The 60,948-nt window shown below is 51.2% G+C and overlaps 3 protein-coding genes, 2 long non-coding RNA genes and 1 other non-coding gene across 12 annotated transcripts in view; 4 read left to right on the plus strand and 2 right to left on the minus strand.

Annotated features, from left to right (window-relative positions):
- Spats2 (spermatogenesis associated, serine-rich 2) overlaps positions 1-11,426 on the plus strand; it is a 73,500-nt gene extending 62,074 nt beyond the window's left edge. For 3 of the 4 annotated variants that reach the window (XM_087556828.1, XM_087556830.1, XM_087556827.1), the window contains 4 exons: positions 4,397-4,506; positions 7,458-7,560; positions 9,176-9,438; positions 10,321-11,425. In XM_087556828.1, the coding sequence (XP_087412954.1) occupies positions 4,397-4,506; positions 7,458-7,560; positions 9,176-9,438; positions 10,321-10,632 (788 nt within the window). In that variant the 3' untranslated portion in view covers positions 10,633-11,425. 4 annotated transcript variants of the gene reach the window in all.
- A 12,293-nt stretch (positions 11,427-23,719) lies between these two features.
- Positions 23,720-41,857, plus strand: Kcnh3 (potassium voltage-gated channel subfamily H member 3). Of its 2 annotated transcripts, none has more exons than XM_087555919.1 (15): positions 23,720-25,319; positions 25,423-25,656; positions 26,067-26,201; positions 26,997-27,130; positions 27,537-27,780; positions 28,172-28,329; positions 28,423-28,630; positions 31,635-31,922; positions 32,155-32,354; positions 32,789-33,038; positions 37,214-37,431; positions 38,687-39,018; positions 39,970-40,076; positions 40,790-40,866; positions 40,955-41,857. In XM_087555919.1, exons 2-15 carry the CDS (start codon positions 25,527-25,529, stop codon positions 41,555-41,557), a joined length of 3,084 nt encoding a protein of 1,027 aa, XP_087412045.1. In that variant the 5' UTR covers positions 23,720-25,319; positions 25,423-25,526; the 3' UTR covers positions 41,558-41,857. The 2 variants fall into 2 exon arrangements, with proteins under 2 accessions (XP_087412045.1, NP_058804.1); NM_017108.1 differs by having other exon boundaries at positions 23,941-24,171; positions 40,955-41,853.
- Positions 24,464-27,091, minus strand: LOC148004978 (uncharacterized). The gene is made up of 4 exons (XR_015626018.1): positions 26,969-27,091; positions 26,460-26,885; positions 26,017-26,099; positions 24,464-25,604 (listed from the first exon to the last, which is right to left on the minus strand). It is a non-coding gene; the product is annotated as an uncharacterized LOC148004978 (long non-coding RNA).
- LOC120093942 (U1 spliceosomal RNA) lies at positions 35,776-35,939 on the plus strand. Its single transcript, XR_015626278.1, has one exon. It is a non-coding gene; the product is annotated as a U1 spliceosomal RNA (small nuclear RNA).
- On the minus strand, positions 41,851-50,667 carry Mcrs1 (microspherule protein 1). The gene is given in 15 exon segments (NM_001013106.1): positions 41,851-42,251; positions 42,355-42,482; positions 42,732-42,819; positions 42,973-43,055; positions 43,258-43,350; positions 43,460-43,488; positions 43,759-43,834; positions 45,687-45,825; positions 46,067-46,175; positions 47,231-47,340; positions 47,486-47,644; positions 48,149-48,287; positions 48,585-48,723; positions 49,168-49,287; positions 50,595-50,667. Coding segments are annotated over 14 exon segments (1,389 nt in total). The 5' UTR covers positions 49,178-49,287; positions 50,595-50,667; the 3' UTR covers positions 41,851-42,164.
- Positions 50,463-60,628, plus strand: LOC148004979 (uncharacterized). 3 transcript variants are annotated; one of them, XR_015626011.1, is made up of 4 exons: positions 51,208-51,602; positions 56,049-56,136; positions 59,340-59,528; positions 60,402-60,628. It is a non-coding gene; the product is annotated as an uncharacterized LOC148004979 (long non-coding RNA). The 3 variants fall into 3 exon arrangements; XR_015626009.1 differs by lacking the exons at positions 51,208-51,602; positions 60,402-60,628 and adding an exon at positions 50,463-50,734 and having other exon boundaries at positions 59,340-59,640; XR_015626010.1 differs by lacking the exon at positions 60,402-60,628 and having other exon boundaries at positions 59,340-59,640.
- Positions 60,629-60,948: the final 320 nt, after the last annotated feature.

The following is a 60,948-nucleotide window of genomic DNA, read 5'->3' on the forward strand; positions in this document are numbered from 1 at the left end:
GTGATTAAACAGTTCACTGGATTTTTTAATTGTCGTTTTTATTTTTTGATGAAGCAGAACCACCAGGATAGTTAGAAGACCTCCCCATGCTCCTACGGTTAAGCATGTGCTCCTGTCTCTGTCCTGGGATTTCTTTCGTTTTTCCGCTTTAGGATGATCCTTATTCAGTGTCTAATCAGAGAGTAAGGAAAAGGCAGTGAGCTGAGAAGTCAGGATGCCACGCACACTCGCTAAGGTAGATTGTAGAGCGGCAGCCTTGCCTGCGTGATTGGGTGGCTTCCGTAGAAGCCGAGGACACTGAGCGAGGTTCTGAGAGCAGCACAGGTGAGGTGGCCAAGAGAAGCTTTGAGGAATCGATTCTTCCCATCCTCCAGGGCGTGTAGGGATCCAACTCAGGCTGTCAGGGTTGGATGATGGTGCTTTACCCCTCGGAGCCGCTTCCATGGTCTGGGGCTTAATCTTCATGGAGTTGAACTTGTATAGGAAGATTGTTTAACCAGCCCTCAAACTAGTAAGGACTAGAAGTACTTTGTTAGGTCGGAGGGGTAACTCCCAAGTCACTGTGCCTGTGACCACAGTAGGAAGCGAGACCTGAGAACACTGAGCACAGGGTCGCTTGCTCCATTCTGTTTCTCAGAAATAGATTGCATACGCACTAAGTAGTATACCCTGGATCTCTGAGTTTCCCAGCGGTGCCTGTTCTTGTCCTTTGGTGGTTTTTTTGCTTTTTGTTTTGTTTTTTGTTTTTTTTTAAACAAGATAAAGGTTCAGATAAACTAGTGAAAAGACCAAGTTCTTACTTTTAAAGAAAAGGTGCTTTTTAAAAATATATCTTTTAGTGGGTGGTGCAGTGGGTCAGTAGTTAAGAGGACCTGGGCTCGGGGTTGGGGATTTAGCTCAGTGGTAGAGCGCTTGCCTAGCAAGCGCAAGGCCCTGGGTTCGGTCCCCAGCTCCAAAAAAAAGAAAAAAGGAAAGAAAAAAAAAAAAAAAAGAGGACAGCAGCTCTCTGCTCCCAAACCCCGTGGGAGAGAGACCTCACCGCCTGATCAGGTGGGCACTCCTGAGGCTGCAGAGCGGAGGAGACCACCAACACTGCCCACCCCTGCCCACATCCCTGGCCCAAGAGGCAACTGTATAAGGCCTCTGGGTTCCCGTAGGGGAGGGCCCAGGAGCGGCAGGATCCCTGCGCCTGAGACACCGCCGGAACCTGAAGGAAACAGACCGGATAAATAGTTCTCTGCACCCAAATCCCGTGGGAGGGAGAGCTAAACCTTCAGAGAGGCAGACACGCCTGGGAAACCAGAAGAGACTGCACTCTGTGCACATCCAGACGCCAGAGGAAAACACCAAACGTCATCTGGAACCCTGGTGCACGGAGGCTCCCGGAAAGAGCGGCGCAGATCTTCCCAGTTGCTGCCGCCGCGGAGAGGACTTAGGCAGTACCCCACGAGCAAACTTGAGCCTTGGAACCACAGGTAGGACCAACTTTTCCCCTGCAAGAAACCTGCCTGGTGAACTCAAGACACAGGCCCACAGGAACAGCTGAAGACCTGTAGAGAGGAAAAACTACACGCCCGAAAGCAGAACACTCTGTCCCCATAACTGGCTGAAAGAAAACAGGAAAACAGGTCTACAGCACTCCTGACACACAGGCTTATAGGACAGTCTAGCCACGGTCAGAAATAGCAGAACAAAGTAATACTAGAGATAATCTGATGGCGAGAGGCAAGCGCAGGAACCCAAGCAACAGAAACCAAGACTACATGGCATCATCGGAGCCCAATTCTCCCACCAAAGCAAACACGGAATATCCAAACACACCAGAAAAGCAAGATCTAGTTTCAAAATCATATTTGATCATGATGCTGGAGGACTTCAAGAAAGACATAAAGAACTCCCTTAGAGATCAAGTAGAAGCCTACAGAGAGGAATCGCAAAAATCCCTGAAAGAATTCCAGGAAAACACAATCAAACAGTTGAAGGAATTAAAAATGGAAATAGAAGCAATCAAGAAAGAACACATGGAAACAACCCTGGACATAGAAAATCAAAAGAAAAGACAAGGAGCTGTAGATACAAGCTTCACCAACAGAATACAAGAGATGGAAGAGAGAATCTCTGGAGCAGAAGATTCCATAGAAATCATTGACTCAACTGTCAAAGATAATGTAAAGCGGAAAAAGCTACTGGTCCAAAACATACAGGAAATCCAGGACTCAATGAGAAGATCAAACCTAAGGATAATAGGTATAGAAGAGAGTGAAGACTCCCAGCTCAAAGGACCAGTAAATATCTTCAACAAAATCATAGAAGAAAACTTCCCTAACCTAAAAAAAGAGATACCCATAGGCATACAAGAAGCCTACAGAACTCCAAATAGATTGGACCAGAAAAGAAACACCTCCCGTCACATAATTGTCAAAACACCAAACGCACAAAATAAAGAAAGAATATTAAAAGCAGTAAGGGAAAAAGGTCAAGTAACATATAAAGGCAGACCTATCAGAATCACACCAGACTTTTCGCCAGAAACTATGAAGGCCAGAAGATCCTGGACAGATGTCATACAGACCCTAAAAGAACACAAATGCCAGCCCAGGTTACTGTATCCTGCAAAACTCTCAATTAACATAGATGGAGAAACCAAGACATTCCATGACAAAACCAAATTTACACAATATCTTTCTACAAATCCAGCACTACAAAGGATAATAAAGGGTAAAGCCCAACATAAGGAGGCAAGCTATACCCTAGAAGAAGGAAGAAACTAATCGTCTTGGCAACAAAACAAAGAGAATGAAAGCACACAAACATAACCTCACATCCAAATATGAATATAACAGGAAGCAATAATCACTATTCCTTAATATCTCTCAACATCAGTGGCCTCAACTCCCCAATAAAAAGACATAGATTAACAAACTGGATACGCAATGAGGACCCTGCAGCATTCTGCTGCCTACAGGAAACACACCTCAGAGACAAAGACAGACATTACCTCAGAGTGAAAGGCTGGAAAACAACTTTCCAAGCAAATGGTCAGAAGAAGCAAGCTGGAGTAGCCATTCTAATATCAAATAAAATCAATTTTCAATTAAAAGTCATCAAAAAAGATAAGGAAGGACACTTCATATTCATCAAAGGAAAAATCCACCAAGATGAACTCTCAATCCTCATCTTCGATTGGTTTATATACAAGTGTGCAATTTCTAGGCTTGAAAGTAAAATGATGCTATCTGGTGCTGGATAGAGGAGCCTTATTTTTTATTATGGCAGCTTGCTATTTTTGTAACATGGTGATTTGGTTGAACACAATAAAGTACAGTAGTAACTAAAAAAAAAAAAAAAAAAAAGAGGACCTGGGCTCTATTCCCAGCACCCACACAAGGCTAATAACTGCCTGTAACTCCAGTTCCAAGTGATCCGATGCCCTCTTGTGACCTCCATGGGCACCAGGCATACACAGAGTAAACAGACATACCTTCAGGTAAAACATTCATAAACAAACATACAATATACGCACAAAGAAGTGTGTGTCTGTCTTAGGGAGCTAGGAAGATGGCCCAGCCAATAATGTTCTTGCTGTTCTAGCATGAATATATGTTGGGAGCTGAGCGTGCTGGCACACATCTGTAACTCCAGCCATGGAGAAAAGGAGAAAAAACCTGACACTTAGGGACCAGCCAGCCTAGCCATTGGCAAGTCCGAGATCCCAGTGAGAGGCCATGTCCTAAGCCGAGAACTGGAAAGGGCCTCAGGAGATGACCTGTGGGTAAAATGCTTGCTTCTCAAGCAGGGGGCACTGAGTCCAAGTTGCAGCACCCACATCAGAGCTGGGTAACAGTGTGGGTCTGTGACCCTAGAGCTGGCACACAGACAGATTGTAGAGTAGATCGATGGCCAAGTAAGACATGAGCAGCAGAGTAACAGTGGCTCTGGTAAAGGGAAGATGGTGTCTTATAGACTCTGTCTGTGCTCTTCATACAGAGATAGTTTGAACTATGCAGAGGAAGCTGTTAGTGGTTCTCTGAGAAGAGGGCAACAGAGTCAGACATGGGAGGGTGGATACGTCTGCTTTTCTTTTTGTACCTGTTAGTTCTTGAAATTTGTGTCAAATGTTATACATCTTTCTGTCTTAATTTGTATGCTTCTTAAGAACAAACTGGGGCAGGAAGAAGAGAGAGAAATGGGAGGTGATTTCATAATAAGTCTTTGTGATTCATAACTGCTTGTCTTTTCATCGCCTTCAGAGCCCCCTCAGCTGGCAACTGGGCCTTGGTATCTTCATTTTTTGCAAGAGTGGGCAGCTGGGCCCTTGACTGTCTGGTGCACACCAGGGTGCATGCTCTGTACTCCTAACCGCAGCATAAACTCGATGCTCCTTGTTCTTCCACAGTGGAAATCTTGCTCAGCCGGCAGAAGAAAGCAGAGCTCCTCAAGAAGATGACCGATGTGGCCGTCCGGATGTCAGAGGAGCAGCTGGTCGAACTCAGGGCTGATATCAAGGTGAGTGCCGCCTTCTGTGATCGGCTCTCAGGACCGGCCAGCACAGCAGATCTCCAGCACTCAGGGCTTCACCTAACATCTGAAACCCATGGCCTTCCCTCTGAGCTAGGCTCCTTTCCAGACTTTCTTTTCCTTTAATGGTTCTGTCATCTATCTATCCAGTCGTCCTGGTAGGAAATCTTAGGACACATCTGCATTTCTGGAATTAGGTGTCAGGAGACCAAGCCCATTCTTGGACCTGCTGCATTTCGCCCTAAAGAGGATGTGCCATCACCTGCTCCTTAGCCTTCTGTGGTAGGCATGGCTGAGTCTGTCCCATTGTCCTGATCTTCCCACCCCATATCTGATTCTCACACTTCAGGAGCCTGCCTCAAACCTGCTCACACTTTAGGGTAAACACCGACTGCTGGGCTCTGACTGCACTGGCTCTGACACCACCCTCCTGCCACCCCAGCGGCTCCTTTTGATCTTCCTCTGGTCATGCTGAGTCCATTTGCACACTCACTAGCTCCCTGTTAGAAGTGCTGACACCACGTGGTTCCCTTCTGTCCTGAGCCACTGTTGACCGCCCCTCCTTCCTGACTCCTGCCATGTCCTCTGTCTTGGGCTTTCATAGCAGTTACAGTTTTCTGTGGCGCATCTGCCTGGCCCTCCAGACTGTGAACAGTTCTGACTAGTGCCCAGCACACGACCTCAGAACACACGCTTTTAACAGTTTTACAGAGAGATCTTAACAGTTTAAGATCTTTATTATATTTTAATCTCCTCATAACATTCCTGAAGTTTGGCGTTCCTACCTTTATTGTTTGTTTAAGGCCTTTTTCGCTGTGTAGCCCAAACTGACCTCAAATTTCAGATACTCTTGCCTGTGCCTCCTGAGTTTGAGGAGTACAGATGTGAGCCCTGTGCTGGCCTAATATCTTTAAACTGTTTTATAAATAATAATCTCTGAGGGCCTAGAGAGCTGGCTCACAGGCTGAGAATACTGATTGCTTTTCCAGTACCCACATGGTGCTTCACAACCATCTGTACTTCCAATTTCAGAGTGTAACTGCTACTCTCTACATGCAGGCAGGGCACTCACATACATGGAATAAAGTAAATAAACCTTGAGGTGGGAGGAGAAAGGTTTAGGGCTGCAGGGTGAGGCTGTGTGGTCAGGACCGCTTTGCAGAGGAACTGGGTTCGATTCCCAGCACTCACATGGTGGCTCACAACTGTCTGGACTCCAGTTCCAGGGGCTCCAACACCTTCTATCCAAGGCCTCCTTGGGCACCAGGCACACATGAAATACACATGCATAGCAAATGCTTGCTACACATAAAAGAAAGTAAATGAATTGTTTAAAGAAAATTATATTTCTGAGAATAAGTGTGTGACCCCAGGAGAGGGTGGATGGTTTGTAGGTTCCCATGGAAAGTGTGCTCTAAGTCATTCTTGATAAACAGAAGCTTTGTGAGCAAGGAGTCTGGGTGGGACTTTCTATTCCTAAGGCTTTTACCCCTGCTGAATCTGAACATGGGCTTTGCTGCTGTGTTTGAGAGCAACGTTTCCCGAGCAGGCTTACAATGGCCCGTAGAAAGCACACACACGGGGTAAGGAGCCTCGGACCATCCGACTTCCAGGTATCTGGTCACTGTTCATACACACGTGCTGAGACCCTCCTGTCCCTCACTCCCTGACAGCTGATTGGGGTAAAAGAGCCAGAAAGTGTAAATTAAATGTGTCTCCTACTCACCGCTAGTCCATCACCACATTGGATGGAGCGTCCTCCTCACTCAATGTTGGGAGACAGCAGAAACCCCTTTGTAATTAGACAGGACTGTGGCTCCCGTGGACTTCATCTGTTCTCTTCCTACAAGGCTAAGAGGTTTCTAGAAATACTCCTGCCAGCTGACTCCAAGGCTGATCTGTTCCTTTCCACATTTGAGGCACTGAAGTGGGTGCTGTGCCATTGAAGAGTCTCTCTCCAGATCACTGCACTTCTGTCACTCCTGCTAGGGCTTTTGCTCAACAAACCCTAGAATTTGTTTCAGAATTAATATGAGACAGATACTTTGTGTCTGAAAGCACCATTATAGGTTTGTGTGCTTTTCTAAGCTGCAGTGTGCTCAGAATTTTTAGGATGTCAAATCTCAAGGGTAATTTTTCTCTTCTTTCCCTGTTGGTATTTCTGGACGCATTCCAAGGATCCGGATGCGTTGGCAGTGGGAGTCGACTCCCCAGTCAGTTGGTGCACGTGTTCTCTGACCTCTGCACTTTGCCTTTTCACCTTCTCATGTGCTGTGTGAGTGGGTGGAGGGTGGTCCAGGCCGCCTAGACCTTGTTTATCTAGTTGCTCCCCGCAGGTGCTTCATTCCTGACATGATCTCGTCACAGTTCCCACAGCGGAGAGCCTCTGACCCAGTGGGCTGGTCAGCCCGGTCTGCTTTAAAAGGATTAAATCACTTGCAGCATAAATGTCTCGTCTGCAGAGTTGCCTTTCCACGTGAACGATTTTCCATCTCAAGAAATTGCTCCTATTTCAAAGACTCTGGAGTCCTATTCTACAAGGAGACAGGATGGCTTTGCTGAGGGGGTTCCTACTGAAGGACAACAAACCGTCTACCTGACGGGGTCATTTGGGAGCCATGACTATTCTGCTTCTGTAAAATGGACCCATGTGGGGAATAGTCCAGTGGGGAGATGATTCTTTGCTATAAATTCTCCTTTTCCCTTCCTAACCATTTCTCTAGCTTATACCATTGGGTGCAGGCCGTTTATAGCATTTCGTCAAACTGCGAAGCTTGTCTTTGGGCCCTTGAGATAGGAGTGTTTTGTCTGGTCACTTAGCAATCGTTAAAGCAGTAAAAGTGAGAACATTAAAGATGTTTGCCGTATGTATACATTGATGTGTGTCCGATGCTCTATGCAGTGCTGTGTTACCGGAACCTCGTCTCTCTTCTCCCCAGCACTTCGTTAGTGAGCGTAAATACGATGAAGACCTTGGGAGAGTAGCCCGGTTCACCTGTGACGTAGAGACTCTGAAGCAGAGTATTGATTCCTTCGGACAAGGTGAGAGGGAGGGTGAGAGATCTACACCTTCGATGCCGAGGAGATGAGGTGGGCGTGCTGACTGGCCTGTCCACTGTGCACTCCTAGGTGCCTCTTGTCGGGGGTTTGTGAAAAGTCACTGGGAGGTACACAGGAATCCTTTGACTCTAAAGACTAGTATTTGCCAGCCCTGAAGTATGAGAGAGTTTTTGTTCTTTTGGAGCCTAGACTGGCTACAACTTGCTGGTCTTACAACTCCGACTTCTCTTATCCCAGCACCCAGCAGAGCAGAGGGGCCCTGAGGCACAGGGCAGTGAGGAGCGGGCACCTGAGGCGCAGGGCAAGCCTGCTTCAGCATTGCTGTCCTGAGTCTTGTTTATTCCTTCAGGTAGAGACATAGTTCTTGTCTTGCTGGGCACATAAGAGGGCCTTATGTGATAGCGTCACAAGTGGGAGAGAGCTGGGACTGGAGAGGCAGCTTGGGGTTAAAAAGACTTGCTGCTCTTCCACAGGATCAGAGTTGAGTTCCCAGGACCCATGTTGGTAGCTGTGAGCCTCCCATTACTCCCTTCCCAGGAACCCCTCTTCTGGCCTCTGTGGGCACCTGCACACACAGAGACACGTGTACACAAACAAATAAAGATAAATCTTTCTGGGGTGTAGAGATGACTCATTGATTAAGAGCACTTGTTCTTATAAAGGGCCTGGGTTCGGTTCCCAGCACCGACGTGGTAGAGCGCTACCGTCCTTAACTCCTGCTCCGAGAGACTCAGTGCCTTCTGACCTTCATGAGGACCAGGCGTGCACATGGCGCACTATCCACGTTCAGGCTAACAGGTGTACGCAGGAAATAGAGCATAAGCCATAGAGGGCCTCTTAGGGAGAGTGTGTAATCATAAATTAATACAACAGATCAGGCTCTGGACTTGCTCCCCTCTTCTCAATGTGGACACCGGGGCTATAAGGTGGCACAAAACAGCAGGGTGAAATGTTGGCCTCAGAGCACTGACTGTTCACTCATCGCAGCCCAGGCTTAGAGCCAAGGGGACGTCCAAGGAGAGCTTTAAACCATTGACAGCATTTGAGTTGAAAGCAGTAAGTTTTTGGTTATATTGGTTTATTGAGTTTAGGGCTATTTTAGCAGAAAGAAACTTGGAAAGACACGTTTGTTGCAAGGATAAGTTCTATTTATATAACCGGCCCAACTACTCACCTTATAACACTACCGTAAGTCACAAGTTCTAGTTCTGCTTAACTGGTCTGACTGTTTTACACCATTCCATTTAAAAGGGTTTACCAGAGACTGACGGTTTGCATTGTTCTTTCCTTGCACAGTCTGCCATTCCCACTACTCCCAGGGGTTAGTGCACCACTGGGGGTTTGGGTGGAGGAAATGCTGAGAGGCTGGCAGGGTGGGGTGGGGGCGGGGACTGGTCTGATCTCTTCTCTCTAGGAACTGCTTCCAAAGCAGTGGGGTCTGAGAACTTTGTGAAGTAGGTTCTTCTTCCCCCTTACGTGGGCTCCGGACATTACAGTCAGGCGCTGTACCCACTGCGGCGTCCCTCAACAGCTCTCCCCTCAAATCGCTCATCATGAAATATACTGGATGACCACGCAGTCCGTGTCTCTGTTTCAGTGTCTCATCCGAAGAACAGCTACTCAACCCGGTCTCGGTGCAGCTCGCTGCTGCCGGTGTCCTGCAGTGGCTCGACCCGGTCACGGTGCAGCTCACTGCTGCCCGTGTCCTGCAGTGGCCCAAGTGACGTCTCTGCTGCTTCCTCCGCCCCTGACGCCTCTGCGCCCAGCCTCCCAGGTGCTAACAAGAGAAACTCTGCCCCAAGAGAGGCTTCTGCAGCCATGACGAACTCCAGTGACCGGCCCTGCCAGGCTCATCGGGAGGTAACTGACTTTACCCAGATTGTGCTGTGGAAGAATGCCCCAGGTCTTGGCGCCTTCCTCTCGGCTTTTCTCAGTAGCTGTTTTTGCATCCATCCTGTCTCAGTTCCTAAGAAAGTGTCTGAGACGGTGTTCTAACCTCAGCGGCTGCGGCTTTCTGTAGCCCCAGCAGCTGACTGGTTTGTTGGCTGTGGACCGTCTGCCTGGCAGTCAGTCGCACTGGGAGTTGTGCACCCATCTCAGGGCAGACGATGTGTCCAACTGGCAAGTTCACTGTGCGAGTAGATCAGGGAAAGAGAAGGTGAACTGGGCAGGGATAAAAGTCTAGAAAGCAGCAGAAATCCAGTCTCTCTCTCGGTTTCGAGGAGAAACAAAAACAAGAACAATCTAAAAGGATGCGTAATTCTTCAGAACTGAGAGCATTGGGACTGGAAGACAAAAAGGCCAGTCCTGGGTGTGAGCCTCTTGGGTTGGGATGAGGAAGGGGTGCTGACCGTCGCCACAGCTCGCCACATCCCTCCCAGGGGGCTTAGGACCGCTGTACAGATGTGGCACGGCGCTCATCTCATTTCCAGCTTGTAACTTCTCCTGTGTTTGCTTTCTTCCTGTGGTCATCTAAGGAGACCTCTTGAGTAGAGTGACCTAGGCATAAGAGGCCTGGAGAGATTAGTGGGGGGTGTTTTAATTATGATAAAGTGACAGGCTGGACTGGCTGGTAGAAGTGAATCCCAAACGTGATGGTTTTGCTCTCAACACTGCCATACCAAACTGAAACAAACCAGGCATCATCATGACGGCACCGTGAGCGTTGTATTGGTTTTTGTCTTTTTTTTTAATTGGATATTTTTTTATTTACATTTCTTATATTTATTGTTTTTACCACAGGTGTTTTCAGGCAACAGGAGAGGAGGACAAGGCTACAGGCCACAAAACCAAAAGACCACTGACCCCCCAAACCAAGGGCGGCATGACAATGCGGGTCGCTACAGGAACAGCTCGTGGTACTCATCTGGGCCCAGGCATCAGGCTGTTCCGCCTCAAGCCCCAGGAAGCGCTGGCGAGTGGAGCCGCCCTTACTCTGCGGGGACCAATGGAACTGGAGCCAGCTCGGAGCCAAGCCCACCCAAGCCTTCATTCAAAAAGGGGCTCCCACAGCGCAAACCAAGGGCCTCCCAGGCTGAAGCTGCGAACTCTTGAGGGGGATTCCAGTTGCCTCTCTTCTCTCCCATCCAGTTCAACCTAATAACTGGACTTTAGGAAATGTATACTTAGATTTAATAACAAAAAGAAATTTATGCATATCTCTTTGGGCCATCCTAAATATTTTTGATTTCTACTCTCATTTTTTGAACGAAAGCTGTTTTCCCTTGGCCTTTCCTAGTGATAATGGACTGACTCTGGTTGGTCGTTTTCACCAGGAAGCAGGGCAACTGTTGCCAGCTTCCCAAAGGCGAGCAGCCTTCTTCCCAGTGCACCCACCCTCCACGGCCTGCCACGGAGGCTCTCAGGAGGAACAGTGGTCCGTCGGAAGCAGGTGCCACACGTGCCTGCCAGGCTCCCACTAGTTGACAGTGGGAGTGGGAGTAGGAATGAGGGACTTTATACTGTACTGGGTCTGCCGGAAAAGGGAAATACGTGTTAGTTCCTGCAACAGAGAGCACGGGGAGCATCTGAGCCTGCCTCGGTCTGGTGCCCGAGATCTGACACTCGAGTCAGGGTTTCCGTCCGTACTTAACCTGCAGTTCCTTCCAAATGCCCAAAGCCTTGTTTCCCAGTCTGAGGAAGTCTATGGGAAAGTAGCATTTTAAGTTTTTTTAAAGAAAAGGTTTTCTTTGTTTCAGTGTTGGAGATTTTTTGTTGCTCTCCCCTCTCCTGAATCCTGTTATGAACCAAGTTTATCTGATATAATTAGTGTTCATCTAAGGTGTTACTCGCCACGGTTGCTGCGGTCATCTTGAAGTGAATAAATAAAGGCTAGTGCCTCACGTGACTCCCTGAGCTGCTTCTCTTAGGCCTCATGGGTAGAAGTCACTTGCACGGCTTATTCTGGGCTTAGATGACAGTGTCGGGTTCCCAACTCGCTTGTCCGATGCCGCCTTGTTTTAGAACCGAATTAGACATTGAAGCCAGGGTGAGCGAGTGCAGCTGCTCCTCGTGGGGAGGACGGACCCTCAGCCAGGGTGACCTCAGGGAGCGCTCAGCTGCCCACTTCTCTCCTGGGCAGATGAAGGTCATAGAGTTGCTGGTCTCCCCAGTTCCCTGTCCCTGGTGGGTAGTGAGTGTAATGGTGTCATTGAGCTCTGGCACAGAGCAGGTGGTGCTGGTGCCTGCCGAATGCGTCCTCCTCCTTCCCCACCGGTGTCTGCGATGTGGTGACAGCACTTCTTCCCTGTCAATGTTCTCCCCCAGGCCCTGAATTCTGCTGCCTTGGGGCCTCCTAGCTCACAGTGGGCCCTAACTGCTGGCTGGAAAAGGGAAGGGAGTGTGGAGACGAGGGAAAAGGAGACACTGATACTGGGTTGTACCCAATAAGATAGCAGTCGCAGTATGTAGAAGCCATTTCCTTTTTTTTTTTTTTTAATTCATTTATTTTATGTATGTAAGTACACTGTAGCTGTCTTTAGACACACTGGAAGAGAGCATCAGATTCTATTCCAGATGGTTGTGAACCATCATGTGGTTGCTGGGAATTGAACTTCTGATCTTTAGAAGAGCAGCAGTGCTCTTAACTGTTGAGCCATCTCTCCAGCTAGAAGCCATTTCCTAAGGGCCTGAGTGCTAAGGGCCTCTGGCAGGGGCTCAGGAGAAAGCCTGATTGTCTAGACAGGGACCCAGGCACTGAAGTGACCCTGAAGGGCTAAGAGAGGGTCCCTCCCTTTTCCCCACTTTTTCATAAAAAGAGATCGAGATTGTGTTGCCTACTTTTTAGCCACAGTGAAATTTTACTGATTTGTTCTGTATTTAGCTCAGGGATTAAATCCAAGGACACACGTGTAAGCAAGTTCCAGCTTTGAAATATCCCGTAAAAAGTTTTGAGTCAGAGCCTTCCCGAGCTGCCCTGGAAGTCCTTGAGATTGTGCTGCGTTCACCTCAGCCTCCTGGGAGCTGAGATCATAGACATGGCCACGGTGCCTACTCATAACCTTACCTTTAAAAAACTATGGAGAAACGGCTATTGGCAAGTTGCTCTGCAAGCCTATGACATAAGTTCAGATGCCCAGCCAGACACTGCAGTGCGGATCTGGAGCCCCAGAGCTGGGGCGGCAATGACAGATGGTCCCAGGGTTTTCCCAGCCCTGGGTTCTAGCCAGTGAGAGACCGTGTCTCTCAGAAACAAGGTGGAAGGGCCACAGACTGGGCCCAGTGTCTGAGACCACTTGCCTCTCTCCAGAGGACCTGGTATTGACTCTCAGCACCCAGGCTGGCTGGTTCACGGCCACCTACAACTCCAGCTCCAACATCCTCCTCTGGGTCCACAGGTGCATGCATGCATGCACAGAGATAGAGATAAATAATAAAAATAAAGCTTAAAAAATGGTGGAAACTGATAGATAATAACATCCGGCATGAATTTTGACCTGTGTGCACATATACCTGCATGTTCCACACACACCATGTACATATACACCCTATACACACAGCATGCGCACTAAATACATACCACACACACTATCCACATACATGCTCACTGTATACATATAATACACACTATACATACACACTATACACATACGTGCTCACTATATACATATAATACACTGTGTGTGTGTGTGTGTATATATATATATGTGTGTGTGTGTGTGTGTATATATGTGTGTGTGTGTGTGTATGTATGTATGTATGTATGTATGTATATATGCTGGCTGGACATGTGACTGCTTGGGAGGCTGGTCACCAAAAGTTTAATGCTAGCCTGGCTTGCATAGTGAGTTCTATGCCAGTTAAAACTAAGCCGTGATGGGGTTGGGGATTTAGCTCAGTGGTAGAGCGCTTGCCTAGGAAGCGCAAGGCCCTGGGTTCGGTCCCCAGCTCCGAAAAAAAGAACCAAAAAAAAAAAAAAAGACTAAGCCGTGAGACCTTTCCTCAAAAACTTTAAAAGGGGAACAGTGTCTCAGTCATAAGTGACTCAGTGGGCCTGGGTTTAGACCCTAGCACCAGTCCCCCCACCCCCACCCTCCAAAACCAAAAAGGATAGGTGAGGAAAAGAAACTTTGTTTTTTTTTTCTTCAGATTTCTTTTTATTAGCTTTATTATTATACGTGTTCATGTGTGAATCATGAGTACAGATGCCCATGGAAGCCTGAAGCTGGAGGTGCGCGTGATTGTAAGCTCTCTGACAGGGTGCTGGGAACTGAATTTGGGTCCTTTGGAAGAATAATTCCATCTTTCTAGACCCTCAACAATAGTTCTTTTTTTTTAATTTTTTTTTATCTTTATTAACGAGTATTTTTTTTTCTATTCTTTTTTTCGGAGCTGGGGACCAAACCCAGGGCCTTGCGCTTGCTAGGCAAGCGCTCTACCACTGAGCCAAATCCCTAACCCCAACTTGAGTATTTCTTATTTACATTTCGATTATTATTCCCCTTCCCGGTTTCCGGGGAAACATCCCCCTAACCTCTTCCCCTCCACTTCTCTATGGGCTTCCCCTCCCCATCCTCCCCCCCATTACCACCCTCCCCCAACAATCACATTCATTGGGGGTTCAGTCTTGGCAGGACCAAGGACTTCCCCTTCCACTGGTGCTCTTACTAGGCTATTCATTGCTACCTATAAGGTTGGAGCCCAGGGTCAGTCCACGTATAGTCTTTGGGTAGTGGCTTAGTCCCTAGAAGCTCTGGTGGCTTGGCATTGTTGTTCATATGAGGTCTCGAGCCCCTTCAAGCTCTTCCAGTCCTTTCTCTGATTCCTTCAACGGGGGTCCCAATCTCAGTTCACTGGTTTGCTGCTGGCATTTGCCTATATATTTGCTGTATTCTGGCTGTGTCTCTCAGAAGAGAGCTACATCCAGTTCCTGTCGGCCTGCACTTCTTTGCTTTATCCATCTTAAATGATGTTTTTAGACTTAAGCATTGGTGTGTGCATATATGCATGCAGGTATTCTGCAAGGCCAGGATGGGGCATCAGATCTCATTCCGCCTGGCGCTGGAGTTAGAGGTTTGAGTTGCCCAGTGTGAGTGCTAGAAAACACACTCCAGTTATCTGCAAGAGCGGTGCTCTGCCAACCTCTGAGCCATCTCTGCAGTCCCCCACCTGACTGCCACCTAATGGTCCTGAAAAAGGGTCTCTCATTGGCTGGAGCTAGTAAGCTGGATAGCTGGCCAGTGAGGCCCAGGGACTCCGTCTTATATTTCAAGTGTGAGCCACCATGCCTGAATTCTTCGCTTGAATTCTGGGAATCAAACGGAATGTTTGTACTTAATGGTAGAGCTATCTCCTGAGACATCTAGAACTTTCTAAAGAGCAAACATGAAAATAACTATTTTTCTTCCTTTTGTATAACTGGTAATTATATTATACATACGTTTATACAACTTGATTTTTTTTCCTCTGATTTCCTTTGCTTTTTAACTACTAACTTGGGTTTTAAGAAAAAGCATATAGGGCTGGAGAGATGGCTCAGCAGTTAAGACACTGACTGCTCTTCCAGAGGTCCTGAGTTCAAATCCCAGCAACCACATGGTGGCTCACAACCATCTGTAAAGAGATCTGATGCCCTCTTCTGGTGTATCTGAAGACACTACAGTGTACTTATATATAATAAATGAATAAATCTTTAAAAAAAAAAAAGAAAAAGCATATAAGGGGTTGGGGATTTAGCTCAGTGATAGAGCGCTTGCCTAGCAAGCGCAAGGCCCTGGGTTCGGTCCCCAGCTCTGGAAAAAAAAAAAAAAGTGTTGGCATATTCCTTCAATTCACTACCAGGAGGCAGGGGCAACCAGATCGTTTAGGGCGTATTGAGTTCCAAGACAGCCAGAGCTACTCTGCAAGACCCTGTCTCAAAATAACAAAACCAAAGAAGTAAAAGAGCATTAAGTCAACCTTGATCGGGTATCACTGTAATGGTGCAGCACTTAGGAGGCTCAGGAAGGAGGGCCTGAAGTTCAAGGTTGTCCTCAGATAACGTAGTGAGGTCATGGCTCTAAGGCTACAAGAGGCAAGTTGTAAGCTTAGTTTTCAAAACCTACTTTATTTAGGGTTCTTAAACACTTCAACCCCCCTTCTAACCCACCAACCAGAAGTAGGGGGAAAGAAGGTCAATAGGAAGAGGGGGCTGTGGACCTGTTAGAAGTAGTTCCCATGTTTGTAGTCAGGAAACCAGCAGTCCAGCTCAATAGCAAGCACCAGACACAAATCAGTAGCTGCAGTACAATGCAGCAGAAACACCAAGGCTCCCCAAATCGGCATGAATCAGCAAAAGCAACCAGAAGCAGCCATAACACCACAGGAAGGTCTTTGCATATTTCTCTCTACAAAGTAAAGACCACCAAAGAAGGGAAGCGTTGCACGGCATAGCAATTCAAGAGTGTCCTCTCACTGCCTTCGGGGTTCCATTTACATTCTTTCTAAACATCACACGCACTCTCAAGTGTCCATTTTCAGCAAAACATCACATGCCCTCTCACAAGACAGCTTCCAAAAACATCTCGCATGACACAACTGAGTTGTTAAACCATAAATGTCCACTTTACCCGATAGTTTCTGCTCACCCCAAGAAAGACCACCTCAGGACTAGCCTGTGCATAATCATGAGACCTGTGTCAAAAACAACAAAAAAATCTAAAATTAAAACATGTAGGTGTTTGGGTTTTGGGGGATGGGAATTAGATTGGTGTGTTTGCTCATATGTATACATACATACATGTAGAAGCCAGAGGTCAGCCTTAGGTGCTACACCTCAGTGGCATTCATCTTGGTTTTCGGCTCAATGTAACTGAACTCTGAATGGAACTCCCTATGTAAACTCGGGTGAGTTTGAACTCGTAGGGATCTGCCTGCCTTTGCCTCCTGAGTGTTGGGAATAAAAGCGTGAGCCTGCACACGGCCTGTTTCAGTTGTCTTTATCTCTCCTTACCTTACAGCTCAGCTGAGTGTGTAAATCTGCACTCACACTAGTAATGTGCATATGTGTGCACACAGTGATGAGTGTGTACATGTGCACACACAGTGGTGAGTGTGTGCATGTGCACACATTAGTGGTATGTACATGTGTACACACAGTGGTGAGTGTGTGCATGTGCACACAGTGGTGAGTGTATATGTGCACACACTAGTGGTGACTACATGTGCACACAGTGGTGTGTGCATGTGCACACATTAGTGGTGTGTACATGTGCGCACTTTAGTGGTGAGTGTGTACATGTGCGCACATTAGTGGTGACTGTACATGTGCACACACAGTGGTGAGTGTGTACATATGCACACATTAGTGGTGACTGTGTACATGTGCACACACGGTGGTGAATGTGTACATGTGCACACACAGTGGTGAGTGTGTGCATGTGCACACATTAGTGGTGAGTGTGTGCATGTGCACACAGTGGTGAGTGTGTGCATGTGCACACATTAGTAGTGAGTGTGTACATGTGCACACACAGTGGTGAGTGTGTACATGTGCACACACAGTGGTGAGTGTGTACATGTGCACACATTAGTGGTGACTGTGTACATGTGCACACACGGTGTGTGCATGGGCACACATTAGTGGTGAGTGTGTACACGTGTGCACACGGTGGTGAGTATACATGTGCACCATTAGTGGTAAGTGTGTACATGTGCAGACATTAGTGGTGTGTACATGTGCACGCATGGTGTGAGTGTGTGCATGTGCACACATTAGTGGTGAGTGTGTACATGTGCGCACACAGTGGTGAGTGTGTACATGTGCACACATTAGTCGTGAGTGTGTACATGTGTACACACTAGTGGTGAGTGTGTACTCAACTGGTCTCAGTGGCACACGCCCTTAGTCCCAACACTTGGAAGGCTAAAGCAGAAGGGTTGCAAGTTTGATGTCAGCATGGGCTACACAGCAGTAAGTTGTCTCAGAAAAGAAGTCTATGGAGAACCAATAGATCTAGCAGTTCTATTTCTTGTCACTTGTCCTGCAGATGTATCTCACAAGTGGGAAGTGATTTCTATCGTTCGGTGTTTGTTTTAGCCGTGGTTATAAATAGAAAACAACACAATGGAGTCTACCACCAGGAACCGGTTAACCTCATCACATCAAATGCGAATGAGATTTCTGTGGGCTCATAAATACTGGTGTGGAGTGAGGTCCTGGGCTTGCATTCTTAGGATATCCTTACTTACAGAGAAGATGTCAGGGCTATCCAAGAGACTAGAATGCCTCTTTAGAGGGGACCAACCACCCAGAGTAGCTTGCTTTCTATCATGTTTCTGAATTGTTTATTTAATCTATTCTTTAACAAAACAAGTGCTTGCAGAGGTGGGCGGAAGCTCGGTCAGTGAAATGCTTGCCTTCTGGGAATAAGGACATGAGTTTCATCCTCAGAACCCAGGTGGGATAGAGCTGAGGCAGACACAGGCAGACCCTTGGAGCTCACTGGTCAACCAGCCTAGCCTTCTTGGTGAGTTGCAGGTTGATGAGAGACCTAGTCTCGAAAACCAAGGAACCTGAGGAACAACACCTGAGGTTGACCTCTGGCCTCCACGTGTATGTGGACACCGCAAAACAACAGCAACAACACACACACAAGCCCAGAGTCCCAAGTAGCTGATAAACAGACTATTTCAGGGGCTGGAGTTGAGGCTCAGTGGTAGAGAGGAGGACAGGAGGCAGCTGAGACACACGGATGTAATATAGAACAACTGTTGGGTGAAGGCCAAGCCATCGCTGTGACAGGTGAGAGGAGGCACTGGGCCTCACCTGTGGGTGTCCTTGGGCAAGGACGAGGTCTTGTGAACACATGTGGGGAGTAGGCCAAACAGTTTGGAGCTTAGATGTGAACTAGAATATCCGAGATGCTCAGCCATCAAAACAGAGATTTGTGGGAACTCACCTGACCAACGACAGCGAGGGTTTGATTTGCAAGCTTTGTAGCAAGCAGCCCCGAGGCCACTGTGCCTTACCATTTACCCAGCAACTCGGAAGGCAAGGAAAGTGGCTTTGCCTTTCCCCTCAACCAGCAAAACCCTGCCGGGCAGCCAGCAAACTCAAGAAAAGAGACTCCAGACTAGGCTTGTTTCTCACTCTGTTTCATAGCTTGGTAGCTGCCCTTGGAGCACTGAACCACAATAAAACACCTCTGAGCCAGACCCGAAGTTGTTAGGATTCTGAGTGCTTTAGGCATACTGAGCCAGGCACTGCCAAACAGCACCTTGGAAGCCTCAGCTGGTCTATGACAAGCTCAATGCTCCCTTACCGATCTGGCCCCCTTCTCTGCCCTCCCTACCAGGACAGCACCCCCTGGCCCAGCTACAGGGTTGTATGGGTGGGGTAGGCTGGAGGCAGAGCTGAGCTCAGGGACAGTCGGCAAAGGCTGCAGGAGTGACTCTCAGGTCACGACTCCCCATGGGAAAGCCAAAGAGTGTTATTGCCTTACGGATGAGGAGAGAATTTCATGATAACAGGGAAAGCCTATCCGAAGATGTTTCTGGATGAGGAAACTCACCCACCATTGTCAGCACAATGGCTCTGCCTGCCCGCCCCTTCGCTGCCGTCAAAACAGCAAGAACAAATGCCGCCCACTCCCAGCTCCTTAAGCAAACGCCAGGTCTCCTTCTATGTCTCTTCAGCTTAATCCAACCTAGGCTCTCTCTCTCTAACCAGATTTTAGACTGGCCGATTTTGGCTGATGTAGAACACAGAGTCTGGGGAGACGGGATTCATTGGGGGTCAGGTACTCCACTCCGCCATAGGCTCCTGCCTCTTTGGGGAGCTGCAGTCAAGAGCTCTGTAGGCCACCAGCAGCCCTACCCATCAAAACGAGCCCATTTGGACTGTTTATTGAAGGGCGCGCTCAGGGCATGGCAGGAGAAAATTGCTGTCAGCCTGGCCAACTCTTGATGCCCATCTGGTTCTTCTGCTTAAGTTGTGTGCTCTGTGTTGGGATTCTCCATCTAAACCATGCACCTACCAGGATTCCGTGTCAAAAACTACCTGTGGTCTACTTCCACTCCAGCTAGGACCTTGAAGAGAAGGAATGCTCTAAAACCAATCAAAGGGTGGCTAAGAACTCAGGTCTTAGCAGATGGGGATCCTTCCACCAGGCCTTACCCTGACTGAGTTCAAGTTCTTGGTCTCAACACCAACTGTATACCTGCAACCTACTGTATACCTGCACCCCTTGTATAACTAGACTTTTTTTGTTTTTTTGAGGCAAGGTCTCATGTAGTCCAGGATGCCTTCAAATTCTCTATGTGTGGGAGAATGGTGTGAACTTTTTGGTCCCCCTGCCTCCACAAGTGCTGGGATTGTAGACCTGCTCCACCACATCCAGTATATGTGGTGTGATTCTGAGGATGGAATCCAGCCCTTCATGCGTGCAAGGCAAAGAACTCTAACCACTTGGCTACCTCCCCTGCCCTTGCAACATTCTTTTTTTTTTTTTTTTTTTTTTTTTGGTTCTTTTTTTCCGGAGCTGGGGACCGAACCCAGGGCCTTGCGCTTCCTAGGTAAGCGCTCTACCACTGAGCTAAATCCCCAGCCCCGCAACATTCTTTATAAGTGTCACATTGCGAGACCCCTGCAACACACCCCAGATCCTGCTGATTCCAGACTTTCCCACCATCCGGAGCAGCATTGGCTGAAAGCCAGGCTCCATTGGGCTAGGGACCTCCTGAAAGGAGGGTACAGAGAGTGGGCAGAGAGGAGGAGCCCCTGGGCCCTGTTCCTCGACAGCCACCTGTTCCCACCCCCTGCACACAGCGTCTGACTCCGCCTGCGCTCTGGGGTTGGGAGGAGAGCTTTCTCCATCTTTTGTGTCTTGAGCAGTTTTTTCCTTGCTCTGATCCTCTCTGCTCTCTCTCTCTCTCTCTCTCTCTCTCTCTCTCTCTCTCTCTCTCTCTGTTCCTTTTTGTAGATAATACTCCCACGGGCCTCCCACAGCAGCTCCAAAATGCAGCCTCCTGAGTTTCTTCTTGTTGACAAAGGTTTTGAGCTGTCTCTGAGTAGGGCTCCCCCTCAGTCTCACCCCTCCCCAAACCTTCCAAGGAGGACCCAGAATGAATTCACGGTTGGGGAAAAGAGAGATGATTTCAGGGAGGAAAGCAGCTCTGCGGTCTGATGCTCCATTCCCTTCCAATACCCTCACCTCCTCCCCTTCCCTGGCTCCTAACCACAGGTTCCCCCACCCTCACCCCCACCCCTTCGTGTGTAAGTGTATCGTAGGGGTGGTAGAAGGAGTGGGTAGGAAATCAATCACTAAGAACCAAGGAAACCTGTGTAAACAAACAAGTGCCAGACCGGAACAGACCTGAGAGGCTGGTATAGGTGGAAAGAAGAGGCCTGAGCGCACAGTTTAAACAGAAAGGCCACACGGCAGGGAAAGATCCACCTGCCTTCCGAGTACCGAGATGTGTTGAGGGGTTGAAGGAATGAAAGGCGCATCAGACTGCAATCTCATTCTGGGGTAAGAGTGGTACAAGTCTCTAATCCCCACGCTCCGGAGGCAGAGGAAGACTGAATTACAGACTGCCAGGGGTACACAGAGAAACCCTGTTTTGGAAGAAGAAGGAAGAGGAGGAGGGGAGGAAGGAGAAGGAGGAAGAAGGAAGGAGGAAGAAGAAAAAAAGAAAAGGAAAAGGAGGAGGAGGAAGAGGAGGAGGAAGAAGAGGAGGAGGAAGAAGGAAGAAGAAAAAAGAAAAAGAAGAAAAGGAAAAGGAGGAGGAGAGGGAGGAGGAAGAAGAGGAGGAGGAAGAAGGAAGAAGAAAAAAGAAAAAGAAGAAAAGGAAAAGGAGGAGGAGAGGGAGGAGGAAGAGGAGGAGGAGGAAGAGGAAGAAGAGGAAAAGGAAGAGGAGGAGGAAGAGGAAGAAGAGGAAGAGGAAGAGGAAGAGGAAGAGGAAGAGGAAGAGGAGGAGTGGTTATAACATCCAGTATGTAAACAGGCTTACCAAAATAGTGACAGAGAACAGTGCTAATATAAGCAGTGCGTCTCCGACAAGGTCCGTAACCTCAGTGTTTTCATTCGCACATTGGCAAATAGGAACTGCTTCTGTGTTAGATTAGCGGGGGAAATCCACGGAGAGCAGCTATTCACACAGCTCGCTTGCCTCGGTAAACATGACCCTCAGTAGTTCCCACCCCATCTACCCCACCCGTTTTTTTTTTTCTTTTCTTTTCTTTTTTTTTTTTTTTTTTTTTCCGGAGCTGGGGACCGAACCCAGGGCCTTGCACTTGCTAGGCAAGCGCTCTACCACTGAGCTAAATCCCCAACCCCTACCCCACCCGTTTTAAACTCACGTTTCTGGCTTCCCTGACCTTCCCAAGCTAGCCCAGGTCAGTCCAGGTCAGTGAGCTAGAAGCCTAAACATCTTTTGATCTCCCAGGAATGGCTTGGACCAGTTAGGCCTGACTGCCCCAGATGACAGTGCTGCATATTCCAAGCACAGCCTCTGGTGTGCTGAGAGCAAGATCTGAACTTGATGGGGACACTGTTGTGGATGGAACCCTGACTTTGTCCTCCTTCCCTGCCTCCCTCTCCCTTTCCTCCTCTCTCTCTTCTCTTCCTTCCTCTCTCTTCTCCCTTTAGGTGTTTCTCAGGATCCCTCTGAGACTCAAAATCAGGCAATAAACATTCGCATGAAGCAAGTGCCACACACTGTGCTAGGTATTTATGTCCCCCTATTTCTTCCTCAGAACCCACAGAGGTAGTCATCGTTATTTCCACTCCACGGTTGAAGAGAACTGAATCACAGACATGTAAGTTGTCTTAAAAGAAAAGAATATCTCGTGTACAGCAAGTTCAGAGCAGTACTTAAACCTAGCCAGCTGATTTCCGCAGATGACGCTTTCAACAACAGCCTCACCGTGGCTCAAAGTGAGCTTTAAAATGTCCCCCTGGTTAGCGGAATGCTATCTAACCCCTAGAAAGAAAGCGTCCGAGGACTGCAGAGGTTACTCTTAAGCCCTGGCCCATCAGGAGTCGGGGATGAGATCTGCGGACTTTTTAGGTTCCCCTGGGAGCTAGATTCCAGGGTGCAGCAGACTGGGGGGAGGGGACATTTCCTCCCATTCTTCCCGAGCTCCTGCTCATTTAAATACAGGTGCCTTGAGCTTTACTAGCTGCTGACGGGTAGTTGGAGTAGGGTACACTCTTCTTTCCGACGCTGGTGGCAGTGGGTGTGTCTCCTGAAGGGGATCAGTGCTGAGCTCCGGCTTCACCCATTGGAGAGCAAATTGCAGTTTTGGCCCCGGCGGCTCCTCTAGGCGCGGGCGGTAGCCGCGCTCACTGGCAAATCGTAGGAGGGAGGAGGAGCGGCGCTGGCAGAAGAGGCCGCGGGGACGGTCGCGGAGCGCGGGGACAGGGACAGGAGACGGCCGTCCGCCCCTGCTTTCCGCCTCCTCGCTGGAGGTGCGGGCTCCGGAGAGAACCGAACTCCGTGACTCAAGCGGGGGCTAGCGAAGCTCACACAGGGTTCCGGGCTGGACCAGTCTCTGACCCTCGCGCGGCAACAGAAACTTGAGGGAATGCAAGGGGCCAGACGGAGGGCTTGGGGTTCACCTTCCCAATGCGCCTTCTGCGCTCCGGGGTCTCGCCCAAGGCGTGTGGACTTCACTCCTTGGACTCCCCACACTTGGGTTTCCTCAGCTCCTGCCTGCACTTTTCAGGGGGTCGAGCTGAGTCGGGGAAAGGCTTGGCTGAATCTGGGGAAAACAGGTTCAGAAGCCCCCCTTTCTGAGTACTCTGCGTAGTAAGCGCAACCCAGAGGGCCCAAACCTTCAACTACTGGACCTTCCCCGCCGCCTGGTCGCCAGTTCCAGTTCTCCTGACATTATTCTCGATCCGAAACACATCTACAACACACTCGCACACTCACACAAACGCGCGCACACACCCCCAAGCCTTCCTCTGGTCCCTCTGCAGGAAAGAGAAGCCCGAGGCTGCGCCCTAGGTTGTCAGGCTGAGACCACCCGGCTGTGCTTCTCGCCTTAGGGAGCTTAGCAGCGCTAGGGGGCGGCAGCCTTCCCTGCCCCCACCAAGGTCCCTAGGGGAGGGGGATCCCTCCGCAGGAGGCCTGTCTCTTTAAGGAGGCGGCCCTGACTGGGTGTGCCCCGTCTCCATGGTTACCCCGGTGCAGGCGGCGGTGCGGGAGGTAGGCTGCCGCTTCTCCCCGACAGACGGAGGGAGCTGCGGGGACCCGGCGCTGAGCCGAGTCCGAGCGGGAGCCACCTCGCCAGCAGAAACGGGAGGCGCGGGTGGACGAAAGGTGCACAGTGCGCGGTGGCCGCGGGGCCTGCAGCCCGGAATCCGTGGGCGGCGAGGGGTCGCGCGCGCGCCATGCGCTCAGCCCCGACGGCGCGGACGCCCCCTCGCGCGCCGGCAGCTGCTGGGGCCTACGAACCTGGGCCGGGCATAGCCCCCCGACGGCTACTCTAGGGGGCGCGGGGCCCGGCGGGGGGCGGCCGAGCCAGGCGCCCTCCCCCGGCGCTGAGTCCCCGCGCCCCGGAGGGATGGGGCGGGCGGTCCCCGCCGCCTAAGATGCCGGCCATGCGGGGGCTCCTTGCGCCGCAGAACACCTTCCTGGACACCATCGCCACCCGCTTCGACGGGACGCGTGAGTCAGGCCCTAGCTCCCTAGTTTCCGGGGAGTAACCCACTGTCCGAACTGCCACCTGCTGCTTGGTGCCCACCGGCCATCCCCTTCCTCACCCCTCTTGAAGCTAGGGCCATCCTCTCCTTCCAGTAACTGAAGGTTTCCCGGAGGTTTTCAGGGTCAACAGTGCTAGCAGATGTCCCTAGGTGCGGGGCCCGGGATGAGTCAATCTGATCCATCCCGTCCTCAGACCTGGCGCGGTTGCAAAGGCCGAGTCGGGTGAAGCGCGGAACCAGTACGGGTGGACAGCGCAGAGGGCTCACAACCCAGATTTAGAAATAAGATTTGCAAAGGAAGGTAGAGTAGGCGGGATTCAGCAGAGAACTGTGTCTGCAAGCACATCGCACAGTCTAAACCCATCGCTTGGAGTGCCCACCCGGCTCCAAGAAGCTGTGCTTGGGGACTCCCATCCGGACCTGGGAAGTTTGGAAAAAGCAACTTGAGCTTCCAGACTCCGAGTTCCTCTGGCTCTGAACACAGGGAAGTCATGAAAACAGGGTCCCTCCCCCTCTCACTCCCAGCGGGGCTTCCCGGTTCTGACAAGCATTCTCCCTCCTGTTGTAGACAGCCTGTAGGAACTCATCACAGAGCTCCCCCCCCCCAAGCTTCTCCATCTGCTTTGGGCTCGAAGCCTGCTGATTCAGCACCCCTCGCTCCCCAATACATTCTTGGCTCCAGGCTCTGTTGTTCAACCACTATCCATCCACACACCGCCATTCTTGATTGCATTCAATAGTTCCTGAGCAGGGGCGCGCAGTGAGGGTGTGAACACAGCATAGGGTGGACGGTGGCCTGCTTCTCAGACCAAGTGGGTCTCCGTGGGAGGAGCCACACAGCCAGCCTAGTTATCCAATTAGCCGGTGAGCCTGGCAGAAGCCAAGGCGTGCCCAAAGGACAGGTGGTGCAGTCTTTTGGAAATCTCTAGCCCCACCCCTTATTCAAACTGCTCTGGACACTCTGGACAGCAGTGCACACAGGATTGCATCAAACAGTCGGCACTGACACGCGCTGATCCTCAAATACAAATACGCTCATATACATTCAGCAGCCGGGGTAGCCTTCGAGGACACTGATGCACGGTGCACCTGCTAAGTCTCATTCATGAACAGGTCTTGACCAGCACACACAGCATTCCTTGGGGATTGGTGGGGTTTTCCGGTATTTTGAAAAGCAGGGCTGGTAGGTAAAGGTGCCCTTGGTGTTCTCTTGCAGACAGTAACTTCGTCCTGGGCAACGCCCAGGTGGCAGGGCTCTTCCCTGTGGTCTACTGCTCCGATGGCTTCTGTGACCTCACGGGTTTCTCCAGAGCTGAGGTCATGCAGCGAGGCTGTGCCTGCTCCTTCCTCTATGGGCCAGACACCAGTGAGTTGGTCCGCCAACAGATCCGAAAAGCCCTGGATGAGCACAAAGAATTCAAGGCTGAACTGATCCTGTACCGGAAGAGCGGTAAGGCACCATGGCACCAATTTACCTCACCTTCAGTGTCACCATGCTGGGCAGGGCTCCCACTGTCTCTCTTGCTTTTCCTTCCTGTCTTCCCATGTACCCATCTGCCCCTCTGTCCCTTTCTCTGCCTCTCCCTCTTGACCTGCCCCCCCCCCCCATGCTGGTATCATTCTCCACTAGCTTCCAATCTTCAGTTTCTCATATTCAGAAAGGAGCGGGGAGCCACCTCACGTCAATGTGTCTGACAGTCATGTCTGCTCCCTTTGCTCCCCTCCCTGTCCTGAGTGAGCCCCCACTGCTGCTGCCTCCCCAGAAAGCTGGGTTTCTGCTAGCTTCTTACCAGGGACTGTCTGTTGTTACCTTAGGCAGGGCCAAGAATGGAAGGCAGCTAAGTCTATCTCTTTGCCTAGGGCTTCCATTCTGGTGTCTCCTGGATGTGATACCTATAAAAAACGAGAAGGGGGAGGTGGCCCTCTTCCTGGTCTCTCACAAGGACATCAGTGAGACCAAGAACCGAGGAGGCCCTGACAACTGGAAGGAGAGAGGTGGGTGCTCTATCGCCCTGATTTAGAAGTAGAGGCTTGGGCTTGGGCTCGGGCTCAGGCAGGTCTGTAACACTCAGGTTATAGGCACCCACCCTTCTGGTTCTCACTGAGCTCCACTCTGTCTGAGCTGCTCTGGGTTTAGTCCCCAGATGGGAATCTCGTCCTAATAGGCTAGTTGAAACAAAGTTGCGGTTGTCAAAGAAACTCCACCTGCGCCAGGAAGCCCCCCTTCCCACTAATGAGGGAGAGCGTACTCACCTGACTCCTTCTCGAACAGCCTGCCTGATGGAGGGCAGGGATGGGGTGGGGGAAGCCCAGGGTGAAGCCCCTTCCTGGGGCTGGACATTAGACACAGTGTCCAATATCTCATCGCTGTCTGGAGATGCCAGGGAGTACAGTCCATGCCACAGCTCTGCCCTCCCTCAGCCCAGGATTAGCTGGTGTCAGTCTTCAACGCGGGCTCCTCTGAACTTCTATTGACGGCATCCATCCCTCTGGCTCTGCATCTTGAGACCATCTTAGAGATTTCTTAGGCCTTTCTCCACTGACTCCTTTCCTTGTGTGGCTGGATCCAGACCTTCTCCAGGCAGCTGATCCTGGAACTAGGGTACTGAGTACCCCTAGGACTGCACAGCTCTGATTGACAAGTGACCTGGTGACACGAGGAATGCCTAACCCCTCACTCTGAAAAGACAAAGGGGGTCAACGAGCCACATCATTTCACAGACTAGCAACTAGTGTCCTATGCCCAGGATTCTACAGCTTACTGTCACAGGACCCTCTCTTTTGTTGCAGGTGGTGGCCGACGCAGATATGGTCGGGCAGGATCCAAAGGCTTTAATGCCAATCGGAGGCGCAGCCGGGCGGTTCTCTACCACCTCTCTGGTCACCTGCAGAAACAACCCAAGGGCAAGCACAAACTCAATAAGGTGATTGAGCGTCTGGGTGTGTGTTTGGATTGGGGGCAGGGTACCACAGGCCGAGGAGATCCGGGAGGGGAGCTAAACCCAGCTCAGAGAGAATGCCCAGAAGCCACGTGGGTCCCACCAGACCTTTGTGACTGGGACCTGATGGGGGACTAGGTCAACTCTGATCCATCAGAGTTCGAAAAGAAAGTCTTGGCTTTGGAGTCAGATAGACCTGGGTTCAATTCTGGTTCTATTCTTGAGCCATTTCAGCTCTTCCCGATGCTCAGCCTGTAAATAAGGAATGTGTCAGGACCACTTTGAGCATGCAAGGGAGAGAAGGGAGGCGAATGCCCTTCTAGACACTATCCTGATTTAGCCTCTGTCCATATCGTTTCTTCTCTACCTGGACCTTCCCATCCTCACTCAGGGTGTGTTTGGAGAGAAGCCAAATTTGCCCGAATATAAAGTCGCTGCTATCCGGAAGTCACCCTTTATCCTGCTGCACTGTGGGGCTCTGAGAGCCACCTGGGATGGCTTCATCCTGCTCGCCACGCTCTACGTGGCTGTCACTGTGCCATACAGCGTGTGTGTGAGCACAGCACGGGAGCCCAGTGCTGCCCGTGGCCCACCTAGTGTCTGTGACCTGGCCGTGGAAGTCCTCTTCATCTTAGGTATGTGGTAAGGTCTGCGCCTGCTGCTCGCTCCGCTTGGGGCCAGGCCCCCACGGGCTTTCGTAAGGATGATTCTTTGCATGGTTTCCATTGCCCTGCAAGTTTCTCCCTTGTTCTTTCGTGGTTTGTCACCCCAGGGGTTTTCAAATCAAGCCTGGATCCTAAAGGTGTCTCTGCCAATAAAGTGTTCTAGAGCCCCGAGCTGAGAAGAGCCTCAGCGAGCCTCAGTTTCTCCCTCTGTAAAATGGGTATAACTGTGTGCATGCTAGAGTTACTGGGCTTAGTCAGGCCACAGGTGTGAAAGGCCTGGGGGCAGGATCAGGCGTTGGACAGGTAGGTAGGTGTGGAGCTGTCCCCTCCCCTGTTGCTGACTGCCTATTTTCCCACACAGATATTGTGCTGAATTTTCGTACTACATTTGTGTCCAAGTCAGGCCAGGTGGTATTCGCCCCAAAGTCCATTTGCCTCCACTACGTCACCACCTGGTTCCTGCTGGATGTCATAGCAGCACTGCCCTTTGACCTACTACATGCCTTCAAGGTCAATGTGGTCAGTATGGCTGGGTTGGGCGGTGAGCTCGGGTTGGGCTGATACGGGCATGGCTAGAGTTGGCCTGGGATAACCTCCCTTCCCTGGTCTTAGTACGTTGGGGCTCACCTACTGAAGACCGTGCGGCTGCTTCGGCTGCTGCGCCTACTACCAAGACTGGACCGGTACTCTCAGTATAGCGCTGTTGTGCTCACCTTGCTCATGGCTGTGTTTGCCCTGCTCGCCCACTGGGTGGCCTGCGTTTGGTTCTACATCGGCCAGCAAGAGATTGAGAACAGCGAGTCAGAGCTGCCTGAGATCGGTACTGCGGGCTGAGAGGAGGGCTGCATGCACGCCGAGGGAAGGAAGCATACGGGTTTGAGCGCCCGCATGTGGGAATGTCCGAGACGGGGTGTGCGTGTAGGTGATGGCCACCACTAGGTGGGGACAGCCTGGTGACCGCCTCAGGGAGTCTCAGTCACCCCTAGTGTCCTCCTGGTGACCTTGGTCACATTTCTCAAGCTCTTCCCCAGCTCTGGGTGGGCAGGTAAAGACCTGCTGGCCTCCTGGTTTCTTTCCTTGAAGCTTGTCCCCACAGGGTCTCCGGGCCATTGCCCCATTTCGTATGTATGTCCTTCACTATGGTACCTGAATCCACATTCTCCCTGAACCTAAAGGCAGCCTTTTTATCCCAGCGTCTTCCCTCCTTCCTTTGCCCTCCACTGTTCGGCTCCTCCTTCCACCCACCAACTGGGTCTTAACTTTTGCTGAGCCCGTCCACTCTCGTCTCCTCCTCACCCACAAGGTTGCGGTGATTTTTCTGGGGCTGTAAGGCTATAGCCCCTGACTCTGCCCTCTTTCCAGCCCCTCCAAGTCTCAGAGACTGCAGATTGGTTTCATTGTGTCCCTCCTCCCTCCTCACAGTGGTTCCTGTCACCAGCCCCCTGGTATCACCATAAGGACATCGCGACTTTCACCCTTCCCATTCCTCCAACCCAACTGCAGCCATTTCTAACTTCCGGTGCATCCCAAACTGAGCACGCCTTTTCTTTCACACCCCTAGCCCTCTGTTTGCTTCTCAGTAACTGACATTTATTGAGTGTTCCTAGCTGCTTGGGTGGCTTCTCATGTCCGCCGACCTCAGTGGGGTCACTGACCATTCTTAGAACCTGCTCTGATCAGCTCCCCAAGAGATGATGAGGTGTACCTGTGAACCCTGTCCTTGCCGGGTGCATGGAGACAGGTGTGCCCAGAGGACCCACCTGGCTGCTCCCCTGAGTCCTCTAGTTGCCGAGCATGTGGAAACAGGGACACTCCAGCCGTGCCAGCTCCTTGGCACCCCCTTCCCAGGGGGAGTCTATAATGAGGCAGCTCTAGGGTCAGCTGCCACCCTGTGCCTGTCCCCGTCCCTATCTCTGGCTCACCTCCAAGTGGCCCTGAAGCACTAAATTCCCAGGTGCACCCCATTCTTTGCAATGGATCTAGATGCCCTTGGTCTTGAGTCCGCACAAGATGGTTTAACCAGTAAAGGTGCTGACGGCCAAGCCTGGTAGATCTGAGTCTGCTCCCTGGGCCCACATGGTAGGAGAGAACAGTCGGACTTCCACAAATTGTCCTCTGACCTTCACGTGCACACCAGGATGTGTGTACACAGAAAACGAAAGAAAGGAAAAGGGAAGGAAGGAAGGTTTAAAAAAAAAAAAAAAAACAAACCCTCCCTACCATTTAAGGTTGAGCACACATATCTCCTCTTCCAGGAAGCTGTTGAGCCCCTGCCCACTAAGCCTTAACTTTGACACCGCTCCTGGAGACCCTCTTCAGTTTCATTCCTATCCTTCAATATAACCTCTGCCCCTCTGCCCTTCTGCCCTCTGCCCCTCAGTCCCTCTGCCTCTCTGTCCCTCTGTCCCTCTGCACTCTGCCCCTCTGCCTCTCTGTCTCTCTGTCCCTCTGCCCTTCTGCCCTCTGCCCTCTGCCCCTCAGTCCCTCTGCCTCTCTGTCCCTCTGTCCCTCTGCACTCTGCCCCTCTGCCTCTCTGTCTCTCTGTCCCTCTGCCCTTCTGCCCTCTGCCCTCTGCCCCTCAGTCCCTCTGCCTCTCTGTCCCTCTGTCCCTCTGTCCTTCTGCCCCCTGCCCTTCTGCCCCTCTGCCCTTCTGCCCTCTGTCCCTCTGCCCCTGTCCCTCTGCCCTTCTGCCCTCTGCCCCTCTGTCCCTCTGTCCCTCTGTCTCTCTGTCCCTCTGCCCCTTTGCCCCTCTGCCCCTCTGTGGGAGCCCAGCCACTGTGTGCATTCAGCTGCTGAGGGAATGGATGTGAATTTCCCTCGACGACGCTGTGCAGAAACATTGGGGGAGTGTGACACAGGGTCTGTGTGTTGAGGGAGTGTGACACAGGGTCTGTGTGTTGGGGGCATGTGGCAGGGTCTGTGTGTTGAGGGAGTGTGACACGGGGTCTGTTTGTTGGGGGAGTGTGACACAGGGTCTGTGTGTTGGGGGAGTGTGGCAGGGTCTGTGTGTCAGCCCTCGGTACTGGCACTTGCTTCTCTTCTTTTCCATTGTCCAGAGAAGACTGGGAAGGTTCGGCCACCATCTAATGTGAGTGCAAGGAAGTCTGATGGTGTGTGTGTGGGTGTGAGTGTGCATACATAGATTCATCTCTGTGCAAGCATACCCCCATCCCTGCCTGTGTGTCAGCGTTCAGTCACCTGTGGTCACTAGCCTTTCAAGCACGCATAGGCCTTTATGGTACAAGTGGCCATGGTTGTGACTGGACATGTGTTTACATGTGTGCTTGCCTTCTCCACTGTGTGGGGCATGTGTGGTACCTCGGTGGCATATGTGTACACATCCACGTGGGTGTGTTGGGGACAGCATATGTGAGACTGGGTAGTTTGTGGTGTTGAGGGGCTGCGTGTGCCTGGATGGTCAGAGGCATCTGTGCTTGGACAAAGGAAAATCGTGTGAATGAATGGGGCAGAGGGTGTGTCCTCAGCCAGATGCCACCTCTACCCCAGCCTCTGCCTGGCCACCTACCTCCTGTTGGATGCATTCCGTGATATTGACAAGCAGCCTTGGAGAAGGTGTGGTTCCCCTTACTCTATCAGAGGCACCAATGGGATCAGCTGTGGAGCCTGGCAGTCTTTCTCCTGTGCTATCTTGCTGAGAGGTGAAGAGATGTTCTTGCAGAGAAGAGAAAGGTTGGACAGAAGCCACAGGCGTGGGCCTGCATTTGCAAGGGCTGCCCATTTTCAGGGCTGCCAGCTTAGTACACCTGGATCTGCAGAGTAGCAGAACACGTCCTGCTCTCTCAGTGCCCCATTCCGTTCCCCAGGCTGGCTGCAGGAGCTGGCACGCAGGCTGGAGACGCCCTATTACCTGGTGAGCCGGAGTCCAGATGGAGGGAACAGCTCTGGCCAGAGTGAAAACTGCAGTAGCAGTGGCGGCGGCAGCGAAGCCAACGGGACTGGGCTGGAGCTGCTGGGTGGCCCATCCCTACGCAGCGCCTACATCACCTCCTTGTACTTCGCGCTCAGCAGTCTCACCAGTGTGGGCTTCGGCAATGTGTCCGCTAACACAGACACTGAGAAGATTTTCTCCATCTGCACCATGCTTATTGGAGGTGAGGCTGGGCGGTGGTTAGCTGGGCCCCTCCACAGCCACCTCTCTCCGGGTTTCCACAACTGGAGCTGTGGAGTCTGCCTTTGTCGGTCAACTAGACCAGGGCAGGGAAGGATGCCGGTGCACTCTGTCTAGGAGCATGGGGATAGGCAGGGAGCAGAAGACAGGTTTGCTGTCGGGACATCAGGCCTGGCCAGGCCTGGAGGTGACTTTTCCTCTCTATCCTTGACCAGCTCTGATGCATGCAGTGGTGTTTGGGAATGTGACAGCCATCATCCAGCGCATGTACGCTCGCCGCTTTCTGTACCACAGCCGCACCCGTGACCTGCGAGACTACATTCGCATCCACCGCATCCCCAAGCCCCTCAAGCAGCGCATGCTCGAGTACTTCCAAGCCACCTGGGCCGTGAACAACGGCATCGATACCACTGAGGTGTGGTGGCCTCCTAGGCTGCTTCTAGACTTTCACCTCCTCAAGGGGTTTGTGCTTGGCCTCAACGATCAGGAGTGGAGCTGTGGGTGGGTAGGAAATGCAGAAATATGGTTTCTCTGGTTCTTCTGCAAAGACAGCACACACACACACACCCCCCCCCCCCGTACACGAGACAGAGCAGAATTCTAGTTGGGTCTGTGAGCTCCGTGTGCATTCACTGATGTCAGAGTCTGAGGCCAGGAGGAGGAAAGGGGCTAGGAGGGGCTGCAAAGAGTTTTCTTCCATTCACTGTACCCTCTGCACCTTATGGTGGGTGGGAGGCTTGGACCTCCTCCCATTCCCCCTCTTGCTTCTGAGGTTGGAAATAGCCAGGGGCTGACTGGAAGGGACCTCCTCTTCTGCCACCCCAACTGTCCCTTACTGCCTGCTTGCAGCTGCTGCAGAGCCTTCCGGATGAGCTTCGAGCAGACATCGCCATGCACCTGCACAAGGAGGTCCTGCAGCTGCCATTGTTCGAGGCAGCGAGCCGTGGCTGCCTGCGGGCACTGTCTCTGGCCCTGAGGCCCGCCTTCTGCACGCCGGGCGAGTACCTCATTCACCAAGGCGATGCTCTCCAGGCTCTCTACTTTGTGTGCTCAGGTTCCATGGAGGTCCTCAAAGGTGGCACCGTCCTCGCCATTCTAGGTTCGTGAGAAGGGAGAAAGGGTGCTTGGGGGCTCATGTGTCTAGGGAAGTCATGGTCATTCCAAGGAAAAAAATCAGAGAGTGGGTGCATACGAAGCCACAGAGGGGAGAAACAGACAGGATGGAGTCGGGAACAACCAGAGCCCTAGACAAAGCTCAAAGCCAGCGATAACAAAGTAGCAACATGGGAGGAGATGGCAACTTTGAGGCAGTTCCTAGGATGAGGTCAGAGACAGAGGCCAGCTTTTAAGAAGAGCCAGTGCATGATGGGATAGAGAAGACGTGGTAGAAAGTACAGAGGACAGTGCTCTAGTAGGGGAGAAAGAGGGCAGGTCACACAGAGCAAGTCCAAAGCCCAGGCAGGTGGCAATAGAGCTCAGTCTCCATGTGACACAGTGGACTCTCTCGGATAATAAAGAGCACACCCTTCCTTTGGCAAAAGGAAGAGAGGAAGTAACACATCAGCTTCCTAATGAGGACGAGGGACCAGCACAGCAGAGGGGACAGTAGACTTACGGAGGACTGTCTGCCCATCCCTTCCAGTCCGAGACTCCAGGAACTCATAGGAAACGTTACAGAAACCATTAGTATTCACCCAGCTAAGCTAGGCGTTGGCCGTATGTGTGGAATAGCCAGGTACCTTGGGAGGGTGATGGCCTCAGAAGGGAAGCATTTGAGGGGGGCCAGGTGTGCGCATGAGCACCAGGAAAGCCTGGGCTCAGAGGAGCACAGGCCTGCACCTAAAGGGGCAGCACTAAGTGTCTGTGGGAGGCTCTCACTGGTGACCCTGGAGGGCAAGGAACCGAGGCAGCCTGGGCAATTCAGGTGGGTTCATACACCAGGGGGAAGAGAGGTAATGACCAGGTCACAGACAAGTCCTTGGTGTGGGGACAACTAGAGCCCCACAGCCACAATAAAGACTAGGACAGGAAAGAACACAGGCAGTGGTGGTTGCTGGGCACCCCAGCAGCTACTGGTGCTCATCCCCTCTCACTTGAGAAGGAGGGCCCTCCAACAGCATTAGATGAAAGAAATGTCGCCAGGGGACTCAGAGCCTGAGCAAGGTGGCAGACTGTTGAAGCACTTTTTTTTTTTTTTTCTCATCTTTCGTAAGTGCGGCTTCTGAGCTTAGACACAGAAGATACCAGAGCTAAGGAAATGGAGTTACGGCCATGTATGGTGGCATATGCTGGGAGTCCAAAGTAGGTGGAGCACTGAGGCAAGAGAACCGCTCGAGCGCCTGAGGAGTATCTAAGCCAGCCTAGGAAACAGCAAGGCCATCTGAAAGAGAGAGGGAGAGAGGGAGGGGCAAAAAGGGAGGAAGTGAGGAAGGCAGGCAGACAGGCAAGGGCTTGGCTGATGCAGTGTTTGCCTAGCAAGCACAAGACCCTGGATTCAGTCCCCAGCATCACAGTAAACCAGGCATGGTGGAGCATGCTTGTATTCCCAGCCCCTGGGAGGTGGAGGCAGGAGGATCAGAAGTTCAAGGTTATCCTGGACTACATATGTGCTTAAGGCTAGAACTAGATAAATGAAACTCTGTTTCAAAAAGCAGAAGGAAAATAACTAACTGACTAACTAACTAACTAAGGAAGGAGGGAATATAGCACAACACAAGTGTGGCTAGTGACCCTTGAGGAACCCAGTAGAGCTGGGAAGACTGGTCAGGACAGGACTGTTCAGCTGGTCACTCGGTAGCTCCACATGTCTGCATTAAGTGCCTGGCTCAGATCCTGCTTGAGAACTGAGTGGTCTGTGTTTGCTATGGAGCCCAGGCTGGCCCTGAACTTGCCATCTGAGGGCTGGGAGTAGATGTGCCCACCTGTGACCTGGTTTTCTGCCTTGCTTTCATCCCAGCATCCCACCTGGCTCCTCAGCTGGGCATCCAGGTGTGTCCCACCTGGCTCCTCAACTGGGCATCCAGGTGTGTCCATCTGGCTTCTCAACTGGGCATCCAGGTGTGTTCCACCTGCCTCCTCAACTGGGCATCCAGGTGTGTCCCACCTGCCTCCTCAGCTGGGCATCCAGGTGTGTCCCACCTGCCTCCTCAACTGGGCATCCAGGTGTGTCCCACCTGGCTCCTCAGCTGGGCATCCAGGTGTGTCCCACCTGCCTCCTCAACTGGGCATCCAGGTGTGTCCCACCTGGCTCCTCAGCTGGGCATCCAGGTGTGTCCATCTGGCTCCTGGCAAGCTGAGTCTGGTCCTGTAGTCAACAGTAATGATTCTAGCCCCCACCTGTTTGTAAACTGACTCAGCCAAGTGTTCCAAGAGCTGTGATAGAGGATGCAACCCATGAGCTGAGCCTGGAAGCTGTGGCTGGGCGCAGGTCGCTGTTGACTCTCCTCAGGCTTGTTCCTCATTTGTGTCTCACTTTTGGCTGAGGACGGACTTATACCTGTCTTATTCCAGATCACACAAAACACAGCTCCTTCCTTGGAAAATCCCTTTATAACTCAAATAGCTCTCAGAGGATCCAGGAAACTTCAAAACAGGAGCAGAAAACTTAAATGAGGCTCATTCTGCACTTCAGTTTGAGCAAAACTCTGCAAACATTCAGAGGCCTCTGGGCTCCATGTGTGTTGACAGCGTCCACCTGTCTGGGTCTTTTTTTTTTTTTTTGGTTCTTTTTTTCGGAGCTGGGGACCGAACCCAGGGCCTTGTGCTTCCTAGGTAAGCACTCTACCACTGAGCTAAATCCCCAGCCCCCACCTGTCTGGGTCTTAAAGGCCTTGACTATACTTACCTGGCAGGGGAGATACCATGATCACGAAGGTGGTTTTCCCAGGGCGAGGCTTATCCATTGCACTCCGGATGTGCTGACCCCTGCGATTTCCCCAAATGCGGGAAACTCGACTGCATAATTTGTGGTAGTGGGGGACTGCGTTCGAGCTCTCCCCTGGCAAAAAAAAAAAAAAAAAAAAAAAAAAAAGGCCTTGACTACCCCTTCTAATCTTTCTAACCACATGGCTGGCCTGGTAGGAGCCAAACTGCCTTTGCCAGTGCCCAGATTGTTGATCCCTGCTGGGATTGGACGAGAGGGAGGAGGGGAGATGCAGAGTGATGAAGGTCTCTGGTTGGCTCTGTCAGCCATCAACATTAACTCACCCGACCTTGTCCACAGGGCCACAGACTCGGGATGTGATTCTAAGACACACCTCCCCGTCAGACATCCTTGAGGTGTTCTGACATCCTTTTGTGTTTTGGTTTTATTGTTTGTTTGTTTGTTTATGAGACAGGGTTTCCCAGTGTAGCCCTGGCTGTCCTGGAGCTAGCTATGTAAATGAGGCTGGCCTTGAGCTCACAGAGATCCACCTGCATCATTTGATAGTTGCTGTCAGCCAGGTGGTATTCTCAGCTAGCTTTGGAAAACCCTTTATGGTAAGATCAAGGCACGCCCCTCCAAACCCCAGGGCAATGCCAGCATAGCCATGATGTTTTCACCATGCCATACAGGGCACTGAACTGCTACTACCAGATTCTGGTCCCTGGACAAGCTATACCCAAATCGACTGTGGGCCTTTAAGAAAATGATTGGGGGGGGGGGGGTTGGGGATTTGGCTCAGTGGTAGAGCACTTGCCTAGCAAGCGCAAGGCCCTGGGTTCGGTCCCCAGCTCCAAAAAAAAAAAAAAAAAAAAAAAAAGAATAGGAAAAAAAAAAAAAGAAAATGATTGGGGGATGGAGTGATGGCTCAGAGGCTAAGAACACTGTTCTTCCAGAGGTCCTGGAGGTCCTGAGTTCAATTCCCATCAACCACAAGGTGGCTCACAACCATCTGTAAGGGGGTCCGATGCCCTCTTCTGGTGCGTCTGAAGACAGCTACAGTATACTCACATACGTAAAACAAATAAATAAATCTTTTAAAAAATTATCAGGTTGTAATGATAAGGGTTGTGCCGGGGCCTGGAAGTCTGATTGGTTTAATTTCCCCAGGGGAGTTTAATTAACGGGTGTCTGTCTGTCTGCGGACATTCCTGCTTGGATGCAGAAGTTTCGGCCAGTGTTTTGCCCTTGGAGGTGCTTGAGAGCCTGGGTCCTACTGTTCTCTACCCCAATTGTGTGCAAGAGTCAGAGAGAGCACGAGGGACCACACCATGGCTGGGGTCTCGATCTGCTCAGTCTACAGACCATTTCCCTCCCCAAGTGGCTTGCTAACCTTGGCTTCCTCTCCCCAGGGAAGGGTGACCTGATCGGCTGTGAGCTGCCCCAGCGAGAGCAAGTAGTGAAGGCCAATGCCGACGTAAAGGGGCTGACATACTGCGTCCTACAGTGCCTGCAGCTGGCTGGGCTGCACGAGAGCCTCGCACTGTACCCTGAGTTTGCCCCACGCTTTAGCCGTGGCCTCCGAGGGGAGCTCAGCTACAACCTGGGAGCTGGAGGAGTGTCTGCAGAGGTGAGGGTGCTGGGCATGTGTGTGTGTGGGGTGCTGGGGTTTCCGGAAGATGAACTGAACAGAGTGGGGTGTGTGTGTCAAAGAGGGACCTGTGGACTTGTGTGCCTCTGCCTCAGGGCTGGGGTCCACACTCAGTGCTTTCATTTCAGTGTGTTTTTAATTTTTTAAAAAAATTTATTCGATGTGTATGTGTGTGCTGTGTGAGTTTGTGTGTACCTCTTGTGTGCGGGAGCCTTCAAGAAGCCGGAAGAGAGTATCATATATCCTGGAACTCCAGTTACAGGTGTCGCTGTGAGTCACCACGTGGGTATTGGGTTCTCGGCAAGAGAGTTATGTCCTCTGGAACCAACTCTGTGATGTAGAAGTCATTCCAAGCCATGTGATGATATATGTCTTTAGTCCCAGGTGAATCTCTGTGACATCAAGGCTAGCCTGGTCTATGTAGTAAGTTCTAAGACAGCCAGAGCTTATCTGACACACTACCTACCGGTCCTGGCCAAAACAAAATCTGCTGTGGCAGGAGCTCGGAGCTCAGTACCCTCACTAACAGGTGAACCCTGGAGTCTACAGTACAGACTACAGGCGGGGGGTTGGTCAGAGATAGACCATGGAGGCTGCTGCTGCTGAATAAGGGCCCCGTGGAGCCCCTTGACCCTTCGTCATGAAATAGCAGATTCTGAGGGTACAGTTGTTACTTCCTATCAATAAAACATGGCCAGGGTAACTTTCAGGAGGAAGGGTTTATCTAGACCTACATCCTGAGGGATGAGTCTCCCTGGTGGAGACACAGGGCAACAGGTAGGGAGGCAGGAGCAGGAAGCTGAGGGTTCATGGCCTTTACCACAGCCAGGAAGTGGACAGAGTGACACGGAAATGGCTGGCTTATTTTTCTCTCAACTCCCTGCCCCCATCTTCATCCAGAAAAACCACACCTCCTAAACCTCACTAAAATGTGCCATCAACTGGAGACAACGAGATGCCTGAGCCCGTGCGGTCGTTTCTCATTTGAACCTCCACAGAGGTCTCGGGATTGTCACTAGTTCATAGAGAAGTCCCGTTAGTCTGAAGAATCAAGAAGAGGGCTGTTGTATCCACCTTTGGGCGGATTTGGTGATTTCACTGTGGCAACAGTGTAGCGGGGGTTACTGGGGCCCCGTGATTTCCTCTTGCTGGTGTTTCCTATGCCTTGGTAAGAAAGAGAAGTAGAACACAGCAGTGTTGAACCATGTTGAACCCTGTTCCCCTCTGTCCCCAGGTGGATACCAGCTCACTGAGTGGTGACAACACCCTCATGTCCACACTGGAGGAGAAGGAGACAGATGGGGAGCAAGGACACACGATCTCACCAGCCCCAGCAGATGAGCCCTCCAGCCCCCTGCTGTCACCTGGCTGTACCTCCTCCTCCTCAGCGGCCAAACTACTCTCCCCACGTCGAACTGCACCCCGGCCGAGGCTGGGTGGCAGAGGGCGGCCAAGTAGGGCAGGGGTTTTGAAGCCTGAGGCTGGTCCTTCTGCTCATCCACGGACACTTGATGGGTTGCAGCTGCCCCCCATGCCATGGAATGTACCTCCAGACCTGAGCCCCAGGTGAGCAGGCCCTGGACCTCATGGCAAGATGGTGGTGGTTAGGACAGAGGTACCCGCTAGGCACACCCTCACCTGGGTGTTGCTCTTTTGTTTGAGACTATGTAACCCAGGTCGATTTCCACTTTGATCCTCCTGATTCTGTCTCCCGAGTGCTGGGATTACAGATGTCTGCCATGCCTGGCATCATGTTGCCGCCGCTACCTCCTCCTCCTCCTCCTCCCCCTCCCCCTCCCCCTCCCCCTCCCCTCCCCCTCCCCTCCTCCTCCTCCTCCTCCTCCTCCTCCTCCTCCTCCTCCTCCTCCTCCTCCTCCTCCTCCTCCTCCTCCTACCTCTCCTCCATTTTATTTTTGATAGGTTGGAAGGCAGGGGACTGTGCACTTGAGTCTCTGCCCTCAGAGGCCAGAAGAGGGCATTGAGTCTCCTGGAACTGCAGTAATAGGTGTTTTTGAGCTGTTCTATGCAAGTTCTCTGCAAGAACAAAACAGGCACTTAACTGATTTGTGTAGTTTTACGATCTATCCGTCTTTGCTCCTGGAAGTGGCCACATTACCCAGCACCCCCCCCCCCGCATCCTTGGGCTTCCCTTAAATCCTCGGATAAAAGACACAGACAGTCTTTCAATCACAACTTGCCGTCTTGGCACAATTGCAGAGGTATCACTTCAGGCCCCATCCTTCCAGCCATTATGGTCCACACCTGCCTTCCTTCCCAGATTCCTGCTATCCCAATACCTGGTTAGAGGCGGCTTACCTTGAACTCCTGTTTTGTGTTACACCAATGTACTCTTCAGCTAATCGCAAGCTCCTAGGAAAAGGGACCGTATCCTAGCATCTTAGGATGCCCAGGACCCCTGGCCAACACCTGTGACCACTGGAGTTTCCCATCCTGACACCACAGTAGACGCCTGTCATCTGATTTGATGTCCTGCCTTTTGATTTCCTGGGTCCGCAGGGTCGTAGATGGCATTGAGGATGGCTGCGGCTCTGACCAGCACAAGTTCTCTTTCCGGGTGGGTCAGTCTGGCCCAGAATGTAGCAGCAGCCCCTCCCCAGGAACAGGTATTAGGTGTGGGGACAGGGAATGTTGGTGGGCACCCCATTTGCCTCATAGACGTCAAGCAGTGTGGTATCTGAGGAACCATAGAAGCCTCCCAGGCTGCTGGTGATGACTGGTATGGAGGTTTGGGTAACTGCCTGGTCAGCTTTTGAACAGCGTAAACTTGGCACCTTGGTCCTGCCTCCGGTCTATAAAATGGGTTGTTGTGCATGTTAAATGAGTATATACCTGACACTCTTGGCACATGTCTGCCTGTCTGGGAGACAGAGGGCTGGAAAGACTGAACTGAACCTGGCGCTGAATGAGACAGGTGGCCTGGAAAGGGGACATAATCTAGGACAGGATGAGGGACAGATATAAAGAGCGGCTTGCAGCTAGATGGTGGCATTTGCCTGTAATCCCAGCACTAGGGAGGTGGAGGTGGACAGAGCTCAGGGCTCAATAGCCTTGGCTATTCACACTTGAGGGAACATCATGGGCTATGAGACTTTCTCATCCTGCCCCACAAAGGGACAACGTCCTGCAGGGAGGAAAGCAGTAGACAGTATTACTCAGGGCTTCTGGGAGGGTTTCTCATGCTGACAATTTCGGCAAAATTTAGCAACTTGACCAACGCCAGAAGGGAGCAGGGTGAGCCAGACGAGTGCTAAGAGGCCAGTCCCGGATCCTGTCTGTCTTTTAGCAGCTCTGGTTGATAATCTCGTCCTTTCCACAGAGAGTGGCCTGCTCACTGTCCCCTTGGTGCCCAGTGAGGCAAGAAACACAGACACACTGGACAAGCTACGGCAGGCGGTGGGTAGATGAGGTGGGGGCAGGGAGGGCGGGCCTGGCTGAGATGGCTGGCCCACTGACCTTGTGTCCTCTTAACTCCACCCCCAAGGTGACGGAGCTGTCTGAACAGGTGCTGCAGATGCGAGAGGGACTGCAGTCACTTCGCCAGGCTGTGCAGCTCATCCTGGTGCCCCAAGGGGAAGGCCAGTGTCCCCGGGTATCAGGAGAGGGGCCATGCCCAGCCACTGCCTCTGGGCTCCTACAACCCCTGCGTGTGGACACTGGGGCATCATCCTACTGCCTGCAGCCCCCAGCAGGTTCAGTCTTGAGTGGGACCTGGCCTCACCCCCGTCCAGGGCATCCCCCTCCCCTCATGGCACCCTGGCCCTGGGGCCCCCCAGCATCTCAGAGCTCCCCCTGGCCTCGAGCCACAGCTTTATGGACCTCCACCTCAGACTCAGAGCCCCCTGGCTCTGGAGACCTCTGCTCTGAGCCCAGCACCCCAGCCTCACCCCCTCCTCCTGAGGAAGGAGCTAGGACTGGGACTCCTGCACCTGTGAGCCAGGCTGAGGCTACCAGTACTGGAGAGCCCCCTCCGGGGTCAGGGGGCCGAGCCTTGCCCTGGGATCCCCACAGCCTAGAGATGGTGCTCATCGGCTGCCATGGCCCTGGCTCGGTCCAGTGGACCCAGGAGGAGGGCACAGGAGTCTGACCACAGGCAGGGAGAGGGGTTCTGCAAACACCCGCCACCTGCTGACCGCCCAGCCTCACAGGGCTGCCCTCTGGCTCAGGGCAGGGAACCTAAGGAAGGAGGAGGGTGAGCTGGAGCCTCAGGCCCCAGGCCAGGGATCCACGGGTTCTGCTCCACTGACCTGACCCAATGGGGGCAGAGGCCTGAGGACGAGGAGGGGTTCTGCCATTCCTTGCATGTGCCCATCTCCACTGTCCTCTGTCCTCATGTTTTTTATATTAAAAAACATAAAAAAAAACCAATAAAGAAACTACTTTGGAACTCAGTACTTTTTATTTACAAAAAACGAAAACAAAAAGGAGGAATCTAAAGCTGATCCACTGGAGACACAGGAGTGATGTGGCAATGGTGGGGGCTCTGGCTCTGGGGAGGCACAGGGGTCCCAGCCTCTCCTGGCGTCCCCACGGTGACCCCACCTTGCCTCAAAGGCTCAATCAATGGTCCAGCAGTTGGGCCACTACCCACTCTGGGTACAAGCGATTTCCAGGAGCCTGAGTTCCCAGCTCAAGGGAGCTGGAATGACAGGGGAAACTGAGGCCAGAGAATGCCCTGGTTTCTGCTACCCGCCTCACTGTGGTGTGATCTTGGCAGCCTCAGCCCGGATGAGGGCAATGAGGTCCTGGTTGATGAGGAAGACAAATCGCAGGCTGGCGATCTGGGCAGGAGAGAAAGATGGCTGAGTCTCGAGGTGGGGCGGAGCCGCACCCATGGACCCGTTAGTCAGGCACCAGGTGAGACTCTCCTCCACCCCAACTCACCTCCACCACAGAGTTGTTGCTAAGGCGCCACTTGGAGCCACACAGCACAGGCCGCCCGTCGATATAGATGGGCCGCCGGCCCTCGTTGGCAATGAAGAAGTCACCATTGTTTTTCAGCTTGATGACACCTGTAGAAGCAGAGAGGAAAAGAAATGACGAGACGGAGACAAACAGGAGAGCGAGCCCAGTGTCCTTCTGCTTCCTGGGTATGACAGCACGAAGGTACTTGCAGCCCCAAGGTAGAGATCTCAAAGCACCAAGTCCTTGGACCTTCCTCACTAAGTCAGAAGGGTTCTCTAGGCACCATGGCCTAGAAAAGCCAGTGAGAGGCTCAGGACATCCCCACCTGTCCCCTGTGGAGTGCAGGGTGGGCATACCTTGCTTTCGGGAGATCTTCCAGGCTGGACCTTCTAGAGACAAGTCCACATCAATCTGGTTGTCCTTGGTTGCTCTGCCCAGGGTTATCTGGGAAAATGGTGGTGGTGAGGGCTGGGTCAAGGAATGAGAAAAAGAAACCCCACACAGACCAGGGAGGAAAAGAAATCAAGGACCGAGCAGAGAAAGGGGCGATAGAGGGGGTTGCCTGGGCAGGATCAGAGCAGTGTCAGCCTGTCTCACCTCACGGGAGCGCATTAGGTACCGCACCATGCGGCCCCGCAACACGGCCAGGGTCTGGTTGTCGAAGTCTGGAGAACTCATGCCTGAGAAAAGAGCAGGGTCAGCAAAGCAGGAAAGACCTACTATGTGAGGGCTGGGGCAGGAAAGACCTACTGCGTGCTATGTGAGGGCTGGGGCAGGAAAACAGGGACTGGGCCTAGTAAACAGCACTCCAGACAGGCAAGGGAAGGCCGGGCTCAATGGAACAGAGCTGCCACCGAGCACGGTCTGTCCCCTGCCCCTCACCTGTGATGCTGTCCACTAGCACCTGCCACTTATGCAGCTCCTGTTCCAGCTGCCGGATCTCTCGTTTCTGGCGCCGATCAGCCACTGTCAGCTCTGAGGTGAAGTGGAATGGTAAGAGACTGCTGCCACTCGCACCTTCAACTGTCCCCTCCATTTCAGTAAGAGCTCCCGTTCCCGCCCCGTCCCCAGCAGGCAGACTCACCATGTTCCAGGACTTCATCTCGCATGTCCCTGAGTATCAAAAAGGATTTGTCACTGTCGGGCCCCTGCTACCTGGCCCACCACAGCACCCCAGGCTCCTCAGCCAAGGGGCTCAGAGAGTTGTCTAAGCCTTGGCCTAGCCCTGGGACTGGGTGGGGAGAACGGGAAGGCAGTGAGCTTAAGCGGCCCCCACAGGAGAGGGTGAAGCAGGTGGCTAAGCCCAGCAGCTGCAACTGAAGCTGTCTGCTGGGCAGCCTGGTGTGCCCGACAAAGTGGAGCCAACCCTCTCCAGGAACTCACTTGAGCTTACTGTCGTCAATCAGGTCCTCTGCATCTGAGAAGTTTAGCACTTGGTCCCCCTTAGGCAGTGGCTGCACTGAATAAACAACAGAGACATATAAACATGGAGGCTCTATCCCGGCCCCAGCTGCCCAACAGCCAGGGGAGCCAAGCAGCCAGTGTGCAAGGACACAGGCCTGCTGGAGCCAGAGCCGCAGAGGGGTCACGGTCCCAAGCAGGTGGCACTCTGAATTGACAAAACTCATCCTGCCATTTAACTTGGGACAGAGGCGGTTCTGGACAAGGAAACTATAGCTGACATACACGGGCTTCTGATGTGAGGAAAGTAATAGAGGCGGATTAAACCCGGATCCCAGCCAGGGCACAGCCAGGACCAAAACTGCTCCCCAGGCTTTTGGCCAGCCAAGAGCCATGCGCCACTGGAAAGCACTGACTGAGAGCTGCTGCTACTTCAGTCTGTGGAGAATGACCTCCTTATGGGCCAAGAAATCAGCTTTACTGTTTTTGAAGGTGAGAACCCATCAGTATGTTCGGGAAGGCAGTGTTTCGTGAATGTGTCAAGTGTCTCTGGCTGGGATAGAAGAGGCTGGGGTACCCAGAACGTAAGACCCTGCAGTGCGTGGTCAGCTGTGCCCACTGTGGAGTCTGCAGCTGAGGGCGGGCGGAGTGAGGAACAACGCACAGGACGCTCAGCTCTGCCCTGTGACACTGCGAACAAGGACAGAGGAGTAGGCTGTTTGCTGCCACCAAGCCACCTCCCACCAGGTCTGCTTGAAATCCAGGACTCTAGATGTGTGACGAGTGTACTAGCTACGCCAAGCAAACAGCCTGATCCTGGGGACCCAGCTCTAAACATCAAATGAGAACCAAATTCCTACACTGAAACTCTCGAGGGGATTTCATATATGGCTTTCAGTGACTAGAACAACTTCTAAAATCATGACAAAAGAAGCAGGATGTGGCGGCGCAAACCTACAGTTCCAGTTCTTGGGAGATGGAGGTAGGAGGTCAGCCTGGGCTGTAGAAAACCAAGACTCACAAACAAAACAAAACAAAAACCTGAAACAACAGCAGAAAGGACACGCTGGCTTTAAAACAGTAAAAACAAATGCCACCTGCAACTGTCCTGTGAGGATTATGTGATGGGTAGGACAGCGAGCCCCGGGGTGCTAAGTCCAGTGGGAGCATTTCTCACAATCCTGCTGAGGCCTTCTTTCTGGGCCTGAGTCGCAGGAGCATGCAGGGCAAAGAGGGCTTTACTTACAGAGCAGCAGGAAGAGGTACGGTGCTGTGGTGCACAACAAGGAGAGTGGGCCTGAACCCTACAAAGCGGAAGCTGGGTCACCAAGCCCCTGCAGCCCCACAATCAGGTGGCTTTCCCAGCTCCTCCTCAGAGAAGGGGAGCTCGGTGGTGAGGTGGATGGCAGAGGCAATCCAGCCTGTATGGAAGCGGCCTAAATATGAATCCTGCTGGGGATTTTAGGGGTAAACCACCTGAGAGCAGACTCCCTGGTCCAGGAGCAGGCAATGGAAGGAGGATGGAGGATAGAGACAGGGAAAGCCAGGGTGAGAATCATGGCAGGAGAGACTAGAGACGACACACCCAGTGTGCTCCAGTTTGAATGCTACCCATAAATAATACACTAATGTACTGTTGGTGACAGCCAAACATGTCAAGAAACAAAATGAGAAGTAGTAATAAGTGCTATTTGGACTTTTGGCCCAGGATACCAGGCAAGCTGGTTTCTCCTTCCACGATGCCAAAGGCCCTGCCAGCCTACAAGGAAGCAGGTTTTGCTGCTGCTGCTGCTGCTGCTTTGGCAAACGGAGGTGTATTACAGGACTGGCAGGCAGCTGTACCCGCAGTGCTTCGCTCGTTCTCACACCTGAACACCTGCCTGCTCCCGACGCAGCTCCCGGGGGGTTACCTGTCTGATCCTCCAGTAGGTAATACTGTTTCATGAGCTGCCAGTGGGCCTGCAGAGCCTTGGCAGTACGGGCCAGGTAGAAGGCATCAGGGTGTCTGTGCAGCAAGTCCTGGAAGGTTTCCAAGGTGGGCTGGCTGGTCTGGAGATGAGAGGTACTCTCTTCATGCCTGGGTTTCTCATTCCTACACCATCCCTGTCCCCAGGCCCTCCCAAGGAACTAGAAAAGGCAACAGTCACCCAGGCATGGTTTCTCTCAAGTCCCATCACAAAGGCCCCTCCACAGATGTGTGGTCTGCATGTGTGCGCAGACCACAGACGGGGCAGATAGGACTCCACACTGGTGGTTTCCCATTGGTCCAGCCTGTACCCCACCCACTTACCGATCCTACTTTGCTCAGCAGCTGCTCCTCAGCCTTGCTGAACAGGGCCTTGCTCTGAATGGCTGCAATGGCTTCTGGGTGTAACTGCCTCATGGCCTGGCAAGCCAGTCTGCACGTGGGAAGAAATGAAGGACAAAACTGAAAAGGAAGAAGTCAAATAATCTGGGGTTCTTACTCCCCCCAAACCTATAAGCCTTTGGAATGTAGAGATTCTGAGCCTGAAGGTCTGTGGTAGAAATAACCTGAGGCCTAACAGGCAACTCAGGAACGAAAACCATTCTCTCTAACTCCAGCCTGCAGGGCTGCTCAAGCTGCAAGGCCAGCCGGGTCTACAGGGTAAGCTCTACGTCAGCCAGCCACACAGTCAGACCGCAGCTCCAAATAAGCAAACTAGAGGCCTGCTTCCCGGACACCCTGGGACCAGTGGCAACTCTCTTTCCAGCCCTTCCTCATTAACCACTGCCCACTGCCTCTTCTTTCCAAGCTGAGGCCAAGCCGTTTTCTGCTCTCTCGGGACTGTGGCTGCAGCTTGAGTAGGTGAGGGCTGTGGGGGAGTAAGATGGCTGCGCAGATTCAAACAAGCTTTGAGGACACTGAATTAGTAACTGAGGAGGAGTATGGTATGTATGTACAGGAGCTTACTTGAAACTCTGCTAAAACTAGAATGGTCTGAGGCTTTTAATTCAGTGTGTCTGTCTGTCTGTCTCTCATTTGTTTTCGAGACACAGTTTATCTATGTAGCCCTGGCTGTCCTAGACATCACTGTGTAGAGCAGGCTAGCCTCCAACTCAGCCAGCCAACTGCCTCTGCCTCGTGAGTACTGGGAGGTCAGTTCCCTCTTCGTATAAGGACTTGTGAGACCAGTGTGGGCAAGTTCAGAGGTGACCCAAGGCACACACTGGTGGAGTTGAGGCTCCTGGCATTTGTAGGCATTTACTTCCTATGCCAGGATGCTTCTGACCTCTGTCTGGGGCTGTAAGTTAGAGAAAGGAGATGCTCTATAATGCCCAGCAAGTCCCCAAGGTTACCCCGGAGGATACAAGGCCCCACAGCCCTGCCTCCCAAGGCCCTCCTTTGGACCCTGGTTGAATGTGACCCTCCTATACCTAGTTCCAAATTTGGGGGGCCCCAGCACCTCCCCTCTACTGAAGCCAGCCCACTCACTTGGAGATGACGGGGTCGTAGAGCAGGGCGTACCAGCGCTCCTGAACTTCCCGAAGGGTGAAGCGGCAGCTGAACTTCACACCCAGGTGGACAGATGTCAGGTCGTTAGTCTGCAAGACCCACACTGGTTTGCTCCAGCCCAGCACCGGGAAGAATCCTTCCCTCAGAAGCCAAGGGGCCCTTCTAAGCTAGTATGGGGCTAGGCTAGTGTGATGGAAGGTAGGGAGAAGGGAGCCCCAGTCCCATGGTGGGCACCTGTAGCACAGCATTGATGAGGAGGAGGTCATCTGCAGGCTTCCATCGGCCCAGATCCTTGGTCACCTGAAGTGGCTGTTTGCTTTTCTTCACACGCTTGGTAAGTCCAGGGGTTGGGGCAGGGCTGGGTGGGACAGGAGTACTGGGAGCCTTGGATACCTGGGTATAGGACAGACCACAATGAACGCAAAGCTGGTATCAGAAAAGCTGGGGCTTCAGACCTACTGCTTCATACACTGTGACAGCTGCAGGCTCCGACAACACCAGGGAGCCAAGCCGAGAGCTGAGCTTTCTAGTGCCCACCCCCACCAAAGTACTTCTACATCATTCCTGAGCAGATGGGGTCTTCTCTGCTTGTGGTACCCTCAACCCCAGAGTGGAGGGTGGGTGGGGAGTATACCAGGAAACTACTCTTGCTGCTGCACTGTCTGGGGCCAGAGCAATGCCACCTGGGGGTTATTTTTACACCCTGCAATGCTGGGAACAAGCTGTCTGCTCCCAGAATAGATACGAGCTCCCTGCCTCCCACACCGAATGCCATACAGGATGCACTGGCAAGCAAGGGATGCAGCAAGGAAGGAACAGGAAGAGACAGGGGGAGGGGTCTAGAGCGAGGCTGGGCAGTGCGGCCCCGACAGCTCGTCCAACTGCCCAGTACTGTACCTTCTTCTTCTCACTAGACGAGGGCTCGCTCCCCGAGCAGCGGCCCGACTCCACGCTGCCGGCCCCCTTCACCCGGGTGGAGGACTTGGCCAGGCTGCTCTCTACCAGTTCATCATCAAACTTCTTCCTCTTGATGAACCTGCAGGAAGTCCTGCACTGTTAGCCATGTACTGCACCCGGCTTCCACAGAGCAGGCTCCCCTTGGGAACTGTCTAGCAGGGTCTGGCTCAGTGGACATGGAAAAGTCAAGTTCTAGTCCTCTGAGGTGACAAGAGACTTAAATCCTCCTTCCCCATCCCCAGTGTCATATGGAGGGACCAGCAGGGAAAGGAAATTAAAGCGCCAGGCAGAAACAGAAGGCCATTTCCAACAAAGGCTAAGGCAGACAGCCTAATCCCACAAGCTTCCTCTCCCAGGCATTCTGAGCCCACACTACCTGGAGGAGCTTCTCCGTTTAGGGATAGTACCCAGGGCCTGGGAGGAAGCTCGTTTCTGTCCTGCCAGTGACTCCTCATCCTCTGAGCGGCTGGCAGTGCCTGACGCCATCAGGGATGAATCTAACAGCCCCTGTGAATCTAGAAAAAGAGAAACGGTGAACTCAGGCTTCCGAGTGCCCTCCGTACATGGACCCCATCTTTCAGCCCCTTCAGCCCTTTCCCGGCCTCCTTGAGGCTCGAGGTCTTTAAGGCGGGTGGGCATTCCTTGGCCATTCATCTGGGCTCAGAGCTGGCCCAGACCTTCCATGCTGGGCAGTTTTCCCGGTGCCTCGTGTCATGCCGTGCGGCACATGGTGCTCAGGTCAGACTGGTGAGGCTCTGGGCATAACTGCTCCCTCTGCCATCAAATGCAGCTTGCCAGAGAGTCACTTGTGGCTCTGCCGAGAGGTACATGGGTGGTGCTGGCCCAGGGGGAGGTGGCAATGTCCAGCCAGGACTGAGAGACACTCGTGCAAGGCACAGGGTACAATCAGTGGCTGCTGGTGCCTGAGAGCTCGGGGAGCTGGCCCAGCCTCATACTACCTTTGTCCATCCTCTCACAGTCCCAAAGCCACTGGTTCCACACCACACGGCGAGGAGGAAGGGTCCCACAGGCTCATCCAAGGGTTCTGACCAAGTGAGCTGGGATGCTGAGAAGAGAGTCTGCAAAGGAGAAATAAGGCTCCCTCAGGCTCAGGCTTCCAACAGGCCAAACCTACTTACCAATTCCTTACTGGTGCTCATGCACCCTGTCTAAGGTAGGAAGGACAGAGGGAGTGGGGAGAGGCAAAAGCTCTATTCTCAATTGCCCCTAACAATCAGTAGCTATTGCATGGTTGGATGGGGCCCACCTTTAATCCCAGTGTGTGGAGGCAGAGGCAGGCGGATCTCTGTTGACTTTAAGGCCAGCCTGGTTTACACAGCAAGCCAGACTATTTATTGAGTTCCTGCTCCAAACAACAAAACCAAAAAGTGTGATAAAAGATGTGGAAAAAGACGTACCAGGCTCAGAGACCTCTCTTGATTTTACCAGTAAATTCTAAATTAAGCATTTGGAACGTTAACTAGAAAGGGTCAAGGGATTCTTGGCTCATTTCTTTCCTTCAGCTGCATACTCAAATCAGTGACACCAATCTGTCTCCCAGGCCACAAGGTAGACAGAATTCCAGTGTATCGCTAACCACTTTGCTTTCCTTCCATTTGCAGCTTTTACTTAAGTGGGTGGTTCCTTCAGGAGATTAAAAAGTGGTTTGCCCTGGGTTCAGTCCCCAGCTCCGAAAAAAAGAACCAAAAAAAAAAAAAAAAAAAAGTCGTTTGGGAACTGTGTGAATATCCACAGCCTTGGCAGTCACGCTAGAACCCACGGAAAACCCAGGTACTGGATTTCCAGAAGGGCTGTGAGCAGGCGCCGCCCCTCTCGACCCGGGTGTCTCTTAGAGCAAAGTTCTGGCTCTGCCCGCAAGGACGCTCCACGCCCAGCTCCGTAGGTTGCGGCTGGGAAACGTGGGTACCACAGAAGAGGGTGAAGGTGCCCAGTCCCATGAGCAACTAAGGCAAAGTGTTTGCCCTCCTTCCCATCCCTCCTCCCGCCAGAGCACACACAAGGTGAGGAACAGTTTAGGTCTGTTTCAGGGACTCTGGGGAGGAGTGGCAATTTAGTCAGCTCTTCAACTTATACTACTGCACCGATGTCGCGATCTGGCTTTGAGCCCCGCCACAGGCTGGTGGGAGCGAACCAGGACCAACTCCAAGACAAATCTCACCCCACCTCCAGCATGCCACCTTTGCGCATGCGTAACACCGCAGGCCAGGTTCTAGCCGATCGGATTTACGCATGCGCAGATTTTTCGGGGCGATACCGGGGCGGAGCCCCAAATCTTGTTGGGGGTTGTGCCCCGCGGCACATTGGGAAACTCCACTTCACCCCCAAGTCTACTCAGAACACTAGGAGACGAACCGCGGGATCTCACCATTCCTAGGCTGCCAGCTTCAACAATTTCTCCGCGGCGACGGCAGGAGCCGCAGGGCCAAAGCCGGCTTCCGTGAGACGCATCTACTTCCGGGTTGCGAACGAAGGGTTGGACGATCTATTCCGGTTCGTCCTGGACGCGTAAGTGAAAGAGGCGTGGCTGCGCGCCCTAGTGGAAACCATTTTGCGGGGAGCCGGAAATGAAACTTTGCCCGGTTGGCAAAAGCGCATAGGGAGGCACTAGGCAGTAGTTAATTATGGGAACCGCGGAGGTTTCCCGGTTGGAAAAAGCAGCGGGAGGGAGGGGCTTGTGTGACACAACCCAGGCGACGCTGGGAGAGGCGGGACCGCCTAGGAGCTGGAGTTTAATTAGGACTAAGCTTGGTTGGTCTCCCAGGACCAAATTTTGTATTGTTTTATCTGCCAGTTTTTAGATACGGTATTCTGTAAGACCGTTTGCTAAGCACACGACTGGAAGAGAGCTTGGTCTAACTGGGGGGGGGGGGGATGTGTCGCCAGTATGATCCCGAAGATTCATGTCTAAGGAGGAGATGCAGGATGGTGGCCGCGTTCCTAAGGAAACACTCCGAGGAGCGGCGCCAGTCGATTACGTCAGATGGGCTCCATCTAGACTGCTGGGGGCAGTCATAGGTGGCCAGGAAACCAACCGAATCCTTTTCAGAGGACGGTGTTCCCTGAGGGAACTATTGTGAAAGAAAGAACTAGTTCCCAGAGAGCAGAAACATCCGGGCTTAGGGTCTGTGAGAGGCCTGGGAAAGCTGGGGAGACCGAACTCTAAGAGTTGTTTGTTTCATGCCTTCTCTGAGGGGCACAAAAGTGTAGCAGCTCTGTCAGGAGTAGCTCCCTGGAAGAGCGTTTGTCTAGCGTGACTGACATCCTGAACTTAAGTGTCCAGTGGACAATTTGCTCATCCTGACCCTGACAGTTTTATGATTAACCCTCAGTTTCAAGTCTTCGCTTAATATACTGTTACGGACTTATTTAACGAGTATGTATTTGCTTTATCTCTCCCAAAACAACGTTTTCTGGTATACAGTGTGATTGGTAGATTTTTGTCAGACTGGCACTAGCTAGGATCCTGGAGCTCAGTTGAGAAAATGCCTCCACCAGATTGGTCGGTAAGGCAAGTCTTGCGGTGCATTTTCTTGATTGGATAGATGTGGGAGGGCTAAGCCTACTGTGGGCGGTACTACCTACGGGCAGGTGGTTCTCTTTTGTAAATGAAGGCAGGGTAAGGAAGCTGGGTGGAGTTTGTCCTTCTTGGCTTCTGAATCCAGTGCCCGGCTTGAGGTTCCTGCCCAACTTTCCTTGGTAATAGAGTGTGACTTGAAAGTTGTGAGATGAAATAGACCCTTTCCTTCCCAAGTCGCCTTTAGTTGTCTTTTAATCACAGCAATTAAAAGCAAACTAGGACACCGTCTGGTGGGTTGTGCTAAATATAGTGCGGCTTAGTATCTAGATGAGAATTGGGCGCTCTTCTCTAAAGAGGTAATTTGTTTTAGAAGTAGGAATGAAATACTTGGTGCGTGCCAGGCAAGCTCTGTACCACCGAGTCACAGCAGCAGCTCTAACAAGGGATCAGTTTGGTAAAGAGCTGGATTAGCATGGTTCAATGTTCGTTAGATGTTTTTCTCCTCACAAAGGCAACTTAAGGAATAAAGGGGTTATTTTAGCTCACAGGCTTTTCTGGGAGGTGTAGGGGGTACGAACATCATGGCAGGAAAGGCGTGGTGGTTCACACTGTGTCCAGAGCTTGGGAGTGCAGAGAATGAAGTATTGGTGTTTTGCCTCCTTTCTCCTTCCTGTCCCATCTGTAGCCCTAGCCCTAGGTCTTCCCATCCCAGTTAAACCTCCAGAAACAGCTTCACAGACACACCCAGAGTTTTGTCTTGTAGGTGACTCTAAATGAGGTTAAATGGACAAGACCACACCCCCACCCTGACTCCCACGCATATCACTTTTTGTTGGTGCCTATCAGTTGCTGGTGCCACTGGAGCGCTATTGGATACATCACCGTTCTTTCTTGGTTTGGATTTTGAGGCAAAGTTTCTCTATGTAGTTTGTCTGTCCTGTAATTTGTTATGTAGGCCCTGAACCCACAGCTCCCATCTCCTTCTGCCTCCCAAGTGTCACCACACCCAGCTATTAGGCTTCAGAGACAGGGTCTCATGTAGCCCAGGCTGGTCTCAAACTAGAGGTATCAAAAGGTTGACCTTGAACTTCTCATCCTCCTGCCTCCTCCCCAGTGCTAGGATTACAGCCGTGTGCCCTTATCCCTGGTTTTGTGTGGTGCTGGGTATCAAACATGAGTTTGATGCATGGTGTAAACATGCATGGCTTGTGCGTGCTGTATAAACACTTCACCAACTGAGCTGTCCCCAACCCTGAATCGTCACTTTAAATCATAACATTCCCTAAGGTCTCATGTTAATTCTCTAGACTAGATGTGAGATTTGTCACTGAATATAAATGGTGTGGTGGGGTAGAGGAGGGCAGAGTGGAAGCCCTCAGGACTACAGAGTCTGCCACTCTTCCAGGAAATCTATGTGACCCCATAGCCATCGGGATGAACTGATTCTTGGTTACCATGTCTTTCAATTCATCCGCATTAAACTTGGAAAAGCCCCACTTCTTTGAGGTGTGGATCTTCTAGAAGCCAGGGAACTCAAACTTACCTCTAGGCAAGGCCTTAACCACGTTCCTCCTTGTGAAGGAGGAACCCAGGGCCTGCGCTTGCTAGGCAAGCACTCTACCACTGAGCTAAATCCCCAACCCCAGCCTTCTATTCTTTATACCCTAATATATTGGGAATACAAATGAATAAGAACAATTTTAATTTGATTGTTACTAGGGGTGGGGAAGCTTAAACTGTTGTTCAAAGATGAGAGTATCAGCCTGATGCGCACAGCACTGGAGGCACTCAGAGGTTGCTAGGGTCATTGTCTGGAGAGGGGTATGCGTGTGTAATGCATGCAAGGGGAGCAATTTTGCTGCTACATGCATTAGTACACACACACACATGCATGTAAATAGGAAGGCATGCGTGCGTCATGAAAAACAAACAAAGTTCCAGGAGAAGCCGACCTGTATGTAAGTCGTTCTTCAGCTGCAAGGTCCTAAGGGGGAGAACCAAGAGATGAGTAGACAGAGAGGACAGGAAACATGGACTCGGGAGGCTTTGCACAAGTTGTGTCTTAGGCCACGCAGAAAACTATCATATACTGTGACCAAGTCAGTAGGAGGCTACTCAGGCATTGTTGCATAAAGGGACACAGGATGTCTGGCAGACTGAGCACTGGGAAGGAGAACCTTTGCTCCTTAGGGGAGAAGAGTAGGGTTTTCAGGACCCACAAGGCCTTGCCAAGCACATTTCTGGTTTTGCACAAGGAACTTCTGTTATCTCTCCATATATCCGGGCTTGGGGAGGGCCTTGGATCAGTCTGGCTCTCCACACTAAGGGATCACTCTCGTATGCTTTCACTTCCCTTCTCGAAAGTCTACACCCCACCCTGTGCTCCTCCCCTGCATCTGCTTAGCTCTCAGGACGGTCATTGGCTCTGGCTCTTCTGTTCTTCAGTGCTAAAGGACACGCTTAATATCTGTGGAGTAATCACCTGTAATTACTACAAAGGAATAGCCCGTGGGAGGCCCAGAGCTGCGTGGGAACAGAAACAAAGAACTCTGAGTTAGATGGTTCAGTTTGGGGCACCTGGGAGGTATCGCATTCAAGAGGCAGCCATGCGGGGGCTGGGGATTTAGCTCAGTGGTAGAGCGCTTACCTAGGAAGCGCAAGGCCCTGGGTTCGGTCCCCAGCTCCGAAAAAAGAACCAAAAAAAAAAAAAAAAAAAAAAAAAAAAGAGGCAGCCATGCTAGTTTCATTAGGAAAGAGGCCTGGAGATAGACACAGAAAGTCAGCATCTTGTCGAGGCAGACGTGAACCCCGGGGAGGAGAGTAGACATAGATACAAAGAAGAAGGGCCAGGACCAGTGCCCAGGACCCTCCAGTATTAGTGATAAAGTGGAGATGTGGAGCCTGGGAAGATACAGAGGATATAAATGAAAAGAAAAAGCTAGCAATGACTCCAACTGTTCAGCTCAGTCAACCACTGTGGTGAATAGTCTCATAGCCCAGCACTCTCTTCCCCTGGTGTGACCATAACTTACAGTGGGAGCCATGTTCATGGGTTCTTTTGAATCTTGGCTTAGTTTTATTTTTTGTTTGTTTCTTTTAAGATTTATTTATTATATATAAGTACACTGTTGCTGTCTTCAGACACACCAGAAGAAGGCATCAGATCTCATTACAGATGATTGTGAGCCACCATGTGGTTGCTGGGATTTGAACTCAGGACCTCTGGAAGAGCAGTCAGTGCTCTTAACCACTGAGCCATCTCTCCACCCCACCCCCCTCCTTTTAAGACAGGATCTCTCTATGTAGTCCTGCCTGTCTTGGAGCTCACTATGTAGATCAGTTTGGGGTCCTCTGCCTCCCAAGTGCCAGGATTAAAGGCATGGGCTACCACACCTGGAATTTGGTTTGATTTTGTAAAATATTTGTTTTTATTATTTTTTCTCTATCTGTCTCTTTGTCTTGCTTTCTTTGTACACGTGCACAAATGTACATACATGCGCACACATACTCATGCATGCTCACCCATGCCCATGGATACATGCCCAGCCACTGTGTCATACATATCATGCATGGACATGCATGGAGGCTAGTTCTCCTCTCCTTCCATCATGAGACTCCCAGGATTTGAACTCAAGATCATCAGGGTTGACAGCAGCATTCACCCTTACCTGCTGGCGCGTCTCACTGACCTACAAATAACTCTAATTTTTAAAATTAGAATTTAAAATTGTATTTATTTGTGTGTGTGTGTGTGCGTGTGTCTGTCTGTCTGTCTGTCTGTATGGGTGTACACATATCATGAGAAATATGTGGATGTCAGAGGCTAGCTTGTGAGAATTAACTCTCTTTTCCCTCTAGATAGGCAGATTGGGATTGAACTCCAGTGGCCAGGCTTGGCAGCCTATGGCTTTACCCACTGAGCCATTTCACTGGCCCCAGAGTTAGTTTCTTGAAACATGACTAAATTTACACATCTCAGTCCAAAGTTCACAATTATATTTAAAAAAAATAGACCATCCCATTAAAGTGAGATGTGTGGCAAAGTTTGCTCCTGTAGCTATTCGTGTTTAAAGTATTTAAGTATATAAGTTTATAAGTATTAAAGCCTACATGGTTATAGAAGAGGAAAGAATGAGATATGAAAAGTAAAGAATTGGGTTGGGGATTTAGCTCAGTGGTAGAGCGCTTGCCTATCAGGCGCAAGGCCCTGGGTTCGGTCCCCAGCTCCGAAAAATAGAAAAAAAAAAAAAAAAAAGAAAAGTAAAGAATTAAAATATTTAGGATAGCATTTTTCCTCTTTAGGTTTCCGACCACTTGACACAAGGCAGAATTATTTAGGAAGAAGAGGTTCAACTGAGAAAACTCCTCCATCAGATTGGCCAGTGAGCAGGTATGCGAGTATTTTCCTCACTGATAGCTGCTACGGGGAGGGCCCCGCCCACAGCGGGGAGGGCCATACCTAGGCAGTTGTCCTGGGTGTATGAAAAAGCAGGCTAAGCAAGCCAGGAAGGGCAAGCCGGGAAGCAGTACTCCTGCACTGCCCTGCTTCAGTTTCTGCCTCCAGATTCCTGCTTTGATCTCCTGCCCGACTTCCCCTGAGGATGGACTTGTAATCCAAATAAACTATCCACCCTGATGTGCTTTTGATGACCCTCTTCATCATCGCAATAGAAAACAAACTGAGACATAGCTCATTTGGGAAGTCAAAGAGCATCAACTGAAAAGTTAATACAAATAAGGCGTGGTTTACACTTGGTGCCAGTGTGTGTGTTGTGCACACGCGCGCGCGTGTGCACAAGCACATGGAAATCAACTCAGATCATCAGGCTTGATGCTCTGAGCATAACAGACATGAGATAATGCACTCTGTAAAATGTACCCTTTAAAGAGTATAAAGGAAATAAAATATGCAGCATTCCATTGAAATGACAAAGCAGATAAAATCGTAGCAATCTAAATATAAATATGTTAGATCTAGGTACTTAACATTAAACGTGCTAGCAAAGGACACCAAAGGAAGCTTGGGTAACTAGAAAGGCATAGTATATCTCGAAGTAGAAAGACTTGGTATCATAAAGATGTCAGCTCTCCATAAATTAATCTATAAATTTAATATGGTCTAATAAAAATACCAATAGACTACATAACCCGAATATAAAGTTCACGTGTAAATTTATGCCGATTTAAACAGCAGCAGCAACAACAGGCCAACCAGGAGCATTTTGAAAGGGAAGGTTAATGAGGGGGAGGAAGCTCTCCCACGCAGCACAGTGAACTCTAGAGGATGCCAGTGCACGCATAAACGGTTCCATCAAGAGAACAGAATGGTCCAGAAATAGACCCAAGACATTAAAAAATGTAGTATATTATAAAGATAGCATTGTCTGTCAGCAGGGAAAGGATGGATTATTCAGTAAGTGCTATTGAGACAACTGGGTAGCCACCTGGAAAAAAATAATGTGGCGCCTCTGCCTCAGTCCTCACACTAAATCACATCCACAGGAATCAATTGCACTTAAATAAGTACAAAAGAGTGAAATTACAAACTTACAGTACCAGAGCAGAGAAAGTACTTCTCACGTGATACAGGATTTCTCAAAGCATTGGAAAGACAAATTCTGTCAACAGAAAAATCTATAATTCCTGCAGAGCGAAAGCACACCATAAACAAGGACAAATGGGGAACCAAGGGAGTATCCGCAGCTCCTATGACAGGCAGAGGAACTCGTTTGCTTTATGCATACAAAATCTTTTCAAATCGATATGGAGAGGAGCACAAATCCTATATGTGGATTGTTGACAGAAAAAGAAAGATAAATGGCCTTTAGACATATTAAAAAATACTCAAGTCCCTCATAAGAAGATTGAAGCTACATTTACCTATGTTTCACCTATAAATTGGCAACAATTCCAAACGTTTGGGGGTGGGTCAAAGGGCAAATTGTCACTTGCTTGCTGGAATTACAGCTCCGCATGACTTTTGATCCAGCACCCCTGCACCCATGGAAGATAAACCATATAGAGAATGAAAGCATTGGTAGCGATAGAGAACACCCAGGCACATCACACCACAGGGCCAATCAGCCGTACAGAACGTCCAGGTAGTGGAGTGCCATACAGCCCGGGAAGAGCTGGCACGAATGCTCTACACAGTGATCGAACATTTTCTTAAGGAAAGTAAGAGTTGGGCTGGAGAGACGGCTCAGTGGTTAAGAGCACCGACTGCTCTTCCAGAGGTCCTGAGTTCAATTCCCAGCAACCACATGGTGGCTCACAACCATCTGTAATGGGATCTGATGCCCTCTTCTGGTGTGTCTGAAGACAGATACAGGGTAATTATAGATAATAAATAAATGTTTAAAAAAAAAGTAAGAGTTATGAGTTTTTAAAGTGGAGATGTCCTATGACATCTACAGTATAGATGGATGTACAGTATAGTGTGGATTGTTTGCGATAGAATACAGTGTAAGTGACACCAACCTCTTGGAGAGATGGCTCAGCAGTTAAGGGCAATGGCAGCTCTTGGGGAGGACCCAGGTTTGATTCCCGGTACTCACACAGCAGTTCACAATTGTCTGTAACTCCAGTTCCAGGAGATCCAATGTCCTCTTCTGGCTTCCATGGGTCCCAGGCACACAGATGGTATACAGATGTGTATATACAGGCAAAACACTCATACACATAAATAATTTTAAAAAATTAAGGCTAGACCGCAATCGGAGGCCTAAGTTGGGACCCTCACCAAAGGGAAGACACGCGTGGTGTCTGACGGGGATAGATGGGATGTGGGATGCAGGGATGAGGTGCTCTCCACTGAGCACAGCACGGGAGGATACAAGCCTTGGCTAAGGTGGAAACATGGGCTCGGTTTGGATGAACCGAGTGAGGTACCAGTGGCCAGCGTCCGAGATGTTTGGTTGTGGGTTCGATTTCTTGCACCCACAGGGTGCTTTACAACCATTCATAGCTCCAGTTCCAGAGGATCCAGCGCCCTCTTCTGACCGCTGGGAGCACTGAGCATGCACATGCTACACACACACAAACACACACTGCACACACGAACATGCACATAAAACACACAAAAAGCAAAATGAATAAATCTAATAAATAAAATGTTTAAAAGAGGGGGATATCTAGTTGCATGTGTGCTGTACAGCTCTGTGGCTCGGGACAGAATTGGAGGTACATGGAGGAATCTCCTTCATCAACCTGACAATTTCAGCCTCAGGGCGAGGTCCAGTCATCTTGGGAGAGTCCTAGCCGTGCACTGTCCCCCCAGGAATGCAGGCAGCAGACAACAGTGGAGGGAAGCCAGGAGTGAGGGGAGGCTACAGGGAGAGTGGGAAGGTTTACTAGTCTGTCTCTTACTTGGCTGAAAGCCTTTGAAAATATCAAAGGCATTTTATTCTTCTTGATTTTTCCCTGTCTGTCCACCCACCCTTCAGTTAGCACGGGGGTCTGTCCGCCCACCACGCTCCCTGAGGAAGTTCTGTCTTTCTCTCCTCAACACTGCTCAAATCCCTTCAGGCGCTGCAGGCCTGTCCTGCCTGGCCCTTGCCTCACACCTCCACTTCACTTTGCTAAACTCCACAGCTGCCAAGGGCCGTTCTTCACCCCTGCCAGCCCTGCACAGCTTCCCACCCAGTCTCCGGAGCAGAGAGAGACATTGCCTTTCGGTGTTGTGATTATGAAAATCATCTCAGCACAACGCAGCCAGGAAGCCATTGCTAAATGAATGATTGGACAGACAGACAGATGGAAGGATGGGAGGATGGATGGATGGTGAGTTCTCAGGAGCCTCAGAACTTAGTTTTGTTTTTTTAACATTTCAGAACTTTGCTTACAACCATGACCCTGTGTTTGTGATAAAGTCATCGGAAGTGTTTTGTTCGTATTTATGTCCTCAGTCCTTGGTACAAAACATGACACCACAGGAGGTATTCAGAAAGTGATTAAGTAATCGGCCTGGAGCTGGATGTGGTGGTGCATCCCTTAATCCCAGCGCTCAGGAGGCAGAGGCAGGCAGATCACTGAGTTTTAGGCCTAGCCTGGCCTACAGAGCAGATTCCAAGCCATCTAGGCCTACACAGTGAGACCCTGTCTCAAAACAGTCTATCAAGCTGTAAATACAAAGTCATTTAATTTGATCTGCTTTCCAAGCAGAAGCAGGGCAGAGGCAAGACGGCAGATACAGCTCAAGCGTGAGGTCCCGAGGGAGGGGAAGAGCAGTCTATTCCTTCAGAGGAACTTGACTTGGTTTCTACTGTGTACATGGTCCCCTGGGCAGGGCGCCTAGTGCTAGGTGCTGAATGGATATTTGTTGAATAAGTGGATGAATGAATGAATGAGGGCATGGCATGTGTTTGGTGGAAGTCCATGGAAGGGCCTCCTGGCAGAATTCTTTTTTTTTTTTTTTTTTTTTGGTTCTTTTTTTCGGAGCTGGGGACCGAACCCAGGGCCTTGCGCTTCCTAGGCAAGCGCTCTACCACTGAGCTAAATCCCCAACCCGGCAGAATTCTTAAAAATAGTTGCTTAATTGATCCTCTGTAAGAACACATTTCTGTACTGCAGTGCAGAGGGCCCTATGGGGGTGGGTAGCCAGGCAAAGAGGAAACGGCCCGAGGAGAGAAGACTGACACTACTAATCGTCTCTAGGGTACAGAAGTTCCAGGATGGCCAGTAGCTTTTGTGTCTTCACTCTACCTTCCCCACTGCCCACCACACCTGGCCCAGCACCTTCCCAGATGGATCCCCAGGTACACCTTAAGCAATTCCTAAGCTTCCTGTAATGTGTCACCCTCCCCAGCCAGGCCCCTGAGCCTCTTAAACAAGCACCTTGCTGCCCCCTAGTGGCTTCTACAATAAAGGGCCTCTCCAGAGGGCACCTGAATCTTTGATTTTCCAATCCCAAGCCATTACTGACTGCCTCCTCTCTCAGGAAGCAGCCATAACCATTCCTCAGCTGAGTCCTGGCCACTGTGCCAGCTTTCCTCGGAGGTTCTAGGGCACTTAGCTTCAAGAGGGCCAAGCACCTCCATTCCAGTACTCAGAGGGAGAGGCAGAAGGATCAAGACTATCCTGGTGTACTTAGTGAGTCCTAGGCCAGCCAGGGATGCACAGTGAGACCCTGTTTCAAAGAAAAGAAGGATAAATGGAAGGAAAGAAGAAAAGAAGGGAGGGAGGGAGGGAGGGAGGAAGGAAG

This window comes from Rattus norvegicus, chromosome 7 (assembly GCF_021556685.1).
Source record: "Rattus norvegicus strain SHRSP/BbbUtx chromosome 7, alternate assembly SHRSP_T2T, whole genome shotgun sequence".
Lineage (NCBI taxonomy): Eukaryota > Metazoa > Chordata > Mammalia > Rodentia > Muridae > Rattus > Rattus norvegicus.

Excerpts from the sequence above, each read along its gene's own strand:
- Kcnh3 (NM_017108.1), top strand. The coding sequence starts at position 24,096 with ATGCCGGCCATGCGGGGGCTCCTTGCGCCGCAGAACACCTTCCTGGAC. Across the intron at positions 28,631-31,634 it reads GTCAGAGCTGCCTGAGATCG|GCTGGCTGCAGGAGCTGGCA; the intron begins GTACTGCGGGCT and ends TCCGTTCCCCAG. Across the intron at positions 37,432-38,686 it reads CTGGAGGAGTGTCTGCAGAG|GTGGATACCAGCTCACTGAG; the intron begins GTGAGGGTGCTG and ends CTCTGTCCCCAG.